The sequence below is a fragment of the Pan paniscus genome, chromosome 21, assembly GCF_029289425.2.
Source record: "Pan paniscus chromosome 21, NHGRI_mPanPan1-v2.0_pri, whole genome shotgun sequence".
Taxonomy (NCBI): domain Eukaryota; kingdom Metazoa; phylum Chordata; class Mammalia; order Primates; family Hominidae; genus Pan; species Pan paniscus.
In genome coordinates this window covers 12,026,435-12,098,523 of record NC_073270.2, presented here as the reverse complement: position 1 = coordinate 12,098,523, position 72,089 = coordinate 12,026,435, and positions in this window count along the sequence as shown.

The window sequence follows — 72,089 nt, the reverse complement described above, 5'->3', positions numbered from 1 at the left end:
TCTGTCCTGCCCCTGGAGATCGTGATTTATTGGTCTGGGTGTGGCTTGGAGTTGGAATTTTTAAAAGATCTGTAGGTACTTCTAATATACAGGCAAGGTCAGGAGCCAACAACCTAGTCTCTTTGGATCTCATTTTCCAGACTTGAAAAGAGCATGTGTGGGTGGAGTTGAAAGGGCTTGAAGGTGTCAGGTAGTCATTAAAGAGTTTCCTGAAGTAGGTTCTGGAGAACTCTGGTCTTCTCTGAACCATGTGAGGAAACAAAAGGGGTTCTCTGATGAAATCACTTTGGAAAACAATGTGCAAACTACATTGGTTGAATACATAACAATTGTCTTAATAAAAGAATCAAACTATCAACCCAGAATCAAGAGTGCTGGCTCAATTTCTACCTCACCACCCACTAATTATGAATCACTGGATGTCATTTACCTCACCAGAGCTCAGTTTACGCATCTGTAAAGAAATGGGTTGACCAGATCTCCAGTGAGATGCCTCATACTTCTAACATTCCACAAGCCCTGAACCAGAAATCTCTGAGATCCCATTTATTTTAGGATCCCAGGAGTCAAAGGGAACCAATGATCTTACCTAAGCCACTCAAGACTACAGTATGGGGGGTATTCTTAATTGGTCTAATTTGCAATGAATCATCATTAAGCCTCTAGGCAATGTAGCTGCAGACTGTGATTCTTCTCTCTAGTGGTTAAGACTCATTTTATTCCTGAAAGCTTTTTAAAATATTATCTTCCTTACTGCTGCAAATAATGACAGCAGAGTCTCAGACAGGCTGATTCATAGCTACTGTTTCTCAGGCTCGTAAGTACAGACGACAATCGACACAGGCCTTCTTGCCTTTAGCTTTCTTGCTGCCAGCAGACTGTCTGGACTTTGCCCGGGCCGACATTGGGCATTAATGAATGCCGCATTCACTCCACTGGATATCCGAAGTGACTAATGCATGGAATATTTGGGCTGCCTTCAGTACATTCAATGTCCTCTTATGCCATCTACCCATTTTCCTCGTATTAGGCTGGAAACAAGAATAGCTCATAAAATACAGCAAGGCCAAAAGGAATTTAGTGGCAGGGAGGAGAGAAAGTCTCAAGGCCTGCTTGGTCCTGTACACCATCTATATACTGATGACTTGTCAGTAGAAAGTTTGGGTGAATTGTGTTTCCTCTGAGCCGATCCTTTCATGAAGTCTTGCAAATTATTAAAATACCTATAAGCTAATTATTTATTTTGAGAATAAAGGGCTGCCCTTGATGCCTTAAATCAGCTCTTGACAAAGCATGACCCATGGGATAAATTCACCCTGTAGACTATTTTTGTAAATAATATTTTATTGGAATACAGCCACACTCACTTGTTTATACTTTATCCATACCTGTTTTTGCTCTAAAATGGTAGAGTTGACTAGTTGCAACAGAGACTGTATGAACTGCAGAAGCTAAAATATTTATGATCTAACTGATCATTGTTTTATACTTTATATATGTCATTTGGTATAGACATATTTTTATTCACTTATTTCTTGCTTTCTTCATGCAATCAATTAATTATAGGTATTTAATAATGAAAGCAATTAAGTAAATATTAAAGAAACAATACAATAAGAAACAACAAATTAAGTTTCTGTCCTTTTAAAACATACCTAAATATCGATAGTCATCTTATTGCAATCATTTATCTACAAAATCTTTTAGAACTTCACTCTTATGTTCTTATATGCTTGGCCTTCAGGGAAAAAAAAGAGAATTATGTACATGACCTGCTCATGTGCTCCACTATATTATGCCAATCAAATAAAATATACATAAATGGTAAAAATCATCCAATCTAAAGCTAAAGAGAACCATTATTTCTGGTCCTTCCTTTCTAGTCAATGTCATAAAACTAGAGTTGGTGATAAATCTAAGTTTTATAATATGCAGGAATCTTTCCTATTAAGCTATCATAATAATATATGCATATATATATAAATGCACATATAAACAACCCATAAACATGAATATTTGTGGTATATTTCTAAATGTTTCAACATGCTAGGTATTTTGCAATTTTTCTCTCTTAGGATAACTGTTGCCAGAATATGTTTTCTCTTTTTGTAGTCTTAGCATGGACAAAACAAGTAAATACAAGAGAGGTTTGGTCTGGGATTTACTCACTTAAGGGGGAAGAAAAGATTCTAGTTGTAATTAAGTTTTAAGGCAGGTGGAAAATATACCCTTGTTCAACCATCTCAATCCTGGGCACTTCTACCCTGAAGCTGTGATGTACATTGAAATCAAAATATGGTTGATTTTGATTTTGAAGTAAACATTTTTTTTCCTAGCACACAACAGCAAATCTGACACTTAAATATGTGAAAAACAGAAGCCAGAACAAATTCAAAATAAATATGAGTTACTAACAGTTATAGATTAGGGAGTTCTGTTTCCACAAATCCTTAACAAGGAGTATGCTCACAAAGCATGTAATTACACTAACAACTAACATGATAGATTTCTTAGACTCAAGATCACACAACAAAGTAATAATAATAACAATACTTATATCTCTGGGGCACTGCTTTTCTACTGTTGGGATCTAAAATTCCTAAGTCAATATCTTATTTATTTGCTGAGAACCAACCCTTTCACTTTTCTAAATTATTCCATATTAGGATTTCATGAACTAGTAGATCAGGTTACTACTCCTTATAGAAAGCTGCTGGAAAGTGCAAACTAAAGTGCTGGAATTTTAATGCCATATTTTAGTGGAGTAAATGCATGGTAGAGGAAGATTAATTAGGTTTAAGACAGAAGGAGAGTCCAATTTAATTTTGCCCCATTACTCAACTTGCCTGGAAATTATACTTAGTGTGTGGGATTCTTCCCCCGAGGGGAATAGCGCAGAGCCTCCTTCCTACCCTGTCAAGCACAGGAAGCTGTGTAGTCTTTCTGTGCTCATTCTGTTCTATGCCCGCAGAGGTCTGTTTGTGCCAGGACAGCTTTGCAAGGCAGTGGAAGTCCTTTTCTGGCACAAGATTTGCAAGATGTGGAATGGGCCTGTATGGTTAAGATACGTTAGCATGAAAATCCAGCTTTGACTGAAAAGTCTCAAAGAGGCTTAGGCTCCAATTCTGTGTCAGGAGGGAGAAGCAGAGAGAAATATATTGTCATATTCCAATTATTTCCAAGTAGATTCTTGCCTTTGCAATTCCGGTTTAGCCAAAGAAGAACTTCCAGAGCTGAATAAGGAAATGCTCCAGAAGAAACACTATGCCGAAAATGCACCTTCCTTCTTCCCCTCTCAAGTTCCATGTTTATTAGCCCTGGAAAAGCCCTCTTTTTACCTATTGAAATTCTTTAAGCCCCAACTCTAACTCATTAATCCTTCCTTAGTCCTTTTCAATATCTCGCCTCTAAATTCTTAGAGTATATAGCCTGTGCCACAGAACTTGGCAGTGAAACTCCACAGCTTTACACCTTCCAACCTGCAGACTTTGAAAGACAGAAGCAAAACTCTGTGTGAGGTCAGACTCATCAACTGTGCCTACCAACAGAGGGCGTAGCAGTTGGGAAAGTGGTCTTACGAACCAACTTCCTAGTATTTGCTGGAGGATATTCTAGGGTTTGTCACTGTTCTTAGCCTGTCTCTCATAGTAGAGCACAAGCTTTTGAGACCTGGAAGTAATCTTTGTTAATAACTCGATTGTGTTATGATCTACAGTTTCTCTTCTGGTCTCCTTTCCCTTCCAATGCTTTTAAGTCGTCTTTGCTAACTCTAATGCCAGGTGTCACCCATAGGCACAGTTCCTGAGCTAGTCTGAAGAACCCTGGAAACACTATGGTTCCTTGACAATAAGATGCCTTAAACTTTAAGATAAACTATCAACCTAGTAATAATGAAAAATAGCATTGCATTAAGTGTGCTTATTGATTATAAAATGGACTTCAATTTTTAAAATATTGTGTAGTGTGTGTGAGAGTTTTTTTTTTTTAATGGTCACCATAGAACTGATAAATAAGGCCTATCAGGAACATCACCACCAAATCCAGTGAAACTTGGAACTGAGTTGCTTTGATCACAGATGGACTTGTGGTCGTGAGTCCCCAGGGTGGTAATAATTCTACCTGCTGAAATGTGAAGCCTTGTCTTAAGCTTTACAATGGACGATTGGGGTTTTACTATTATTAATACTGCTTCCCTATAAAGCTAGATTTTCTCTTTGAATCCTGACTTGATTTAGTGAAGTTTTGTGCCTTTTCAGCTTGCCATGATCTTGTTCTTTTTTCCCTACTGGTTCTGTATTTTCCTCTTATAGGATTAAGATAATTTATGGAAATGGGCTAGAGTCCCCAAAATATAAAAAGACTTTTACACAATCATCTCTAAAGATTTCATTGTATTTCATAGTATATTTCTATTACTTATTTAATTAATGTCTTTGTTGCTGGACATTTATAGTATATGCCCAAATATAAACAAAATGAAATAAAAATAGATTTCTCATTTTTCAAAAAAGTGGATTAAAAAAACACGATGTTTTGGCCCACTTGTCTCCATTTTTTTAGCTGTTCATCAGTAGTTTCACACTTGATTTGGCCCAGTTTTCTTTTTTGAGTAAGTAACTATGCGGAATGTGTTTGTATGTCAAGGTCGCTGTTGTTATTGTTTGCATTTAGACATAATTCCTTTGCAAACTTACCGAGAATTGAGACTATGAAGTAAAAGTATATGAATATATTTAAGGCCTTTTACAATTGTTTCTAAAATTTAAACCACTGTAGGTTCCCATTAAGTGTATACAAAAGTAGTAAGATGAGTCAGGTTATATTTTTCTAAGATTGTTTTCAAGTTTTTTCTGAAATTTCCATTTTATTTGCAAGAGTGTTCATAATATCTTAACAATGTCTGCATTATGTATGTGATGGCCTCCTTGTCTTCCTGATTTTGATTATTTGGGCTTTCTTTTTTTTCCTTTTCTTAACATTAATTTTCTAGATGTTTTAAAATTTTGTCTTTTCAATGAACCAAAATTTTGGCAATGTTTATCTTCTCTGCCCTATTTTTATCATTTGAACTACTTTATTCTACTTTGTGAAAGTTTAGTAACTCCTTGTAATGAATGCAGATATCATTTGAATATTTGTCCTCCCCCACATTTCATGTCGAATTGTAATCCCCAGTGTTGGAGGAGGGGCCTGGTGGGAGGTGACTGGATCATGGGAGTGGGACCCACATGACTTGGTGCTGTCCTCGTGATAATGAGATCTCCTGAGATCTGGTCATTTAAGTGTGTGGTGGCTCCGACTTCTCTTGCTCCTCCTCCTACCATGTAAGACACCTGCTCCCCCATCGCCTTCCACCATGATTGTAAGCTTCCTAAGGCCTCCCCAAAAGCAGATGCTGTGCTATGCTTCCTGTACAACCTGTAGAACTGTGAGCCAATTAAACCTCTTTGCTTATAAATTACCCAGTTCCTGGTATTTCTTTATAGCAATGCAAGAACAGACTAATACAAATACCTAGTTTGTGCATTTCAGCCTCTTTTTTACTGTATTGATTTTTCCTTGCAATTCTATTAACTACTGAGCAAGATAATATGCTAAAATTCTGAGTGGTTATTTTTGATTGGTTTGTTCTTTCAATTCCTGAAACAGATGTGTTAAAGGTCTCTTATATGAGTGTAGTTTTGTCTATATCTTCTTTTGATTCTCTTATTGTCCACGTCTTCTTGTGGTTCCATCAATTTTTGATTTATATGCTGTGAATCTCTATCATTTAGGTGCATGGATATGTAAAATCATTACATCTTCTTGTGAGTTGAAGTCGTTATCATTATAAAGTGACTATACCTTTTGCCTTAAATCTATTATGTTTAGTATTACTATTGCAACACTACTTTTCCTTTGTTTTATACTCAAATAATATATATTTGTCCAAGCTTCTACTTCTGTTTTATTTTTATTGTTAGATCCAGGGACACATAGGATGTATACTACACAACTTCAGGGAACACCACCCTCATAAACTAGAACATGAATTCCCCACTTCCAGTGATTATGGATGTGCCGGATTTCACAGGAATTTTCCTTAATCCAAGCTAATATTCTTTACTTTTAATTATTCAGTCTATTTGCATTTAAATCAGTCTATTTGCATTTAAATGATTACTAACACATTTGTGTTTAAAATATACCCTCTTGATTTTTATTTTTCTCTAACTATTCTATTGTATTTCCTTTCCCTCTTATAATATTTCAGTTTGAATGTTTTTATTCTAATTTTTAAATATTAATTTGAAAATCATACAAGTTAAAACATTAGTATACATCAAAGTAGAAAATTAATCAATACTTCAATTTTCCCTTAGAAAAGGCAAGGTCCTTAGAACATTTCAATTCATTCTTATCACATTCAAGTAAATCCGTTAATGTTGTTTTGGATTTAAATTCTGTCTTAATCTTTAATACCTTATTATCATGTTTAATTATTGTTATTTTGTACATTTCATTAGACTTACCCACATATTCACTTTGTTCCCTCTTCTTCATTCCCTGTTCACTTTGGATCTTCTCTCTGGATTCAACTTGATTCTGCCTCAAGAACATTCTTTACTATTTCTTTTAGTGTAGGTTTGCTGGTGGCAAATCCTCTCACTTTTTGTTTGCCTGAAAATAATCTAAATTTCTTCTTCACATGGAAGGTGATTTTCACAGGATATAGATTTTCAGGATGACATTTACCTTCTTCAGCACATTAAAGTCACCATTCCATTGCTATTGGCATTCACTGTTGCTATTAAGTTAGCTGTCAGTCATTTCTTTAAAGATAATCTGTTTTTCTTTTGTCTATTTTCAGGATTTTTCTTCTTCATTAGAATTCTGCAGTTTCATGATAGAATGATTAGGGGTAAATGTCTTTCTATTTACCCTTCTAGAGATTTATTAGCTTTTTTTAAAATCTCTAGATTCTGTCCTTAATCAGTTTTAGAAAATTTTTATTTATTATCTATTCAAATATTATCTCTCCATTATACTTTTATTCTCTCCTTTACGGAATCAAATTAAGGGTATATTCGTTCTTCTCAATCTATCCTTTTTGCCTCTTGACCTTCTGTATTCCATCCACTGTCTCTCCATGCAACATCCTAAATAATTTATTCTAACATTTCTTGCAGTTCTAATTCTTTCTTGGATTGTATCTAATATGCATTTAAACTTATACTTTAAACTTTTAATTATTATATTTTTTATTTCTAGAAATAATACTTTTTAATTTTTAAAAGGAGTAACCAATGGGATAGAAATATTACTTTGAAAAATATGCTAGATCACTTAAACTTTTCTATTCTCTGTAAACATTTTCAAATGTGGCTTTAAATCTTTAAATCTAGCAAACAGATTGTTCTATAATGTGTCTACTAATTCTAGAATGTGACAATCTTGGCATTTGTTTTCTTTTCTTTCACTCTTCATTTTTATTTTCAGTTTTCTGATGGTTCTTGCTCACAGTTCCTTGTTTCCATGGGTACTTGGAATTATTTGACTTTGTGTTTCTCATTTTATTTGAAAATTATTTTTAGAAGTATTTTAAGGCTATGACAATGTTATCCTTCTTTAGTCAAAATGAGTATTATTTCTTTCATCTACTCATTGTTACTACCAATGCTGCTACTACTCTAAATTAAAATTAACTCTGTGTGTGTGTGTGTGTGTGTGTTTTCTTTTTTTCTAAAGAGGCACCAAGGAATTGCAAATTTGTTGGCAAATCCATCTAAGTTCCACCTTATTTCTTCTTCACTTTTGTTCTGATGGTACAGTCCTTTAATGCCTAACTGAAGTTGATGATTCCTCAGCCTTAGAAGGCTCTGAGTTTAATTTATTTCTCTTTTTTCTCCTCAAGGCTAAAGTTCCCAAAACCAGTGTTCACATTTCTCAGTTTTGACAATTGTCTTTATGGTAAAATCAAACTTCGTTTTCTATCTTTTGAGTTGCATCTTTCTCTACAATTTCTATCTTATGAGTTATTTAACACTTCATATTAATCCTTTAAAAATATTTTACTCAGAATTTTAAAATTATTTTTAGCAGAGAGATGAATATGAATAACCTAACTTTCAGTAGAGGTACTCCAATTAAGCTCTTCACAAGTTAACAGCGTTACTCCTTTTCTTCTTTCCTATAAGTGACCTTTGAGATAGCTTTTTATTTATCTTTTCTTAATAGCTCTTCAAAAATGGAATAGATTGCTTCCTGAGTGAATGAACTATGAGCCATATAACATAATCACTCCTTGACTGATAAGATCTCAGAGAAATCATAAAAAAGGTTTGTATCATAAACAAAAGGTTAAACTAAATGACTTCTGAAATGCTCCCTCAACATAAAAAGGAGATTCTTTTTTCTACCTTAATATTGATTTCCAATAAACTATATTTTCTTTTTACACATTGTAAAAGGAAATGAGAACCTATCACTTCTCTATTTCATTAATATTTCTATTTGATTTTGCTTTCTATTTTGTCTTGAATAATTGTCCTATTTAAATTCTTTACATGTAATTCTTCCTCTTAAACTATTTTGTAAATGAGGAATGGCTTTATGTATACATTTTAAATCTCTCATAACCTCCAACCACTATATTTATTCATTATTAGACCTCTGAAAACGGCTGCATTGTATTTGAGTTGAAAATATTCGTAACAAATGATCAAGGCATTGATTTTCTATGTGCTTCACACATATAATTTTATCTAATCTTCATAAAAACTCTATGACATGTAAGTTGTTATAACTTTCATTTTATAAATGAGAAAATTAAGGAATATGGAGCTAATGTATCCAGACCCAAAACAGAAAGTGGTACAAACTGGGGTTTGGTTTCAGAATGTTCAACTCCAGAACTCTCATTTTTAACCACTTCACTACACTACAGTTTCAAAAGTGGTTGAGGTAATTGCTTAACTAGTATTTTCAAAATAATAATAGTAATAAAACAATGAAAAATGGTAAACAGCAGTTAAAGAGAATCAGGCCTTTTTGGCAATAGAATGGAAACATTCATTCCTTGTAGTCAATACCCTGTTTTGTGCATGTTTGTGTGTGTGTGTCTGTGTTTGTGAGTGTGCATGATGGTGATGTTTTGTCTCTTTTTCTTTAACCATTTTTTCTTGTAAAATCATATTTTCTCATTCTATTATTCTTACTGTGCTGTGAAAATGACTATGCAGGAAGGCCCTATGCCCCTTCCTGACTGCTGCAGCCCCACTTTCTCTCCCTCAATGTCTTCTGAATGACATTTTCTGTGCAGTTCCAGGAGTTCAGCATGCTCTAATCTTGATAACACCTGCATCAAGAATGGAGGGAGTGTGCTGAGCCAGGCCCAAGCAGGCAGGCTTTGGCTATCAATGCTTCCTCTAGAAGCTGGCTTTTTTTTTCTGGGTTATGTATTCTTTTCCATTTCTGGCCTCATTCCTCCTTGCCAGCCAGCCCTCCCTCTATTCACATGTCATGTGGATCCTTTATTGATCCACATGGACAGTTCTTTATTGGACAGTTCTTGTTAGTTGCATGATCATCATCGATGACAATAGTTCTATGAGGCCAGTAAGGTTATAGGATTGCAGTCTTGCCATGCTCCATAAACATCGAAGTGCCATTCTGTTGCATGTGCAATAGCCAAAGTTTGCCACGATTCTTTTTGACCACAGATGAATTCCAGGGAGGTCCTTGTTGAGTAGAAAATGAGTGGAGGCTCACTATGGGTAACCTCTCATCCAAAATTGTCAGCAGCAGTGTGCCCCATCACCAGGAGACAGTTCAGAGCCCTGAACTGGGGACACAGTAGCAACTTTAACACCCAAATCCTACATCATCCTTCGGAATTAGAATCTGGCAGATGCCTAAAGGAGTAATGTCCTATAGATTTAGGATGGCTCATGAGAAAGCAGACTAGCTCTTTCTGGATTTGGGACAGAAGGTACAAAGACTCAATGAGGAAGAGAAAAAGTATTGCTTGGATTCCTAAAGCATGCATTATTTTCTACCCCCTTGTATTATTCTTTCTGTCTCTCTCATCTTTGTGAAGAATTAGAGAAGATTATACAGGTCGGTGAGGAGGGCAATATTTTTATTACAATTATTTCTTCTTTTCTTTCTCCTGAAAAACTCAATGTAGCACCAGCTACATAATCTCATAAAACCACAGAATGACAGACTTGGTAGTTTCTTTAAAATGCATCTAATTCAACCCTTCACTTGCCATATGAGAAAAATCAACCCAGAGAAAATAATGACTTTGTCAAGTTTACATGATTTTCTTGTGGCAGCATATATGTAAAAGTCTAGCTCTTTAGACTTCAGGTCCAGGTGCTTGCTAAAGTTCTGATACTAGAAGGATTAAGCATATAAAGAATTGCAAGCCCTGAAATGCTGCCTCCTTCCCACAGTGACCATGGATGAGTGGCACTTTATTGAGCAAGTCATAGTGATTCTTTATGTCTCCATATCAGTCCTTGAAATAGGTAACCAGGGGAGAGACCTACATACCCTTCATCCCACTCCAATATAGTCTAGAAAAGGATCAAGTCACCTAGTATTTGTTCACATGCCTCCTTCTCAGAGAGGCCTTGCCTAGGGACCCTTTATGAAAAAGAAGCACCCCTTTCCCCACTCAGCACCCTTCCCCTCAACTCTCAATATTTGGCATATGCTGCTTAATTTTTCTCCATAGCACTATGTATTACTCAATGCATTACAGAGTTGTTTATTGTTTGTTTCTTTCTCCCAAATGTCAAAATAACCCAAAATGTAGAAGTTGCTTGAGAAGAACTGAGAAAAATTCCCTACTAATGTCAGGGCTGTCTGGTGTTAACTTAAGAGTGCCATAGAAAAACAAAATGGGTTCTTATGCAAAGTGAGTGGGAGTGAGGAAAGAAAGAGAATGAAGGTAAAGCCAAATGAAGGACTGAAAAATCATGTAAGATAAAGGCCACTATCAGACTGGCTCACTAGCAAAGATGTAAAAAGATGTAAATAAGTGACCAAAAAAAAAAAAAAGTAAGACTTGGAAAGGGAACATTAAGCAGAGGCAACTGCATCTGTTATTTATTGCTGTGATAATAAATAACACACATAACAAACCAGCCCCAAACTCTGGCTCAAAGCAATAAGATTTATTGAGTTTTTGTGTCTGTAGTTTGGTGATTTGGCCTGGGCTCTGCTGGGCCCATTCATATTTCAGGGGTCAGTTAGCCTTTGGCTGATTTAGGACAACCTTCGCTAGAACCACTGGGATGACATGGCTCTGTTCCTCATGTCTCATCCTACAGAAGGCTATTCAGGGCATAGTGTCATGGCTGCAACTTACAGGGATTGAGTGGGCAAGAGGAAACACACAAGACATCTCGGGGCTTAGACAAAACTGGCACAGTGTAACCTCCACTATAGGCCCAGCTGTGTCACAAGGTCAGTCAATAATCAAAGAGTAGAGAAATAGACTCAGACCTCACCTCTTGATGGGAGGGGCTTCAAATAGCACGGATAGAGGAGAGGCAAAGAATTGGGATCATAATTACAATCTATCTTTGGTCTTATGTCATACAGCAGGAGAATCTCTGACCCTCTCTAGCACCTCTCCCTGAAGGTGAGACTATTCCCCAAGGGAGATGGGTTTTTTGGAAACTATCTACGTATATATATTCAAATATCTTTGTTTCATATATGTATATGACACAAATACACACACATATAACGTCACTTCCTTTAACACTGTCTTACAAACAGCTCGTTTCAATGTACCCTCCAAAGATGTTGAGTGAGGTAGGCTTCAAGCCCAGTAAAACGAGATCATAAGGAAAATGTAACTTGGGTCTATTTTGGCAGCATCACCACGACGACATGAGAGGCTGAAGTGTACATGGGTGAAGAGCACTCCATCATCTCTCTACCTCAGTCTCCAGAACTTGTCTGGTGTCTTAAGTTATTTATTTTCCACTTTAGCTTTCCCTTCCCCAACCTACAACTGCCTATTTATTCGTGTTGAAGACATTGTGACCCTATTGGACCCGAATCTCAGATGTCCTCTCAAACTTGAGACAGCAGGCCCAGTAATTTCCCCCACCCCACTGAAGTGGATGGCACCAGTGTGCACCTGGTGGGCCTGCATGTCCCTGGGACTACCTTTTAATCAGGCCAAAACCCTAAATAGGCCCCACCATCCAGCCACCAGCATCCCTCAGTAGCCTTCAGCTTGATACAGAGCTGGTCATTATTTAGAAAGGAAAAAAATTCATTTAGGCCTCTCTGTCTCCTCTCTGCATGCTTATTATTGTAGGTGCAAAATAAAATACGAAAAAGGAAAACCAAAGGCTTGCTCATCCTCTATGACTCTACAGGGGAATTCCAATCACAGGCAGAACACCCTGTCCCTTCCTCCCACCTTTTCCACCCAGCAGAGGAGGAGGAACTGGCCTTGGGGAGGGAATCATTTTCCTGTTCCACTATCTGTAAGCACATTTTCCAGATCAGTCCTGACTTTCCAATTTCAGAAATCCTCCACATCCAAATGAGGTCCAGTATTGGACCAACCTCACAATGGACTTCCTACTTCTCATAGGTAAAATGTTCGTCTGTCTGAAAGGAAGCGGTAGAGAGAACATGCACACTGTTGGCCAATAAACAGAGCTGCGCTCATGGCAGCTTGGTGGAGGGGGGGGCAGGCAGTTATTTTCCATGGGCTGTTAAACAGGAAACTTCGCTGCAGTTAATGTAGCAGGAGAGTTTGGCTAGTCTCTTGAAATAAACTTTTGAGAGCCCTTAAGATAACTGTCGCTCACCTTCCAGACTCATTAATCATCGGCAAACTGAAGCTATCCAGTTAGGAGGAAATGAAGAGGGGGCTGTAGAATTCATGTCAAACAAATCATGCTCTTGAACTGGCACCAAACTCCAGAAACTCCAGTGAGAGGCAAATTGTAAGCCAAGGTGCCAAGTTAAATCCTAGCACTGTGATTGTGTGTGTGTGTGCTCGCACATGTGTGTGAGAGAGAGACAGAGACAGAAAGACAGAGAAATATAGAGTATGTATACTCTATAGAAGTATAGAGTGTGTGTGTGTGTGTGCATGTGTGTGTGTGAGAGAGAGAGAGAGAGGAGGGGAAGAGAGAGGATTGAAGACTAAAGAAATAACATGCCTCTGAGATCAAACACTTAAGACCTCAACTCTCAATTCGCTTTCCTTTACTCCCATCTCCAATGAGAATATATTACCCTGTCTGGGGGAAATAGAGTGAAAAGGTGGGAGAGACACAAAAAGAAATAAAGCTACAGAGTCCTGTGTTCCTGACTTCCTCAGAGAGCAAGGTAGATCTTGAAGGACTTCATTTTTCTCCATTAACTTTTATGAAGCCTGACTTGGCTGTAATGTTGTGTAAATGCCAGCCAGTTTCCAGCCAGGCTTTTCCAAGTGCGTCTAATTGCCCACTTTATCACAGGCACTATCAGGTAAATGGTGTTCCACCTCCGCTGGGCCTGCCTGAGGTTGACACTCAGGACTTGTCAGGCAATGGATCACAGAGCCGGCATGGGGGCCCCTCGCCCTGCATTCCTGCATGGGGGTGACAGTAAATTATGACATCTGCCAGGAAGATCAGAACACGGCTGTGCTACCGGATGCACCTAAGCTACACAACTAGGAAGGCTTTTAGGATGTGACTAGAGATGTGTCTGAAAGCTCTTAAAGGGACAAAGAGCCTCTTTCCCCAGCAACAGTGCAGCAGAGATGATCCCTGAACATTTACTTTTCCCTTTGATGATGCTTAATGACCTATTTTTATGTTTGAGTGAATAATGCTGCCTTGCAGTTGTAAAGGGCTCCAGAGTTTAAGTTGCACTTATATCCATCCTCCCAAGATCCTCAGAACCACCCAGAGGAACAGTCAGCATCATGCCCATTGTCCAGGATTATAAAAAACAACTGAGATCGCAGCAGGCTGAGTGATTTGGCTTGGGTCAAAAAGAACATGAGAGTGCTGTGGCTAGGCCTCAAACCTAGATCTCAAACCCCAAAATATGTGTTGTTCGCTTTACCAAGATTTTTCACTCCAAAAGTGTTACTGCTTATTGTAGCTTTGGAAGTATGGATTATATTGCTGTACATGTATAGCTTCTATCTTACGTCTTCACAGGACTGGCACTGAAGCTTATTATCAAAACAAAACCAAATGTTTTAAACAAGAACAAGAAAGCACACCAAAAATCAAGAGGCAAAAATGAGATAATCTCATTTCAGTGAATTTTCACACAAAAAAATTGTCAACCTATGAGTTTGTAAAGAGAAAAGGGGGTAGGTTCATAGGTGTAAATACCATAAATGCTGACCTAAAATGGCCAAACAACTCTATTTTGTTATAATACAAATTGCTCATTGGAGGCCTGAGGCTCAACATTCAAGACTGTATGCCTGGCACCTTGACTTCTAAATGAGAGACAGACTTTTGACTTGTCAACTCTACACAAAAAGTGGATGATGCAAAGGCACCAAATTTGAATTCATTCCCTTTATGATGTCTTATTTGTTGATGACCCTGAGCAAGTCATCTAACTTCTCTGGGCGTAATTTTCTCATCTTAAAATGTGGATAAAACTACTTAGCTTGTAGAACTGTAGTAAGGACTAAATGAGGTAGTGGATACTTAAGCACTTTGTAAATTATACAGTAAAATTATTTTCAGTAGAAATCACCTGGTATTTATTGAAACTTGTGCCATGCCCTTGGGGATTAAAAAAGAAAGTGTCAGTAATGATTTTATTCTGCATTCAGCCATCATTTATTGAGCACTTGGTATATGCAAGGTGCTCTAATAGCAACACTGGGATCCTCTAAATAGAACACTACATGATCATGGAGAGTAAAAGTTAAGTTGGTCAAGGTCAAAGCTACTCCAGATGTATGGATAGGTCTGTATTTCTTTCTTCCAAAATTTATTGAATAGCCACCGGCTATAATAAATTTATAAAATAATGTCTGATATATGCTGTGTGTATGTACATCCACACAAATACAAATAAACAGATTATATTACATTGTGATATATGTCATGACAAAATAATTTTATGAGCCTATTTAAATGATAAAATTTTCTGAAAAAGAAGCTCCAGAGATTTTAATAGAGGCTTTTTGTTCTACAACTGAAACTATTTATACATAAATGCCAAATATTTCCTAATAATGGTTCAACATATAATGGCTCAGATAATGTTTTTCCTCACTGTAGATTTTGGCAATATTGGAGAGAAGTAAATAAATGGATACACTTAACTTAAGTGACCAGGGAATGGAAAAGCTGACAAGTCATAGTAAGCTTGTATGACTGGTAGAATGAGGTTGGTTCACCACAACTAGAAGCCATAAGAATCCTAGCAGAAAAATATGAATGGATGTGGCATCTTCTAGCCTTTCTTGAGTCACAGTCAATATTTCAAAACACTAATAAAAACCACCTCAAATACCTAGTGAAGATTTTGAAATACTCTGTGTGTGTGTGTGTGTGTGTGTGTGTGTGTGTGTGTTTTAAAGATTAAGTGGTTTCCTTGCCATTCACTCTCAAGTTGCAATCCTGAGGTACTTAACTACCACCCCGTCTCCCTTCTATTGGCTAAACCTTCCCAAAAAGTATTATTATTATTAATTATAAAATATGTAGAAAATATATTGTCAACGCTGACAACTGGTGTAGCTCAAGTAGGAGAGTGAATATAGTTAATATGCAGTATGTTTTATACTCTACTGTAAACATTTGTTTGAAGTTCTACTAAAAAATTACTTGTCTGGTTCTCAGTTAAGATACATTGAGGACATTATTTTCATGCTAAAGCACAGGCTCCTGTGAATCTTGTCACTTAGGAGGCTGGTATTTCACTGAAAACATTCTACCCCAATCCACAACTGCCCATGTCCTTCATTGCAGTTAACACACCACGAGAAACACAATGAATGGTATGACCAGAATGGAGGCTTTAGTTTTTCAAGTGGTTTGAAAAACATTGTCCTTTGATTCTTTTATGAGGGTTCCATAATTTCTTGGGGTTTTCCAACTGCTTTTTGATCACTGTCCCTGCCAGCTGCTCTTCTCAGACAGAAACTGGGATACTTGACAGTGGGACAGTGGTTGTGGTAAATTAATAAGGGGAAAAAAAATAAACAGAAGGCCCTTTTCCCATGTTTTCTTTCTTTCTTTTTTTTTTTTTTTTAACTTTGCAGATCTGTTCACTCTAGAGTTAATTTGGAGCTTGCAGTGCAGGGACCCTGTCTGGCTTCGGTCATTTATCATTCGCTTCTGATGTTGTTTCTTCCTTAGAGAGTCCACAAGTGAGACTCACAGCAGGCAAGTGAATGGATGGTCCTCTTTCCAGGTTCCCACATTTTCCCAGGACATCAGGCTTGCTGGATGCAAAGACAAAGCAAAACTTTCTAGGATTTGTACAGTCCAATCCCTTAGGTTTAATATCATCTAAATTAATAATAGGCAAAGTCTTTCTATAAATAGCTGTATAGTAAATATTTTTGGCTTTGCAGGCCATATGGTCTCTATCACAGTTACTCTACTCTGCCTTTGTAGTATAAAAGTAGCCATAGATAATATATCAACAAATATATTGGCTGTGTTCCAATAAAGCTTCATTTATGGACACTAAAATTTAAGTTTCATATAATTTTCATATGTCATAATTTTTTTGTTTTGATTTTTTTCCAACCATTTAAACACGGAAAGCATTCACACAGCTGTGAGGCAACAAACAGTGATTAGATCTGGCCGACATGCAAGGGTTTGCTAAACCCTGGTCTAAATGCTCAGTTCTTCAAATTTATGTCTTTAGCCAATACCTAACATTTGGACCTCACAATTGATTCCTGATATCTCTATTTTTCCCTCAAAAACCTTCAGTGTCCAACATTCTCTTCTCTCACTGCTTTTTTTTGTCTACATCTTCCCCACCTGAGAAAAATACTTCCACGTCTTTCATAGTCGATGTAGTTAGAAAACTGCTAACTATGCTTGAGGGCTCTTTTCTTATATTCCACATCTAGTTTACCAGTGAATTCTATGGATTCTCTTCCCAAAACAAACCTGAAATCTATTTATTTCTCTCCATCCAAGTAATAGATGAGAGTAGCTAATCCTGTAATAAATGCCCAGTTGCAATTTCCCCTTTTCTGTCGTGTGTGTGTGTGTGTGTGTGTGTGTGTGTGTCAAGGAGTTTTGTTCTTGTCACCCAGGCTGGAGTGCAATGGCACCATCTTGGCTCACTGCAACCTCTGCCTCCCAGGTTCATTTCTCCTGCCTCAGCCTCCTGAGTAGCTGGGATTACAGGCTCCTGCCACCACACTGGGCTAGTTTTTTTATTTTTAGTAGAGATGGAGTTTTGCCATGTTGGTCAGGCTGATCTCCAACTCCCGACCTCGGGTGATCTGCCCACCTTGGCCTCCCAAAGTGCTAGGATTACAGGAGTGGACCACCATGCCCGGCCCTTTTCTGTCTTTTCTATTAGCTAAATTGTTGCAAAATAAGTTACTGTCATTGGTTCCGAGATAAAACTGTGCTATCAATACAGACAAAATATGTAAATAAAATAGAAGTCTCCACTCTGGCCTTCTCTTGGTGCATTTTGCCATGCAGCGTCTGAAGTGAACATGCTAAAGCTTTAATCATGTAATCGCTCTGATGGCTTCCCTTTCTCCCTGACCCCCAAAATAATCCAAACTCCTAGTTACGTCCTACAAGAATCCACCTGAGATGAACTCCACTTTCATATCCATCTCCCCACCACCCAAGACTGCTCCCACCCTTACTCACTGTACTTCAACCCAATGCTGGCCTCCTTCTGTCCCTGGTGGAGAAGTCACTCTTTCCTGGGTCAGTGCCTTCTGCTCTCTCTTTTCTGTGACTAGGAGGTCTTTCCCCAGTTCCTGGCATGGCTGATTCATTCTTATCCTTTAAAATTCAACCCAACTGTTACTTTTCTTACTCACTCTATCCAAAAGAGTCATCTTTGTCTTCACCCTGATAAATTTCTTTAGGGGATATGCCCCAATATTTAATAGTTTTGATTGTCCCTTTTTAAAGCCAGTTCATTATCTGTCTTCCACGTAGAATGTAAGTGATGTTGAGTGTAGATAATTGTCTGTTGGATCCACTGTATCCGAAGGCCCAGTCTAGCACTGACTAGCTATCTAGTAAGTATTGAACAAATGGCTAATAAATGAATCTATTGATTAAAAGTTTTAGATCAATGTTGTGGGTAGTTTTTTGAATTTATGCAAAGTTTCTATTGAAATATAAATTATACTCAGAGAAATGCATCAATCACGGCACTCTTTAGTTTTACAGCTTTGATGCATTTTTCAATTTTCTACAAGAAAAAAAGTGAATTACTTTTGTTATTAGAAATAACAGAAATGCAAATATTAATAAAAGGAAACTAAAGAAAACTCCATCCTACTAAAATTTTTGTCTAATTTTCTAAATTACATCCTTGAAATCTGCATGATTACAGTGGAATATGGAAATGTTCCATGTCTAAGATAAATAGGGAAAAGGTGATACACCATCAGAATGTTGGCATTGAAAAAAACTGTTAAAGACTAATTTATCCTTCAAATGGAGCTCTGGAGGAGTTGGTGGGGGTTGGTTGAATAATTAAAACATCATTTAATTTGAAAGATTATGAAGTGACAGAGGTGATAAAATGTGCATGGATGGGGGCTGTGGCATGAGTTGAAATCCTAACCGTGTCTTTGTGGCTTGTAGAATGTCACCTCTGAGTCACAACTTCCTTCTCTATAAAATAGAGCTCCAAAGTAACTTCTCAGTGGGGTATTTTAAGACTTGGAAATATTTATAAGGACCTGGTAGAGAATATAACACAACCTTGATATTTAAAAATGAAGTATCAACCTATGTGTCATAAGTATTATTTTTAAAGGAAGAAGTTTCACAATGTAGAAATGTTTTGTATGTTTGCAAAAATAATAAGTAGATAAATATAAATCTAGCTTAAGAAGGATCTTGGCTATCACCAAGTTTCTAAGAAAATGTTTTTTCTCACTGTGTTCAGAATCCTTGCTAAACGTGTAAGCCAATATTTACTACATTATGCTGCAACAACCAACAGCTTCCAAAACCCAGCAACTCCGAGGTACAAAGGTTTATATCAGTTACTTTCTTCTTTGCCTCATATTTGGGCTATGGAAGCTGCACATTAACTACAAATCTGCTTGATACACATTCTTCATCCCAGAATCCAAGATGTAGAATTGGCCTTTCTTTGGGACATACCCTTCTCATAGCAAAAGAAAAATGGAGATGATTGAATCATAAATGACTTAAAACTATAGATATGGCATGCATTACTTTGGTCACATTCCACTGATGAAAGCAAGTCACATGGGCAGAGTGATGTTACTGAGCTAAGGAAGTCCTCCCTCCAAGGGAAGTCACTGCAATTCGCGTGGCAGCAAGTTGAGGGTTATAATTTTCTCACAAGAGGAGACTGAATAATGGGTATGATACAACAATAGACCACAATGACCTGGTTCTTTTTGCTTCTAAAATTAAAGGGGAAAGACGAATGTTCTCTAGAGTTATGTATAGACTGATTCCTCGATGTGAAATAAACCAGTGTTTAAAAATAAAACATTGCTTTGCAGAACGAATGGGTTGAGATGTTTAGCATAATGGAAAATGCTGATTTTTAAGTAGCAATTTAAATAGCACCGTCTGGGAATACAGTTTCCAGTGATTGATATGGTTTTAATAGGGCTGGTCAAATAGGTGGATTTAGTGTTGGACTGATGCGTCTGGGAAACGCTGATCATCATTCTCCTTAGACAGCAACCAGCTCTCAGAACTGCGGTCAGCATGATTACACCGAGCCCTGGGCTAAAGCATTTTCAGTCTCCTTTATTCAAACCACAATATATTGATTAAATATTTGCTTAGGGTTTATTAGATTTGGTCTACCCAGAGTTGTCTATATTAATAGCCATCAGATTAAATTTATCTTTTCATGCACTCAGTCAACAGCAAACCATGGAAAATTCCTTTTGCCCCCTATATTACTTGCTTTGCCACCATAAAAATCAGATAACTTATTTCAGCTCCACAAGTGGTACCTGTCTTATGGGTCCACATTTAAGGCTGACTTTATACCACTTAGAAAGAAATGAAACAAGTAAAAGGGTACAAAGTTTCAGTTATCAATGCTGACAATTGGTGTAGCTGAAGTCAAAGTATAAATATAGTTAATATGCAGTATGTTTTATACTCAGGATTAATAAGTTCTGGAGATCTATTGTAGAGCATGGTGACTACAGTTAATAATAATGTGTTCTTTGCTTGAAAATTGCTAAAAAAAAAAAAAGGAGATTTAACCAGAAAAAAAAAAATAAGTATTTGAGGGGATGAATATGTTAATTAGTTTGACTTAATCATTTTACTACGTATTCATATATCAAAACATCAAACATCATGTTGTACACAATACATGTATACATTTTTTATTTGTTAATTATACCTTAATAAAATGGGGGCAGGGGAAGAGAGTATGAAACAAAATGAGTCTTCTTATTCTCATTTTGAAATAAAGAAACTGACATTCCAGGAGCAAAGCCTTGTCTTCTAACCCTGAGTTCATAACAGGAAGACAAGAAAGCTGTCCTTGTCTTCACAAAACCAGTGCGCACCAGTATTACTTGGTATTTCAGTTTCCATGGAATTCCATAGTGGTGGAAATTTAAACAATTTTATTACAGAAAAGTAACAGCTTTTTCAAAGAAAATAATTAGTCAAGACAGTTTTCCTCTCAGACAGTCAATTTGTGATATTTTATATATTTGTGTGTGTCCATGGTTCCTGGCTTATAACTCCCATAACCCTTGCCATGGTCTTTCATTATAATGTTGGGGCACTTCAGGCCTCAGGAAACAAAATATCTCTCTTTCTCTCTGACCTTCTTCTGTCCCCCTTTCACCTGCCCAAGGCAGGACTCTAATCTGATTGTGAGTCAAAAGACCCTTGTTCCAGCCAGAGTTCTTCCCCAGACCCTAGAGGAAGGAATGCTACCCAAAGAGGCCAAGGAAGTCTGAACAGACAAGCTTTGCTGGGTTTAAATCACGCCCTTTTTGTCCAATCATGTTTCTACATGGTTGTCAATTATGCCTATGTAATGAAGCCTCCATAAGAACCCAAAAGGACAGAGTTCTGAGAGCTTCTGGATGGCTGGACAAAGGTGGCTGCCCAGGGAGGACATGGAAGCTCCACACCCTTTTTCCCTTACCTCTCCTTACTCATCTCTTCATCTGTGTCCTTTATAATGTTGTTTATAATAAGCCAGTAAATATGTTTCCCTGAGTTCTGTGAGCTTCTCTAACAAATTAATCCAACCCAAAGAGAGGGTTGTGGGAACTTCAACTTGAAGTCAGCCAGTCAGAAGTCTCAAAGGCCTAGATGTGAAACTGGTGTCTAAAGAGGTGAGGGGCAGATAAAAAGGAATGAGATCATGTTTTTTTGCGGGGACGTGGATGGTGCTGGAAGCCGTTATCCTCAGCAAACTAACTCAGGAACAGAAAAACAAACACTGCATGTTCTCACTTATGAGTGGGAGCTGAACAATGAGAACGCACGGACACAGGGCTGGGGGAACAACACACACTGGGGCCTGTCAGGGGATGGGGAAATATTTTTCCTAAATATTTTCCTATTTAGGAAAAATAGCTAATGCATGCTGGGCTTAATACCTAGGTGATGGGTTGATAGGTGCAGCAAACCACCATGGCACACATTTACCTATGTAACAAACCTACACATCCTAGACATGTACCTTGGAACTTAAAAATAAAAATTTTTAAAGAGTTGGAGGCAGGCAGGCTTGGAGACAGAGCCCCCACTCTGTGGCATCTGATGTTATCTCTAGGTAGATAGCATTGGAATTGAACTGAGGGACACTCAGCTGGTGTCCACTGCTTGGCTTGCAGAGAAATAAAAACCCACATCTTTGGTTACAGAAGTCTTCTATGTTGATGATTGTTGTGGTATGAAATCAGAGGAAATACACAGTTCAAGAGAGTCTTTCCTGAAACACAATCTTAAATTATTTCTGTTGTTATTGATATTGTTGGTTTTCAAGTACACTACTTGTGTGGATAATGCCGTTGAATTAGGCCACGCTGGTTCAAAGCCTTAATTAAAAGGGGCAATTATTTAAATAGATGATTGAGAAATAACTGATTTCTTAATAAAGTTTAATAGTGGTTTACTGGCAAATTAATGATTCACTTCAATAAAAACATCCAAGTCAGTTGTGCGTGTGGATATAAACTATGACAGGAAATGGTAAAATGAACTTTACACAGAAGTATGCACTTTCAGGCTAGAACAAGAATAAAGGCATGAAAATACATGTGGAATGTTTGTCTTCAAAAAAATTTTACTTTGCATTCAGTGTGAAGTAATTAAATGCATACGGAGAAGAAGATACCAAAACTACACATAAAAACTAAAGAACTCTCTCTCTCCCTGTCTCCCCATCACTGAACTGCCTTCCCCTAGAATCCCCAGTTTCTCGTGGAGACTTCCAGCAATAAGCCAATATGGTAATGTAAGTTAGTGCTTTTATATCAGCTAAAGAGTACTAAAAGAGAGTAGGAAGTAGATACACTTTTTTTATACTTTTCCATTTTTCCAAGTGTTACCATCAAGGTCTAGGAAAAGGAAGATCAAGAATAAGAGGAAAAAAGAAAACACCTTAAAAAACTGAGAAGTATCCTGAAGAACTTCTGAGTCTCTTGGCACAATAATTAATATTTTTATTTTTTAAATATTTTCGTAGGGATGAATTTAAGCTTGTCTATTCGTTCGTGGAAGGAAACTTATTGGGCACTTAATATGTATCAGGTGCTGAGGATGTAAAAGTAAACAACATAAATATATAGTCTCTAGGGCTTCAGATTTCCCCAAAGTTAAACTAGCCAACCACTACATGATGAATAATTTATATTCTAAAAAGATGTAGAATAACCATTCATACAATTTATGAATTAATCAAAAATTATTTTTATTAATGATTGCTATGTATGATGCAGTAGATTGATTATAAAAATGATCATTAGAGAAATGCAAATAAAAATAACAATGAGAGAGCACTACACACTAATTTGAATGGCTAAAATCTAATAACTGACAATACCAATTACTGTAAGATTGTGGAGCAACAGGATTTCTCATTCGTTGGTGTTATGAATGCAAACTGGTACAACCACTTTGGAAAACTGTTTGACAGTTTCTTACCACTAATTGTGCCCCTAGGTATTTTATCCAGTTGATTTGAAAACATGTCCACTTAAAAGCCTGCATGCAAATGTTTATAACAGCTTTATTCCTAATCTTCCTAAATAGAAAGCAATACGAATGTCCTTCAATAGATGAATGGACAAACAAGCTGTTCTGCATCCTTCATAGGATGGACTAATACTCAGGGATAAAAAGAGTGAGTTATCAAGCCAGGCAAAATCATGGATATATCTTTAAAAGCATATTGCTAAGTGAAAGAAACCAGGCTAAGTAGGCTATAAATTTATGCTTCTATTAACATGACATTCTAGAAAAGGCAAAACTATAAAGACAGGAAGCAGGCTGGTGGTTGTGGGTCATCTGAGTAGGAAGAGGGTTGAATAGGTGAAAATGTGTTTCTGTTTGTTTGTTTTTTTAGAAAGATAAAACTATTCTGTATGATAGAGTAATTGTGGACGTATAACACTTTGCATACGTTAAAACTCATAGATCTTTGCAACACAAAGAGTGAACCTTAGTGCATGCAAATAAAAAAATTAGGAGGTAAGGAAATTCCAGAATGGAATTTAGAATGCGGCAAAAGAATCTAACCATATTACAAATGTATGAAACAATCTAACTGAAGGGGATAGGAGAAAAGGTGCTGACCTAAATAATTTTGGAAAAGAACTGCACATAAGCAGTGTACTCTACTTGATAAAGCTGTTTCCCATAAGAGTTCAAGTTGACAATTCTGAAACCACTATACATTTATATTGAAATTGAACAATCAAGTAAATTGATAGCAGATGGAAAGTGACAGGTTTCTTAGTGTTGGAGTATGAGGTTACAAATAGCAAAGAGAGGAAGCTGAAATGATCCAGATCGTAATCTGGAGTTGGAGATATGAGTAAGAACTCATGTTTAGCTTAATATAGGTACAAAGGGTTGCATATAGAAATATTCAGAGATACAAGGATATGCACAGGTTAGTATACACTCATGCATTTGATCATTCTGTCGGCTGAAAGGGCCTAGCAGCAACAACACTCCAGCAGTAATGACCACACCCAGGACCCAGCTATTAGTTTGTAATACTATTCTCTAATACAAGGAACCAGTTTTCCTTGAAGAAATGATTGATTCTAGAATTCAGAAAATATAAAAGAGGAGGCTGAAGGCTCTGTAATGCCAAAAATCAAGGGAATGCTAAAAAATAAAAGTTTTTAAAAATCCCCCACAATAATAGAAGTATGACAAAGGGACACAAGAAGAAATGGAGCATTCCCAATGGCCAAAGCTGGAACAACTTCAGAAAGAAAATAATGAAAATCATATTAATACTGTTAAATTATAACCCAAAGTAGAAAATAAATACTTGTATGTCTATACTGATATAAATAAATAATTAAACAAGCAAGTAAATAAATAAATAAATAAATAGGAAAATAGACAATTCTCCCATGCAGATGAATTACAAATAATTTATTTGGCTACTTCACTTTCAAGGAGGCAGAACATAACTTTTTACTCTTATTTGTGTTTTGTACAAGGTGACTCCCTTCTAACAATTATAATATGGCAAAGGGGAGGAGAATATCTTTACAGCAGAGAAAGCTGACAAAACTATGCTGCTCAGGTGGACAAGGTCAATATCAAAAGTGATGGCATGTCAATAATATGTACTCTTGTTTTAATGTAATAAGAGCAGCAGTTAACCTCTGTGGTCTTCTTTTCAAAAACTCATAACCTCAATCTGATTATGAGAAAAGAATTAGACAAATTCCAGTTGAAAAACATTCTGGCCAGGTGCGGTGGCTCATGCCTGTAATCCCAGCACTTTGGGAGGCTGAGCCGGGTGGATCACCTGAGGTCGGGAGTTTGAGACCAGCCTGGCCAACATGGTGAAACCCCATCTGTACTAAAAATACAAAAAATAGTGAGGCATGGTGGCGGGTGCCTGTAATCCCAGCTACTCGGGAAGCTGAGGTGGGAGAATCGCTTGAACCCAGGAAATGGAGGTTACAGTGAGCCGAGATTGTACCACTGCACTCCAGCCTGGGTGACAGAGTGAGACTCCATCTCCAAAAACAAAACAAAACAAAAAAAACAACTTCTACAAAATACCTGAGCAGTGCTCTAACAAAAACTGTCAATGTCATCAAAACTTAGAAAAGGCTGAGAAATTGTCACAACCAAGAGGAGCCTAACAAGATATAATGACTGAATGTAGTGTATTCTAGATAGGATCCTTGGAGAAAAGTAACATTAGATAAAAATTCAGAAAATTTGAAAAAAGAATGGAATTTACTAGTGATAATACATTTATATTGGTTCTTTAGTTGCGACAAATGCACGATGGTAATATAAGGAGTTAATAATAGGAAAAGTTGGGCTTGGGGTATATGGTTCCCTATTATCTTCATAATTTTTCAGTATACATAAATCTATTCTAAAATAACCCATTTTTTAATCTAAAAAGATTATCTTTTGCAATATGATATCTTGGCTTCTACCTTCAAGTGGTAGGGCCTATTTCCCTTTTCCTTGAATTTGGGCTCATCTTGTGAATTGCTATGATGACAAAAGTGCTGTTGTGCAAGTTCCAAGCCAGGCCTCAAGACACCTCACAACTTCTGCTCTGTTTCTTGGAACCCTGTCACTGCTATGTGAATGAGCCTAGGCTGTCCTATTGAAGAATGAGAGATATGGATGACAAACCAATTGCCTCAGCTGTAATCTGTCTAGGTCAGTCTACATGCATCCAGCTGCATTCCAAATAGGTGGAAAAATCTGACTGCAGATGTATGAGTGAATACAGCTAAGAGAATAAAACCCTCATGATCTTTCCATATACTTAAGAAAATAACAAATCTTATTATTTTAAGCCACTGAGATTTGGGTAGGATTGGTACACAGTCATTACTAATTGATACATATAACAATTTATGTTGTGATTGTACAGCCCACTGTCATTTTTGAAACAGAAACTTCTAGTGCATCTTAACTTCCAGTGTTTTATATATCACGAATGGAAAGAATAATATAAACTGCAGGATGGTTTTCTGTCTTCCTTTGTATTATGTTATATATGCTGACCTATTTAATTCATCAGGCTCATGCCCCTGACTACATCCATATTCAAGCTCACATGAAATCTTCCACTCTTGTTTACAAATATAAACCCAGAATCAAGTAAAACTGGTATATCAGTAATGAAGCTTCATCTTCTTCATTTTTCTATATCCAGGAAAAAATAATGGCATTTAAGAAAAATAATTTTGTATTAGATTATATTGCTGTTCTCAATTATTCACGCCTCCTTGGCCTGTAAGAATATGTAGCATCATCTGCTGCTATGTGATTTCTGTGCTTTTCCAAGGGAGGAATGTGCTTTGCTGCCCCCTTCATTTTGAACCTTGTCATGACTTGCTTTGTTCAATGGAATATAAACTGTCTTGATGTGTAAATAGAAGCATTAGAGGATACTGCACAAATGGCTTTCATCTTTTTTCCTTTTCCAAGAGAATGGCAAAGCCAAAAGAGCACTTCTCCTTGACCGTCAGTGCCGGAATGAGAAGAAATGCAATGGAACAGTCCCAAGTTAGTTGACATGAAATGTGAGCAAGGCATAAATATTTGTGATTTAAGCCACTAAAATATGAGGATCTTTTGATATCTCAGTGATGCTGACTAATACAACTTCTCATTTATCTATAAAATGGTAAATGATTGAGAAGAGTTCACAAATCCAAAGTACTAAATTAATCTACATTCAACTGAACTGTACTATTATCTATTAAGTTATAGAGAAAGTCAGTGAATTGTGTTAAAGATGGTGTGTTTGTGTGTATTTATTGTATTATATAATTTATATTGCTTCTTTGGACCACTGATAGTTTCTGACCACTATTTGGAAAAATTCTGTTTTTTGAGATTTATTTGTTGACTTATTTACTTAATTATTTGCTTGTTTAAATTATATACAGGTTGCATCACAGTGGAAAACAAGAAGTAAAAAGACAGTGGTGAAATTACTTATACTTTGTAAAAAATAAAGTACAATTAAATTGCTTTGATTTAGTAGTGTATTAGTCCTTTTTCATGCTGCTGATAAACACATACCCAAGACTGGGCAATTTACAAAAGAAAGAAGTTTAATGGACTTACAGTTCCACGTTGCTGGGGAGACCTCACAACGTGGCAGAAGGCAAGGAGGAGCAAGTCACGTCTTACATGGATGGCAGCAGGCAAAGAGAGAGCTTGTGCAGGGAAACTCCTTATAAAACCATCAGATCTTGTGAGACTTATTCACTATCACGAGAACAGTATGAGTGAAACCACCCTGATGATTCAATTATCTCCCACTGGGCTCCTCCCACAACATGTGGGAATTACGGGAGCTACAGTTCAAGATGAAATTTGGGTGGGGGGCACGGCCAAACCATATCAAGTAGTGATTTTCAGATAATACAAGGTAAGAAAAAAATAGCTTTCCCATTTTAAGAGCCCTAGGTAGTTCTTGAACAATCAATGTTCATATGCAAGTGGCAGCCAGATTTGCTCTCAGCAAATTGGTTGTTTGGAGGGTGGAATTTTTCATGTGGTAACTTGAATATAATTATAATTGAATATAATTATAATTGAATATAAATTTCAATGAATTTATATTCTTCCCAATCTGCTACCCCAGTGCTTACATTCTAGATTCAGAAGAAACTCAGCTTAGTCCAGACATTTTAAGCTGCAAGGGAATTGTTCGATGTGTCCAACTGTGTATTTTTACTCATATCATCTTTAGAACTATCTCCAAGAGAAGCCATCCTGTATTTCCAAACAGAACTGGAGACTATAAAAAAAATGGAAAAATGAGTTAAATGTGGTGGTTATGCTAAAAGAATTATACCAAACTAAGTCACCAAGACTTCTGTGTCAGAGACCTGATCAATATGATTACAAGTTAATGCTAGAGGGAAGAAGAGGGAGTTCTCACCCTGAACTCAGCAATGTGACAATGGCATGGAAGATGTCAAGAACTGTAGGTGGGAAATAGATGGAAGTCAGCCTGGACTATCCACAAAGCCCTACAATGTCAACAACTCTAGCAATGTGGTCAGCAAGGCTAAAGTCCTTGTGAATTGTTTATTGTTGGGGAACCAGAACCAACATCTAATGTTTCTATCAGGCGTCTTGCCTAATGATGCTCTGCTTTCACTACAGTCTCCAGGGGAGGGGAAACTTGTGATGTGGTTTAAGTTATTATAAACAATGTCTTTTGTAGGTTGTATGAATTCTAGATCACTATCTGATAACTGCACACTTCCCAGAATTCATAGTCAGATCAGTGGCCCAGAATGAACTCATATTGAATTTTGGAAGAAGATGACTTGAGAGAAACATGGGATTCTTCTTCCATTGATGGTAAGAGCCTAACATCTCCTTGTTGTGTAGGGACACACTCAGAGATGCAGTATATAAAGAGAAGTCTTAGAAAGGCAAGACCTAAACAGAGTATTTGAACAAAGGCAGGGTGATTTGACACTTTCCTGGAAAGTCTAAAAGCTATAGTAGATGGGCCACTTTATAATACTCCTGACCAATAAATAACCTTTACATCTGCATTAGAAATGTGTTAGCCTTGAGAGCCTGTCTGGGAATGGAGTATATTTCTTCTAATATTAAGTTTCCTTAATTCAGATCCTCAAAACAATTTGAAACTTTAGCATTGACTTGGATGATTGCATGGACAACCCAGGGTGACCAGTGGGAAAACCAAAATTCTTTCCAGGATATATGAGCATCCTGACAATGCTTTCCTTGTACTATATCTTATGGGTTTATGCTCAGTGGCTAAGCAATACATGAAGACAGGAAATGTTTGGATTGAGAACATTCAGAAGCCACAAGTTACAATTTGATTTTGATACATCCCTACCTCTCTAAATATGTCAAAATAAAGACTAATAAATGTAAGGACATATATGAGTGTTCAGAAACCTCTAAGGATTATATATTTAATATTGTTTTTGAGAATTACAAATATTAAATTATCCTAAAAAATATTTTGGAGTCATCTCTACTTTGCTGGTGTAATTAGCATGGCATTCATCCACCCATGTGATCCTCTAGCAGTGAGACAGGCTCATCTTGGCCACTAGTGGGACACTTTCTGTGAATTTTATCTCCATAAATCACTGAGCTTATGTTTTCTAAACTGTAAAATAAGGCTAAATATTCCAAGTGATTCCAGAAGTTCTTAGAGAAAGACTGGAGCGGGAACCCATGATGTATAAGGATAGTCAAGTTGGTTTCTGTAGCATTCTGAATGAATTTCTAAACCAGAGGAGAAAAGTAAGGTGATAGGCTACCTGAGAGAAAGAGGCAGTCAAGACTGAGTCACAATGACTCAGAGAAGGGAATGAGCTCAGTCCAATCACATAATACTTGCTATTGTGCCCTGGCTTAGTTAGAAGCCAGATTCAGGAAGCACATTCCATTAGACTAAATAAAGCTTCGATCATGTGTAAAATTTCCAACTTGAATAAGCAGCCATCCTATCACTCATCAGGCTAGGTGCATTTAATGGGTGTAATTTCTTCCTCATATTTCTATGCATTTATTGTTTCATTTTTATTATAGGAACCTGGGCTTCTTATTAGATTTATTATTTTCTATTAAACCTAGACTTAAATAAATACTGTTCTACAGGGTGTACATGCAAATATGTTTCCTTTAGATTGCCAAAAGAATAGGGCAATCTGATTCAACTTAACTATGAGATTAGGAGAAAGGAAAAGTGAAAAAAAAAAAAACAACTATTAAGCACCAAGGCAATATAACCTGAGAGTGTATAAAAATTGTTTTTGGGGAATTGTAAAACATTAATTCCTCAATTTCAAAGGTCCTGATTTTATAGATTTGAGATAGAATTCAGAAAAATGTATTTTAAGAAAGCTTTATTATATTTTATTTTAATATAGCTGAGCATTGCCTTGGGCCTTGGTAAACTAAGTTAACTTTTCCTTAAATTACTTAGAGGAAAAGGAAAGAAGATTAAATATGAATGCTATTTTTACTCTATTAAGGCCAATTTTCTGGAAAACAATATCAGAAACTGTCTTTGCAACATTTTAATTTCAAGATTGAATTGAATTTACCAGAGCCGCTGAGCTGTACAACTTTTGAAGTTTGGAGCATCCAGGTATCAGCTGGCTGCTAGCCAGAACTTCAGAGCAAGTGTTCATTAAGCATGATTAAAGTGAGCTGTCATTTTATATATATTTTGGCAGATTTTCCAAGACAAAAATATGCCACAAAAAATACCTAGAAAATATGCCTTAAAGTGGAGACATAGCCCCTGCATAATTGGGGATGAGAAGTGGCTTATTTAGTTTTTTTCAGGGGAATAGTAAAGCCAAAGATGTTTCTATTACAAATTATTCAGAACTTCCCCAGATGTAGACTCAGATGTAGACCTTGAGACAAAGATTCAAGAAGAAATTGTTTCAGAGGTGATTTTAGGAAATACTAGTAGGAGAGGTGGGAAGTCAGACTAGCAAGGGAAGATAACGAACAGGGGTGCTTTGTCAAGCAAGTCATCACTGTGGACAACTGGAGCTCAGTCTTACTGGGGAACTTGGGAAGCCTGTGGAACACGTGCATCCGGATTAGCTTCCCCAAGGGAGAGAGAGCTGGGGTTTTTATACACTGACTTCTTCAGTCATTGACTAAATCCTGCTCCAAAGGATCATTAATTTCCTGGGACTTCCAGCCTGCCTCCTGCATGAGCAAACAGGCTTCGGGATCCAGGGCAAGTCCTCAGGCAAAGAAGTAAGCTCTCTGGCAGTTGGGATTCGGGCAAACATATACCAAAATGGTAAAGACCAAGGATGTGGGAGAAGCTCTGAAAACATCAAGTAAGGGATTTGGGAAACTTAAGTCTTTGAAACCAGCTACTCTTCCAGTATAAAGAATAATGGAAGAAAAAACTCGCTAGGCAAGAGCCAAGGCTTATTACATTTAAAATGTCTCTTCTATGAGGAAACTAAGCCAGGTTAAAGGAGAGAAAACTAGTCGGCTGCCCTGATCACCAATCCATATAGTATATTAAATTATCACAGTGATAAATTGGATTAATGGAACCACTTCACTTAGATTTCAACTTGAGAGTCCCTCCATAACTGGTAAAATGTAAAACTTTCCTTAATCCCCAAAGCAGAGAATGCCCTCAGTGGAAGTTTTAAAAGCACTCCTTGCTCACATGCCTTAGCCCTATTGAAGTTTTCTGCTCCATCTAAGTGTAGGTTTCATGGTACAATCAAAGTGAGCAGAAATTCTAAAACTGAATGACACATGGCAAAAAGCTGTTCACCTGGCATTTGGCATTTATTTATTATAAATGGTTTGATATGCCTCTTACTAAGAAATTGTTCAGGCCTGGCGTGGTGGCTCACGCCTGTAATCCCAACACTTTGGGAGGCCAAGACGGGCGGATTGCCTGCGGTCAGGAGTTCGAGACCAGTCCGACCAACATGGTGAAACCCCAACTCTACTAAAAATACAAAAAAATTAGCCGGATGTGGAGGCATGTGCCTGTAATCCCAGCAACTGAGGAGGCTGAGGCAGGGGAATCGTTTGATCCAGGGAGGTGGAGGTTGCAGTGAACCAAGATTGTGCCACCGCACTCTAGCCTGGGTGATAGAGCGAGACTCTGTCTCAAAAAAAAAAAAAAAAAAAAAAAAGAAAGAAAAGAAAAAGAGAAGAGAAGATAAAGAAAAGAAAAGAGAAAAAAAGGAAAGAAAAGAAAGGGGAAATTGTTCGGTTAAGAAAACATATATGATGTAAGAAATTATGAATTTATGTTAAACATAAATTTTTAAAAATTAATTGAAAATTTTCCTTCTGCCTTCACAAAGTAAATGATGATCGAATGTGTAAACAGCATCATCTTGATGGGATGCCAGGTTTTTAGCCCATCGAGAGAAATCTCATGTGGCTTCATATGGCACTTTGGAACAACCACCAAATTTTGTTGACAAAGTGAGTAATAATATAGTATTATTTTAAATATGCCTAGTACCTTCTCCTAAAATATTGAAGGAGTGTCCACAGATGCACAAACTACAGCTTTGGAAAGAATTAAAACTATCATTTTTTCCATGGTGGTCAAACAATTACAGTACTTAAAAACTTGATACCCTAAATCTATATGAATGGAATAATACATAGGTTTTTTTAACTGGAGGTTTGCAAATTCTTCAGATGGAGACACTGAAAAATGTAACATGCCAGATTTAAAGTTCATTCTGCCTCTTGTCAGTTCTGAAATTCAGAAGACTTGCTCTTGTGTGCTCTGTGGATCTGAGCAAGCTGCATTTAAGTTTGACACACACAGACACACATACAAGGTACGACTGTTTAGTTGAGGCTTTAAATTCAATTTATTCCCACTTCCACTTTTTATCCTCCAGCAAAATTTACAAATTGTAGAAGAGTTCCCCAGCTACATTTGTGCTTGGGAATGCTTTCTAAAGAATTTAGCTTAAATCTACCAGCTTGGCACTAGGACCATTAATATAAAAAGATATTCTAAAGTAAGTGTCAATTTCTCAAGGCTGTGTTTTTAGGTTGTGTTTTCTGTTACACATAAGTGACTGTTTGCTGTCATTGAAAACTATTGTTAAAAATGTCTTTTATAAGGGAAAAAGAATCTGACTACCAACACTGTAATTTGAATATGGGTATAATTTTGCAACCAGGGCTTATACTGCTGATTTGGGCACTTTCCATATTGTTTTATTTTTGAGACTCAAAAGCCAAAAATATGAGCTGTGAAATCCTAAAAATCACCACTGGCTATTGAAACCTTTATGTCTCTTAATGATAAAACCATACTGAAAGTGTCCAAATTAAAAAAAAATGAGATGATAAACTGAGAATAGTATGAGTTGAAAGAGATGCTGATTAAAAGACACGATAGAAGAAAATTGTATGTATACCCTCCACATTTACATTACATTCTTTCTGTGTCTCTTTGGCTATAAAGTGGAGAGTGACAAGGGAAATGAAGAGGGGAGTAAGAATGAGAAAAGAGGGAGAGGAAAATAAAACAAGAAGGACAGGCACCATTTGAGGGTTCATAGTAATGGAGATAGTGACAGAGCAAGTGTCTTGGTCTTAGTTCCTTCTTCTATAACATGCCAATGTTGACAAGGGTTGTCTCTACATACTCAAATAATATTAAAGTTTTTTAGTTCTTACTTTTAATGTAAGAATCTGACTTTAGCCACCAGACAATAAAACATGTCAGAATGACTGCTTCTCATATCTTGGAATAAAAATAGCTCCTTGAAACATGATTTGTGAGAACAAGTTGTCTCCTAATTTTTTGCGTTTTTTTTTTCTACACAAAGACAAACTTATCAGGCCATTCAAGCTTCTGAAAGCACTTGAGCACAACTACCAACTGGTAGAAACAAGATCAAGATCAACCAGATTACTGGAGAGCTCTTTGCACAAGGAGCTTTGTGGCCATGATGCGAGTCGACCCTGTCACTGAGCCCGGAAGTGCAGATATCAACTGCACAGAGGCAATCAATTTCCAGGTCGAGTTTGGTAGGGCACTGCCCAGAAGTTGAGATGAATCTTGCCTTATGGTGGAGATGTTAGGCCCCACAGAGATAACAAACACCAGCCACTGGTCAGATATTTTAGTGGTAGAACTGATGTCAGTGCAAATATAGAGTCATGCCTGACTTCTGCTTCCAGCTCAGAGTCAAGCTGGTGCATCTTACACTGCTTTGGACAGAGGCAGTGTGATGCTTCCAGCCACTTTCATTTGGAGGTGAGAGTCCATTTTAGACTAATAAAGACTTTGTCAATGGATTTCCATTATGTAGGTTTTTAAAGGACTTGGCACAGGGCCACATCAGCTTTTAGTCCCCACATAACTGCATGAGAAATAACGTCCATCCTGGCTGCTTCATACAGATCACTTGTCTGTCACAAGGAACGTGAGCCCTGCATGGCCACAGAACTGACCTTCCCTCAGTTAACTGAGTTATATCAGATACATCGCCTAACTAAGGACCTACATGGCTCTGCCGCCAAAGTTTAGATGTCATAATCACCATTTGTTAAGGCGCTTCTAACTCCAGTTTGTCCTGAAGACAAATAGACTAAGAATATAGAGTCATTCTTTCAGCAATAAGTCACCAAAATGCCAATCTAATTCTGAAAACAAAGGAAATAAATTTTCCTTAAGTTCAAAAACATTTTACCAAACTGGTTAACTAGTCATAGTCATTCTTAGAGTCTTGAGATCGGGATCCAAAACAAGTCATGCATGTTAAGAATAAAGCTTGGAAAATTCTCACACATGGAGATAACATTCATAAATTGCCAAGACTTCAATCAAGACAGAGTTGCTAATGTCCCAAAAGCTATGCTTATGATGGCTTCTGGTCACTATCACAGCCCATGTTTCAAAGGTAGCCGCAACCCTGAATTCTCACACCATGAGGTCATTTTGCCTGCTTTTGAACTTCATGCAAATGGAAACACATGTTATATATTCTTATGATTGGGTACTTCTGTTCAACATTATGTTTGCGAAATTCACCCATGTCATTGGATAGTTGTAGTACATTCAGTGTCATCACTACATAGTTTACCATTGTATGAATATACCACAATTTCTTTATCCAACAAACTGTTGAAAAGTGTCAGAGTAGCCTCAGGTTTCTGGCTGTCGGAATAAATCTTCTATGAACATTCTTGTATGGTGTACAAATGTATGCATTTCTGAGGGGATATTTAATCCTTGTAGTAGAATTACTAGTTTTTGGTGAATTCATATGTTCACCTGTAGCAAACATTCCACAATTTCCAAAGGATCTGTATCAATTTACATTCCACAAACAGCATGTAAGACGTTGGAAGGCTCATCAATACTTGATATTGTTTGTCTTTTTCATTTTATCCAGTCAGCTGGGAATACCATCAAGCCACATTTTTATATGGGTAAAATGTATACAGGTTAAGTGAATGTAGGCAAAACACTGATCAAAATAATAGAGTAATTAAAAACATTTAAGCAGCATGTAGAATCATTCATTCACTTATTTATTTATAAGTACAATCAATCAAGAAAGATTTTATAAAAGATGAACAAGTAAGAACATAAATTTCAAAATTAATATTTAAAGAGATATTTTTATGCAATTGTAATTATTTTTTACCTGAACACTGTTGCTATGTCCTCCTCAGATGGATGCAAAGTATCTCCCAAACTTCCAGGTCCAGGATGACTTCACCATTTTATTTTTCAGCAATAATAATAATGATATCAACAAAAACAACTAAAGTAACAGCAACAATCATTTAGGTAAGTGGGCTCATTGCCTTTTACAACATGCTTCTATTCATATTTTTTACTTGATTTTCACAAATATGAGATAAAAGTAGATTTTACTCACTTCAGTGAACAATGGAGAAGATGGAAGTTCTGAGATAAGAAAGGACTTACACAGATGATTGGAACAAATAATAAAAGATGCAATGGGCCTGGGATTTGGACCAAGGACCTTGGATTTCTCAGCATCATAATGCTTTTTTTTTTTAACCCTCAAAATAGGCCTGCTAATAAAGACACTTTATACTGAGAGAGATTCTTTGTACAATAGCCGCTTCGTTTTCATTTTGTTTAATCATTACTTTAAAGACAAAATGAAGTTGTATTTGTCCCATTTCACAAATGGAGAAAGACAAGCCCCAAGGGAATTTAAGAATGTCCATGTTTTTATGCCCAGTTACCCAGTGAGAGAAGCACATAGAAAAATCCTAACCTACTGATTAATTTCTTAAGTTGTGTCTGCTAAAACAGAAGTGCTCAGGAGCCAGGGAGCACAGGCAGCCATAAATATCAGGATGCTCTTGGTGGACTATTAATAATAATTATTGCTATAGTTTTAGAATTGTGCATTTCTTTGGGTTTGAACTTATGATTTCTTCAATATAGTCAAAGAAAAATATACGTCTATAATACTAGCATTATACACCTTTAAGGCTCTGATACTGATTCATATTCAAAATTCTAGGAGGTTCTCTGATTTCAATTAAGCAAATACATCTTAATCATTGCCCCAGTTTGTTCTCTAGTCCACATCCCTTAGTAGATAAAAATGTAACTCTAATACCAATTAATTAATGACCACTTTTTCAGTCCAGGCTTCCCAAATCCAGAGACAAAAATACAGATCACCAATGTTTTTTGTTTGTTTGTTTGTTTGTTTTTGGTAACAAAAAAATTCAACTTCAGGTAGTTTAAGATGGGATTCAGGCCTTTTTAGTTTCCCCTGGATTTTGTTGTTTGGGGTAGGTTGGGCAGCAGGAAAAGAGTTTGGGAAATATATCAATGAGTCCTTCTCTCTAAGAACAAAAAGACAAAACAAAACAAACAAACAAACAAACAAAAACCGGAGAAACAAAAAGAAAAAAAAAACTCAGTGTTTTCTCATTTTAAGGCCAGATAACAACAAAAAGCTTTATTGTTTCTTTGTGAATCTTTCCAACTGCAGTGGAAATCTCAAGAGGAGATTTAGCTTAAACCAGTTAAGCCGTTGCATCCAATATTTTACAGAGTCCAAGTCTGGACTCAATGTCTGGACACGTGAACATGTCTAGTTAGAGATGTTTGGGTTAATGCACATTCTTCATGTGGTTTGGATCACTTCTGTGGCCAAACTCTACTCCTTGCCACTCCACAGTGGCAAGTCTTGAAATTCACCAGATAGGTCATAAAATCCTCAGGACAATTGAAGGATAAAGAATATAAAAATAATTCAGAGTTATACATTCTGATGAATTGTATTTTATTACTTATAAATATGTCAAAATGAAAAAAAAATGTATTGGTGGTCTCATCACTGTTTTAGGCTACCTAATTTGGAATCAAATAAAAAGAAGAAAGCCTAAAAAACATAGTGAGATTCTGTCTCTACAAAAGCAAACAAACAAACAAATAAAATAACTGGACAGTGCATTAATGTAGTCCTAGCTACTCAGGAGGCTGAGGTAGGAGGATTGCTTGAGCCTAGGTGTTGAGGTTATAGTAAGCCATGATTATGCCAATGAACTCCAGCCTGGGCACAGAGCAAGTCCCTATCTTAAAAAAGAAGAAAAGAAAGAAAAAAGAAGAAGGAGGAGGAAACAACTTGAAGTATTTGACCATAGAGTAGTTGAACATTAATTTTTAAAAGAATTATTTGCAGACAAGATAAATTTCCTGTACATTGGGCTATTTTGTACATTTAAAATAGGATTTGGATTATCCAAACCTAATGTATATGCAGCTTTTACAAAAATTATGTAACATAAATTTATTCTGGATCTTACAAAAATAAATTCACTTATATTTAACTTAAGTCATAAAGTAAAGCTCCAATGAGTTGCAAATGTAACAAAACTTGTTCCTGGTCCTAAATATGTTTGGAAAGCAGGAGAAAGCAAAAATAGTTTTACTCTGTTGTTTTTACAAGAAAAATAACTCGATATGAATTCAGATAAATTTCTCATATTTGGGTTCTGAAATAATGAATTCCTCATTATCTATAAATATGCAATATATCTGTTGAAGACCAGAGAGGACAAATCAATAAATATAAAGTTGAATAAAACAATATACTGGGTAGAGATCCCACGAGAAGAAACCAAATGTCTGTAGCATCTGACAGAGCATGATTAGGCAGGAAAAGGCATTTCATTTGGGACATTCTAGAAAAATGCAATCTTTGCATTGCTTAGATTCCTTAGAAATGTACCCACCCCATCCCCTAAAAAAGCTTGAGAACAAACTGTGATCATGTTTTAGAAATGTTCCTTGAAGAAGCAGTCATTTGGTTTGGAAAGAAGTCATAAGTAGCACTTGGTCATTTGGTCCCATGTGCATCAAAACACATGGAATCAGCTAAATTAAGCCTAAGAACTGCGTAGACTTATGTTTTTACCTATGTGGGTGGTTTTTTTGGTATGGGATGGGCATGGGAAGAAGGAAGGGGGACAGAAAATGAGCAAGGAGAAATTCTATTCCTAAAAGGAGATAGTCTAAGCCAAGCAAAGGAAAGAAAACAAGGTTGACATCCAAAGGAACACATTAAGCATGTCAAAAGAAGTAATAAGATTGACTCTAAAAGTAGGGGAAATATAGAGTGTTTGGGAATTGGCTTTGCTTCTGTGAAGTGATATTTGTGTTAGAAAAAGCCAGGCGAAAGTCATGAGAGTCAAAATTATTACATGTGAAAGGAAATGGGTAACAATGGGCTTAGAGAATTCAGGAGAAGGGAGGTTTGGTGGTTAATTTCAGGAACTAGAAGACATAAAAGAAAACATATGAGATATTTCAAAGAAAAGGAAATAATGTAGCTTCCAGCCAATGTAGATAAAAAGATTGGCAAACCTCCCTTCTTTCACTTCTTAGTTTAGACAGTACTTTGTCAACATTGCCTAGAATGGCCATCTTATAAAAAATTTGTACTCACCCACCTATGTTCATTATACCCCTATCCCATCCTAATGTTACCCCATAATACAACATATTCTCATAACTATATTAGTTACTCATTTATTTTGTTTATTGAATGACACTATTCCCCTATCTACCATATAAGCCCACTGAAAGCAAATAGATGTTTGTTCAGTGATGTATCTCAAGCATCTACAATTGCGCCTGGCACAGAGCAGGCACTGGAAAAGCATTTGTTGAATGCATGAAAGAATAAAAAACACAATATTCAAAGAGGCAAGTTTGCAGGCAGAACTTAAACTGTGAGATTTTTCATTATAAATAGGTGCAGTTAGTATTGATACAGAAAGGAAAGACACCCAACATTACTTCTGCTTTTAGAACCAAACAAGTTTATAGGAACTTCGCAAACATTAGAGAAAAATTGGAAAAAAAAAAAGTGTCATGGTGAAAGAGTATGAGAAATGTGATTGAGTGCCGTGACAACTAGAGGTTGAATTTAAGAATTTGTCTTTGTGGTAGATGTTCCAAACTGCATAGATATCTAATATCTCCCCAAATACTATTGCTTGAGTATCCAACCTGTGATACAGCCTCATCAAATTCATGAAACTCCTGATAAACAACTTCCATTAATTGGTGTGGCAAAAATATAGTGACATTTAATCCTGGAAAAGTTTAGTTTTCATCTGTTGAGTTACTTCCTTAGGCTCCTTAAATCTTACAAGACTGCTAATATAAATATGTATTTAACACTGACATTTACACCACTTCTCAGTCATCAGCAACCAACATATCAGTGAAACAAGAATGTTAATGCATGATCTTTGTAAACTAGAATGGAGGAATTTGATGCATATGTCATTCTTGTCTTCCAGAAGCTCAGGGCAGGTATCCCACCCATATCTTCTCAACATTCACAGACTTCTTATTGTGAGAACCTACCTCTATCAGCTTAAGTATGTTCTCTGGTAGGAGGAGGTTGGCCTATACACTCTAGTAGTACCAAAAAGTTAGCTGCCCAGGTGAAGCCTTCACTAATAATGAACAAGAGTTGGAAGATAAATGTCCCACTTCCTTCCCCTTGGGTGGTACAATTTTAAGATGTGCACTGAAGATGATCCCATAAGTCCTTGGTGGAATTATGTGCCAATCATTGACAGTGGTAACCTCGGCAATGTACTTTGAATTGCTTGTCTCCCCTCCCCAGTCTCACGTGAACATTTTTCTACCAGTGCTTCCTGGAATCACATCCTTACACTTAAATCTTCATCTCATGGTCTCATGGTCTAGAGAATCCCTACCTAAAGCAGTCTTATAGCCTATGTATGATGATAATACAACATATCTCAAAAGTGAACAACACCAGCAATTAAATGTTAGACTGTGTGTCAGGAGCTGACTGCCATAGAAGAAGGAGATAAATTTGGCTGAAGATGACAGACATACTTTGGATTTTAGAGAGGAAGTGAGATATTTTGCCAGATTGTGAGAAGTATAGTGGATTTTCAGCTGGATATAAGAGGTGAGTGATGTTAGGAATCAGGAAAAGAGCACAGAGTGTTTGTGAAATTGGGAGTTGGGTGAGAAGGGACAGGTTTTGTTCCAGAACAAGTTTGATAAAAATTGGCCAGATACCTATCAGCAAGCAGAAGATGCCATCATAAAGTAAGACCAACCAAACATTTAGAAAAAATGATTCCCCTACTCCTATGCCCTGGAGTAAGATCTCTAAGAATCACAATTTGAATATAGCAGATGCTGTTACCATCCCCACTTGGATTCCCTTTCCTGACTCATGTATCCATCCCCCTGCTTCTATTGGTTACTAATGGCTCTCAGGTGCCCACTTCTCTGAAGAAATATCCTTGGCCAAAAGGGAGTGTCCTTACCTAAGAGATTGCACATGCCCTGTTCACTGGCAGCCTACATTACAACTGGTGACTAATTGACATGAATGACAAAAGGGTACAGAATGCTGGCCCCTAAACCTCTAGGTCATGCAATTTATATTCTAGAGCTCCACCTTCTGCTATAGAAGCAGGCAAAATGACACATGTGTGGTATCTTCCACTGCCTTACCCTGCTTCACTCATTGCCATCTTACAAAAGCTCATCCTCATTAAGTCATGTGCAGTCATGTGCACCCAAATCTGTCTCAGGCTCTGCTTCCAGAGAAGCTCATCCAAGACCCCACATGTACAACAGGAGTGGACCTTCTTCATAAGCTGACAGGGAAAGGCATTATAACTCATTTAGTCCTTCCCAGACCTTGCTTGAGTCTCTGATGAAGACAAGTGAGGTCTTTCCAACTTCCTGAAAACACCCATTCAGTCACCCACAGACTTTCTCAGGATCTGCTGCAAATCTAAGCCCAAATGCATCACCTAAACTGGCCCCTTTCATTGAAGGGCCAGCAGGCCACTAACTGATGAGGTGGACGTGACCTCAGGCAGAAACAAATCTCCAATAATAGTAGCACAAAGACATTGGAACTGTCCTTCAGGCCAAACTGCTCCCCCATGCACAGTGGAAACAGTGAGCAGGTAACCTTCTGAGAGGCCTAAAATCAGATCCTTCAGGGAGGCTTGGGAAGAAAGAATCATAATGCTTTTTATATACCAAATCTCAGGATCAGTTGGAGGGATTGATGTGTGGGGGGCCCTTGTTCCAGGTCTTGAGTGTATTGTCTGCAACCTCAGTTAAACTAAAAACAAAGCAAAATAAAGTGCAGTCCCACCATGCCTAATACTCCCCAGATGACTTTAAATGGGACTATTAGCAGAACATGATGTTTTTCTTTCTTTCTTGTTTTTTTTTCTTTTAAAGAGGCATTCTTTTTAAAACTCATTGTGACATTGCAGCTCCTATTGCTACTATGTGGTGTAATGAGGGTCTCTCTTCTTCTGCCACCATGTGGTTTATGTTGAATGAACAAATGTTTCAACGTTAGCCTAAGTAGACTTAAGCAGAAAGTTTATTTGTAGTTCAGATAGACGTGCATGTTTCTTTCATGCATTTCTAACCCAAAAGCAATGGTTTGGACTCCTGAGTGCTAGAACATATCTAAGACCTCAGCACAGAGCAATACACCAGTTTCTTATGAAGCAATCAAAGAACAGTGTATTGTACCTCATGACCAAGCAATTCCTCTCTTAGGAATACACCCAGCAGAAATGCAGATATATGTTATCAAAAGACATATGAGTGTTCATAGAAGCATGATTTGTAAGAGCCTCAAACTGGAAACTACCCAAATGCTAATCAACATTAAATTGTGACATACACATACAATGAAGTACTATACACAACTAAGAATGAACAATCTCTGTTACACATTGCCATATGAATGAATTTCAAAACATAATATCAATAGAAGACAGACACAAATATGCATAAAAATAAGCGAAATCTAGCTTGTAATATTGCAAGTCAGGATAATGGGAGTTTACCCTTAAGAGCATGGGAGATGGTCACTAGAAGGGAGCATGCCAGCTGGCACCTGGAGGCACCTTTAATGTTCTGTTTATTGATTTGACTGCCGGTTACATGGACACATTCACTTTGGAAAAAATCATCAAACTGTATAGGTAAAATTTTTGCACCTCTCTGCATGTTATTCTTCAGAAAAAGATTTAAGAGAATAAGCTTACTCAACTGAACTGAATGATCTGTTATTTGGGGTCATTCAGATTTATCTTTCTTCCATGAATGTCACTACTGAAACGCTGAGAGATTAAACCAAGTATGGAGTATTAGCAGGAAACCAAGTACGGAGTATTAGCAGGAAGTCCACATTGAGAAGCACTGGTGAACCAACATAAATTATCTTGATACATGGAATTCAGGACAAAATATAACACCAGTTGTATTTTGGTTTTTGGCTTTTGTTTCCAGGGAGAACTTTACCTTGTTAGGTGTTTTAGAAATATAAGAAAATTCTTTAGATTACATTAAATTATAGAATTGTATATTGAGGGTGGACTTGGAGAATAATTAATATAGTCCATGCATTTTGCCAATAAGAAAACTGACCTCAAGAGGTTAAATAATTGGCCCAAGGTCACATGTGTGGTTAGTAGCAGCCCTGGGAGGAGGTCCAAGGTCCTGATTTCTTTTTCCGGAGACCACACAGCCTCCTTATTTTCTAAGAAAGTCCATGAATACATTTAAATGGTCTGCTACAGAATTTTCAAAGATCAACTCATTTAGTCCTGTTGGTACAATGTATAGTCTGTGAACTGGCTCTACTTCCTCCGCTACAATCTGTCAACAATCAACAAGTCCATAGACTGGCATTTCTGCTTCAACTTAATGGTTGACTTTAATTAATACATTGTTTTTGTGCTCATGAAAACTGGTTAGCTCACACAAACAGCTTTAAAATCAAAATATGTTCTCAGAAACAAAGACAATGGAGGCCCTCAGGGTCACTTTTTCAAAAGCAATAACTTTTGTCCATCCCTTGAGGGAGTCATGAAGTCCTTGGGACAAATCTCTCCTAATTGTCATCAGTTTACCACAGAGCTTCCCAACCCTCTTTTTCAGTGCAGTCGGTAGGAGTTTTAAGCACCGTGATGCTATGGCTCCATCCCAGACCTCCCAAGTCAGATTCTCTGGGGAAAGAGTCTGGACATCTGAACCTTTAAAAGCCCAGGTGATTCTGATGTAGCCCTGGTTGGAATGCCTGGTCCATTACACCTCTATGACATGGCTCCTTTCATCCTCTCCATGATCCTTCAGATATGTGGAGATTTAGTAAATAAAGCAGTAACTCACAAATGGTTGTCTTAACTACGCCAAACCTAAGTGTCTATTCTTTCTCAAAGTGTCATTGATCACATACCACAGGTTGGTATATTGCCCACTTCAATGGCTACATACATGCAACCAACAAACAATTCATTTTATATTCAAGGGTGCTGTAAATTTCTTAAAGAGCAATTAAACTATACACGTTTTGGGGGCCGGGGAGGTCACAGAAGCATTGATAAAGATTACGTATACATTAAAAAGAAAGAAAATCAAAACTGGATATGAGAAGGGTCAAATAGGAGTCAGAGACTCAGTCAAGGCTCTGAGTCCAAAGTCAGAGATGGCTGAGAGGCAAGGGGAAGGCTGCATAAATGAAATAAGAATAAAGTGTCAAATCAAAACTCACCTTATTTGCATTTTTTACAAAATAGAACAATTCTACCGTCACATTCTACCTTATATGATGCACATCACTATAAAATCGTTTGAACTCTGTAAACAAGGACCTAAGTGCTGTAAAGAGATATATTTTGAGAGACATAAAGTACTGACATTATCAAGCATTGGTAATTAACTAATTATTGAGGCCAGGTGCTGTGGCTTACGCCTGTAATCCCAGTACTTTGGGATACCAAGGTGGGTGGATCACCTGAGGTCAGGAGTTCGAGATCAGCCTGGCCAACATGATGAAACCCTATCTCTATTAAAAATACAAAAAATTAGCCGGGCATGGTGGTGCATGTCTGTAACCCCAGCTACAGCTACTTAGGAGGCTGAGGCAGAAGAATTGCTTGAACCCGGGAGGCAGAGGTTGCAATGAGCCGAGATCATGCCACTGCACTCTAGCCTGGGCAACAAGAGTGAAACTCCGTCTCAAAATAATAATAATAATTAACTAATTATTGACCCTTATTAGTTAATTAATTAACTGATTAATTCATACGTATTGTATCTACTATGCCGTAGTTATTACTGTCACAGGTTTTTAAAAGACCCTGTCCTACGAGTTTATATCTAGTGAGACGACAATAAATAAATAGATACCATAATATGGTGCTGAGATATAATTCAAAGACAAGGGCTATGGATGTCCAGACCTAGTCATGTGAGTCACTCTTGAGGTAAATCTTAAAAGAAAAGCAGGAAAAGGTAGAAAAGCAAAGGAGAGAGTTGTAGAGAGAAAGAGAAAAGTCACATTTATGTATAGGCAGAAGGCACCAAAACACAGGATGAGAAAGATGCTTCTGAGTTTATAAAATTTAAAAAGTTCAGCTGGGCGTGGTGGCTCATGCCTGTAATCCCAGCCTTTTGGGAGGCTGAGGCAGGCGAATCACTTGAGGTCAGGAGTTTGAAACCAGCCTGGCCAACATGATAAAACTTCATCTCTACTAAACACACAAAAAATTAGCTGGCATGGTGGCGCACATCTGTAATCCCAGCTACTCGGGAAGCTGAGGCAGGAGAATCACTTGAACCCAAGAGGCAGACGTTGCAGTGAGCCAAGATCGCGCCACTGCACTCTAGCCTGGGTGACAGAGCGACACCCTGTTTCCAAAACAAACAAACAAACAAAACCCTCAGAAATTTAAAAAATTCAATGTGATATAAACACAGAGCTCATGAATCTAGGAAAATCCTGTCTTCTTAGTTCACAAGTTCCCATTGCATTCTACCTCCCATCTGCTCGACTTATATATGTATCTTATGAGTTCCTGGAGGACAGGACTCTAAACACAGAAGCATATCCCCTGGTCTACCAGCGTCTCATACATACTTCCGATTGAATAAATTTCTTCCAGATCTATTGTGAGAAAAGTGAAGTTCAGGGAATTAAGGGGGACAGTCTAAGATCACACACTATTCAGTGGCTGAACCAGATAATAAAACAGGATCTTGGGAGCCACTGTTTGCCTACACAACAGCCCCCATGCAAGTCCTGAGTTAAAGGAGTCTTTGCAGCTTCCAGTGAATGTATCCATAGAATGTTAAGAATGGAAAGCTTGCTTGAATCCTAATTTCCTAAAGTAGATATTGACTGCTGGGATTATAAATTAATCATAGAGAATGAGTCTGAACCAATGACTCAGTAATTCAGGATTATTATAATATTAACTAAACCCATTTGTGAAAGCTGTTCACTTTTTCCTAGTATACAAATAAGTAATGCTTTAAAAAATTGTAACTTTACATTTTATAAGCATAATTAAATAAGTAATTAAAGCAGATTATAATGGGAAAAAAATGGATCTTCACCCATCCTTAAAGTAATGAATTATTGCCCACAGAGTTCTAAGAATTCATCAAAGACGGAAAAAGAAAGGGATTCAAAATCTTGGGTAAATATTCTCATAAAACCATGAAGACAGAATCAACAATGTCCCACCAACCCTCAAATCTAACACCCAGATATTAATGATATATTTCTCTCAGATCCATGTTGTCATAGAAACAACACTTTTCAAGCAATACCATCTGCCAAAGAAGGAAGCTGGTAGTAATTTTCAATCAGTGCTTAAAATTTTCAATGTTGAGGCTTAGTGCTTTTTCCTCTCAGTTCTGCATCTGGTATGCATAGCTCTATTACTTACAACTGACCTCTTCCCCAGTTTTTTTTTAATTGGTTTATAACAAAACCTTTCATCATGATCATTTCCCTGGACTCCATTGCTGGATCAACCCCTGTGGCCTTGCCCTGGTTACTCAAAGTCTAACATAATTCATGTGAACAGGCACTTAGTGAATGCTGGCTATACCCCCAGCTCTTCGCTTATTCTGGGACTGTGGGGGATGCTCAATGAGCTCTTCAGAGTGGAGGGATGAACAAACACCTAGCATCTATGACTCCATGTAAAGGAATGAAAGGGCAATGCAGAGGTGCAAAGTAGGAACCTGTGTGCAGAGGGATGATGAAGGCTGACAAGGAGTAGAGGTCAGTTTCGGAGGAGTTGTTATTAATATTTATCTGGTCCTTGAATATTCAGTAGAATTTCAATTAGTGTGCCTTGAATGCTCTGCACTTGTGTTTGGATTGTTTCTATAAGCCATGGGGAGCCATTAACAATAACTAAGCAGAATTATTTAAGGGAACATCTCTGGCAGCAGAGCCAATGGAGAAGTGAGGGTGAAAGGCAGAGAGAGAAACATTAAGAGGTTCTGTAGGAGATACTCACAGCAGCAGCTGCTGCATCACCTGGGAGTTTGTTAAAAACACAGAATTTCAGGCTCCATCCCAGACCTACTAACCTAGAATCTCCTGTTTCAGTCAAATCCCTGGAAGAGTAAAGTATGAAAGACACTGGTCTAACTGAAAATGTTGCATATTCCCATCTTGGCAAGGTTAGGGACCATAACTCTGAGCAATGCTAGATTTCAGAGAGCTAGACCTGTCCCAAAGCTCTGAATGAAGAGCAAAGGAAATGTGAAATTATTATTAATAATGGGGGCAAACTCTGGAAGTGGGGGATAATGCAAAGGCTGAAGGACCTCAAGTACAGGTGGGAAATAAGAATTTGCTAAGAAATGAAAGGGCCACAAAAGTGAATAGAAGAGACAAAGTTATGGCTGGAGTTAGGGCATCTGAAGAAACTGCAGAAGGCAGCTGAGATGGCAAAGGAATCTGGTATGGAACAGCTGCCAGGAGGCTTTGAGTGAGGGGTGTACCCATGTGGGGGCAGGAGGTGGGGGTATGAGGACACTGGTTTGCACTAGATGCCAAGTAGTTTCAACTTGGTGAACAGAAAGGGGGGAATTTCAGAGTCACAATAGAGGGATGGTCTATAAGTTCAAGTGACGAATTGTATGCACAGAGGGAGGAAGGAGATGCTGAAAATGACACCTATTTTTCCAACCTGCCTAATTGCAGAAAGACAATGCCATCTACATACGAAATTAAATGCATGGAACACAGAAAATCTTATATCACTGATAAGCAAAACTCTAGAATATTTCATTCAGAAAGTACACACAATCTACCCCTGGTGACTTTAGTGTCACCGAAGTGTCACACCTTCAAGAATGAGTAAAAATATCTAATTTGTATTGAGTACTGGTAAAAAACATGATTTAAAATGCTTAAAATGCCCATTATAAACCTCATAATTCCATGAAGCAGGCTCGGTTATTACTCATTTTACAGGTAAGGAAACTGAGGCATGGAAGGGCTACTTAACTCGCCAAAGGCAAAAATTAGTGTTAAAATCAATATTTGGACTTGGTTAGTGGTGTCATAGCCAGTCATCATTATCACTATGCTAGGCGGTCTCCTCTTCCTCCCTGACATCTTCGTCCTGTTATTTAACCTACAGGCCATTTCTAAGGTCAAACAGGTACCAAGTTTTATACACCAAGAAAATCTGGTATAAAGATTGTGGAGTTCCTCAGAAGACGGTGTGTCTCTAAATCTCAGAAATTACTTTTCTGAATGGAAAAACATTAAAGGGAAATACGTCTTAGAAATAGTAAGATGGCTATATAAATTAGGATAGAATCAGTTCCTGATTATCTGCATTTATTGATGATAGTGTTGGCAAAAACATTGAAATCCCTCAAACTTTAACAGCCATGTCAATGACTGATTTTTCTGTACTCTCTAATCTAGATCCCAGGTATTTTCAGAGTAGCCTCATGAAAAAGGGAAAAAGTAAAGTATTGTAAGAAACTAAGGATAGACTAATAAAAATGTTGGGTAACTACTAGGCACGGTGCTCGGATGCAGCTTTCCTGAAGTTCAGATCCATCTTCATTTTCCCTACATTCCAACCATATATGAATGGCAAACCACTTATAGCTTATCCATCAGTTCTCCTATCTGCAAATTGGGGTCAGTAATAGCATTTATTTGTAAGTATTGTTGGAGGGAACTAAATGACATAATTAAAGAGGGGCACATAGTAAACACCCAATAATATGATAATCATCAGGTCAGTCATCAAGACCAATACATAAAAATTAAATTGAAAATGACTACTCCTCTTTTACAAACTGTCCACCAGATTGCAGTATATCTGTCTCAGTCTTAATCTCTCTTAATTGTGGGTTGAAAGATGAAGCCCAGGTTGGCAGGAAAAAACTCCTTTCATTTTTCTTTAAATGAGCTCCAGAAGTCTTTTTTCCTTGGCCACTGTTATTTACTCTGGCAGTCAAAGTTAGCAGCAAGAACTATTAGCAAAAACCCCCAAATCACATGGATATCAATAGAATAAAACCTTCCAAGATTCCATATCCTGCTTATGCCTCAAATCCAGAAACATCACTGACCTCCTTTTAGCACTGACTGATGACAATGCAGATATTTCAGGCTGCAGTTCCTTGCACACTACGGCCTGTCTGAGTTTGTTTTGCCCCTGGACTATTTTTGCTCACATGGTTGCTCTCAGCCGCAGACACTCAAATGGAAACCAGAGTGATCCAAATGCTTGGGAGGAACTTATAAACAAATGTAGGAAGAAGCATCTCGTCTGACCACGGCGCCCACAGCAGTTTCTGTAGACAGAATATAAGGAGCTGGAAATCCAGCCCCTACTAGTTAAGAACTTGCCTTAAATCTTTCTTAGATATTTCAATATTTCACACCAGGATGGAAGGATGGAAATTGAGAGAAGCAGGTTGGGAAGAGCTTATTAATAGTGTGTGCATGTGTGTGTGTGTATGTGTGTGTGTACCTAAATCTTTTTTTTGGCGGGAAAGGTGGCCTGGAAGGGCTAGGTGCCTGCCATTCTGTGCTTGGAGAGAAAATACAGGACCAGGCACAGTGGCTCACACTTGTAATCCTAGTGCTTAGGGAGGCTGAAGCGGGATGACTGCTTGAAGCCAGGAATTAGGGACCAGCCTGGGCACCAGAGTGAGACCTTATCTCTCCAAAAAATGAGAAAATTATCTGGGCATGGCCGCACGTGCCTGAAGTCCCAGCAACTCAGGAGGCTGAGGTGGGAAGGTTGCTTGAGCCCAAGAGTTCCAGTTTGCAGTGAGCTATGATCATGCCACTGAAAACAAAAACAAAAACAAAAACAAAAAAAAAGGAAGAAAATACAAATAAGGTATTTTTTAAAACTAAACGGCAACCCCTTCCCCCACAAAAAAAGAAAAAAAGAAACAGGTCCCTATGTTTAGAAACTTCCAGAAAAACCTCAGACTAAATTCAGGTGTCTTCCTTTTAATTAAGAAAAGAAAATGGTTAAAATAGACTCTAAACATTATATGAGTGGTATTTATTTGGAGATCATTAGTACCCCCAAAGCCACCTTGCAAATATCCAAACACCATTAACTTAAACAGAACACCTTAATTCTGTAGAGCTCAGAAATGTGGGAATACACACAATACAAGGCATTCCAAACTTCTATCCTTTCTCTCAAAGTACCTGGCTCTTTCTTCTCTCCTCCCTACTCCACTTCCTATTGGACCATAGTCAGCCAAGAAAGTGATGCAAAATAAGGAAAGGAGGTGGCCCAAACCATGAGGCTGCTCTGACAAAGTCCTCTGATTGGAGCATAAACCATACCTACCAATGGCTTCATTCATCCAGTCTTGATTCATATCAACTCATCTGCACATTGTCAACTTTGAAGGATTTCCAGCCACAAACCTCCAATGCTTGCACGCTAGAGAGAAACAGAACAGACAGTGTTATCTGGGACCCTACTATCCTTGATCAGAATGTTAGGACTCTGGATCTAAACATATAAAAATAAAAAGGCAAGTTCTTAAAAATAAAAAGGAGAAAACAATCCTGCACAAAAGCAGTAAGAAAACTAGAAGGAATCCTTGCTTTCACAAATGGCCAAATCTTTAAACGTGTGTCTATTAAATACATCTTTTAAGACTAAAAAATGACGTGCAGCCTGCCAAAACAAAATCAGGTTATAGAACATTTTCACCTTTTCGCCTTCCAACAAATCGCTTGTTTTCCCATCTGAACAATAACCTTATTGTTTGCACTAAAGTACAGTACATGACTAGTCATGTTAGGAAGTGAATGAATTGTTGTGCTGTCAACATGATTTTTTTCCCACATACCTATTATATCTAGGAATTCCTTCCAAAGTTAGAAACTTTGAAGAAAATGCACACTGCTTTCATCTGCTTGTATTATTTAGAGTTATATTGACATTTAGATTAGAGCTGCTTAGTAATGTGAATTTTATTATTATTGTTATTATTATTATTTGCACAGGTTTCTGAATATACACTCTTGAACTCTTGTCAAAGTCTGATGAAAATTTGGGTTTATAGTACCTTGCATGTTTTATTTAAGCCCAGGCTGTAACTTTCTGTAAAACTTCAGTTTACTTACCGATACAGGAATATATGAAGACATCATAAAGGTTTACACCTGAAATAAGACACTCTGAATCCTTTCCATCCCTTTCCTTTCTTATTGAACTTAATAACTCAGGAGTCTACTGACAAAGAAGAGGAGGTATAAGACATCCAGCTGGGTCTGATCTGGAGAAATGGAAACAAATCAAATATTTTAATAGTAAATCAGAACGAAAAGTTCTGTTGATAACATGTAGAGCTCAGATATTAATTCAACATTCTCTCAAGCATGGCAAACAAAAACGTTCATATCTTCCTACTCTGTTTGTTGATGGCTGTAAATAACAAGTCAGACAGTCATAGAAACTTGGACATGCAGCTGGGTGAAATAAGTTCCATTCAGCATTCATTTCCAACTTCAGCCAATCTCATGACCACACTAATGAACACCTAAACACCCTCACATGTCCCACTTAAGATGCCCATAAAACTCTTACCGTGTGGACCAACCAGCCTTCAGCACGTACCCTTCATTTTAATCTGCTTTTCGTTCTATGTTCCTCCTTGTCTTTCTTCAAGTTTCAAAGGGGTAATGCAGTATGAAAAATAAATTTACCCTTAGGTTCTTGGTATGCTCAGAGTTCTAAGGCTAGATCAGATTTGCATTAAGACCGCAACATACATGCATCAATATGCTTTCTTGAACCCCTGCCGAAATCTACACACAACAGATGAGTAATGAGTCTTGGAGAAAAGTGAAATCTGTCAATCTGATTATTCTCTGTCTTGGGTGAGAGACAACCTAAATGCTGCTCCCCACCTCACTCTCCCAGCCCTCCAACAGGCCAGCCCTGGCATGTTCTCCTGGCAAAGGCAGAAGCACATAGTTGAAAGCAGAAACATAGAAGTGAAGTTGGTTTTCAACCCTCTGCATGTGTCCCATCTGCTAATATCTCATTGGCAAAAACTAGTCACATGGCCACAGTCAGAATCAAGGGGTAGGGAAATAGGCTCCACCACCTTATATGTCAGAGTTGTGAATGCAGGAAGGGGAAAATAATTGGGGTCCTTAGTGCAATGAATCCACGATGGTCATTGATGTATTCACAGCCACAGGTAATAGAAGGACCCAGGGATACTTTGGGTCAGAGATAAAACTCACTCACTTCTCTCAGGTCTCCAGATTTCTGATTTGCTCCTCGTTTTCTGACATCCACTGCCTTTTTTGACTAAAGAACAATGAAATGAGTTATAAAAGTGTTCCATAATCAATTTCAATATTATCAAATATAACTCATATTCTTTAAAATAGTGCCTAAGAATACTTATCTATTAAGTAGATGTAAAGAGCTTTGAACCAAACTTAAAAATCTTTATTCCTAGTAAGATTTTATATCATTAGAGGGCATCATGCAAGCCGGGCAAGTATCAGACAAAGAAAAGCCTAAACTCTGATGGCTGGAGACATTTACAATCTACTGAGTTGCCAGATTAAGCAAATAGAAATACAAGGTGCCCAGTTAAATCTGAATTTCATACACAAAGGCTATTTTTGTCCTGCGTATTTCTAGGGGTATACTTACACTAAAAAAATCCTTATTTATCTGAAATTTAATTGTAACTGGTTATCCTCTATTTTGTCTGACAACCCTAAATCTACCACAAGATTTAAGATATACACAAACCATCAGTAACCAGGAGTGATATTCTTGAAGATTTTTTCAAGGAGAATTACTGTAAGTATTCAGAATAAAGACACTAATTTTATAATGAAAAGTATTGTTGAATTTGGCATATAAGTTAATGTTTTCCAAAACAAACTTTTCCATAAAGTTATATTAATAAAGCACAGTAGGATTTCATATTTCATATGTATATATGACCATTAATTTCACCATAGGGAGTGAGCGAATAGAAATTGAACCTTATAAGTGTTCATGTAGTCATTAAAATTCTGGGGCTGCTCTGTGCCTTTGATGGACTTGAAAGTGAAAACAGAGCAGGACCCCTTGATTCCCCAAGCCACTGGGGAAAAGTCTAGCCCACAGAGTAGATGTGATAAGAGGATATAGATTTTGTGGCCCTAACAATTTATTCTCAATGTCTTTCAAAGTGTTCACTGGCAGGAAAACAATACTCGTGGATTCAATTCTGTACACCCACCTCCTAAGAACCTCAGCCACAATGCCAGTGACCACCATATCAGAGCTCACTGCTTGAGGTAAGAAGCAAATGGATAGCTGGGAGAATCCAAAATTGTAAAAACAATTAATAAATAAATTTAAATTTAAAATAAAAAGTTAAGTAGATGCAAGAGATTTGTGTTGCTGTGAGTCGATAGACAAGATGAAGAGTTAATATTTGTCTGCTTTTGTAACAGCTGTCAGTGGGAAGGAATTTAAAAAAAAATATCATCAACAAAAAAACTTCCTCCTCAATCTGGGCAAGCTATCTGTTAAACCTGGTTTCCATTAAATGTTTGTTAATTCAGTTTATAAAAGCCAAAGCCCAATGGCCACCATCTGTGCACACAGTAGAGGCTGTATGTGTACAGGCTGGCATTCTGCCAGCATATAGTGTCCTATGGACTGGTATCTTGTAGGTAAACATTGTTTCAATCTCTAATAATCAAAAATTTAAAAAAATATTTTTATGGCTCCAATAGTCTTATAATGCAAAACAAATATTGAATTTCCTGTGCTCAGTTCCTGTGTTCAGGCTGTGGACCTTCTTGTTGGCAACTGAATGTGAGTGGGGGTTTGTTTTACCATTTCATTAGGTCAAAGTTTTCACTTCCGCTAGGAAGGCAAAGGAAGTTGCCTTTGAGGGAGAATCAATTCCGTGTTATAAGTTTTATTGTCACTGGACTAGAGCATTACATTTAGTAAAATTTCTCATATTACAGGATGCTGACTTTGAAGTTAAATGTTGAATATGTATAACTTTTACACATAAGTATCTAATGGACATGTCGTGTATTATTTATAAATGTGCTATAATTATACACAAAGAAATACAAAAATAGTGGTAAATAATAACAGTGGTATAAATTACATAATAAACTATATCCCAATACAAACAGTGATTATCATAATTATTAATATATGCTACAAGAAAAAACATTGAAGGGAGAGGTAAAAGTGAAAATATTCACTTTTTTCCTGGCTTCCATTTGCTCTATACATATTTACTACACAAACTTTCTCCCTTCCCACTTCACCAGTATCAGACAGTGAAAGTAGTTGACATTGGTTCTCTCACTCTGCCAGTCAGAAAGTCTAATTGGACATCTTCTAGATGCTATGCACTATGCTAGATAGTGTGGATGATATAGAGCAAGTGTCAGACATGTCTCTGGTCTCCGGCTGATAACTATCCACTTATAACGTCCCCACAATGGCTCTGCCCTGGGGTTTTGTCACTTATGTAAAAGGCTTTTCCTCATCAGCATGGTGACCCATGGTCGATGAGCATCTCATTGGGTGGCTATGGTGAGAATGGCTAACACGGAGAGCAATCTTATTGATCTTTCTTCTTCAAGAATTATTTATCAAGTATTCACCATGCCCCATTGCATATGTCAATATTTGTTCTTGAGTGTGTATAGGTGTGTGTGTGTATGTGTGTGTGTGTGTGCGTGCATGTGTACATGTATAAGAAAGGAGAGAGAGATTGAGACTGACTGTATTTGTCAGTTTAACTTAAATTGCTCCAACCTGAAAGAGTCAATGCAGCATTCCAAATGGTCCACAACTGAGTACTTTCTCCATCAAATAAAGGAGGCAATTAAGATATTTAAAATCAGAATAAATGTTTGAGATAATGTGGAACAAACAATAGGTTAATTGACTGTTGCTGTTGATTGTTTTGTTTGGTTTTGCTTCCCAGTGTTAACTGTTCCCAGTGTTAACTGTTGCCATGATATTCTGTGGATGTCATTTAATTCCTAGTCCAAGACGTCACTAAGGCATGGGGAGAATGCAGTTTGTTGGTGAAAAATTTATCTGTATGCAATACTCATGTGGACTTTATTCCTATTAAAATAATATGCTTTGTTTAGCCAATGAATTGAAATTTTAAAAAATTCCTTTGTGCTAAAGTCATCCCTGTATTTTATTTCAAGACAAACCCAAATACCTTATAACCAAAGAGAAACATTCAGTTAGCCCTTTGTCAAACTCTGGCATATTGATTTCTTAAAACAAACATGTTTTCTTTTGTTTTCTTACACATACCTTTTACTGAGTTATTATTCAGCCAAATACTTTTCCATTTGGACAAGTGGCAAAGCCAAAAGGCTGTAACAAATGAGACAATTCAGGCATACTATATGGAGCTGTGCTCTAGGAGGATAATTGTGGATTTGGGATCTAAAGACCAAGTTTCAATGTCAGTTCTACATCTTCCTTGATTGACATTGGGCAGGTCGTTCAATGTCTTCTAGGCCTCAGTCCTCAGCCTAAAGGTAAAGATGATGCTTATAGTGCTTTGGGGAAGGCTGAATAAGAGAAGGTATGCAAAAACACGTCACAGGATATGTAAAGGCAGAGGAATTCAGTGATACAGTTTCTGGGACTCTGTGTAAAGGAGCAGAGCTATCCAGAAGTCCTCAGAAGAATAATTTTTGTTCTCTCTTGACCTCTGGATCTACATCACCTTGCCCTGTAGCAGCTTCAAGTTTTACACGCTGAACCCTCAAGAAGAACCTGAATCAACCACAGTAATATTGAAGGGTATTCAATATTTTCTTAAATAGTAAGAAGATATCGATGGTTAAGTCAATAATAAAAAAATTATTAATAACGTATCCTCTATCAACTTAAAGCTATAATACTGTAATGTGCCTTACTTTTAAAATCACGATTCCCAGGCAAGATGGCCAAAAAGGAACAGCTCCTGTCTGCAGCTCCCAGCAAGACCAACGCAGAAGGTGGGTGATTTCTGCATTTCCAACCGAGGTACCCGGCTCATCTCGTTGGGACTGATTAGACAATGGGTGCAGCCCATGGAGGGCAAGCAGAAGCAGGGCAGAGCATTGCCTCACCTGAGAAGTGAAAGGAGTCAGGGAACTCCCTCCCCTAGCCAAAGGAAGCCATGAGGGACTGTGCCTTGAGGAATGGTGCATTCCAGCCCAGATTTTATGCTTTTCCCATGGTCTTCACAACCCACAGCCCAGGAGATTCCCTCAGGTGTCTACACCACCGGGGCCTTAGGTTTCAAGCACAAAACTGGGCAGCCATTTGAGCAGACACCGAGCTACCTACAGGAGTTTATTTTGTACGCCAATGACACCTGGAATGCCAGCAAGACAACCGTTCACTCCCCTGGCAAGGGGATTGAAGCCAGGGAGCCAAGTGGTCTTGCTCAGCGGATCCCATTCCCACGGAGCCCAGCAAGCTAAGATCCACTGGCTTGAAATTCTCGCTGCCAGAACAGCAGTCTGAAGTCGACCTGGGATTCTCGAGTTTTGTAGGGGGTGGGGCATCCACCATTACTGAGGTTTGAGTAGGCGGTTTTCCCCTCACAGTGTAAACAAAGCTGCCTGGAAGTTTGGACTGGGCAGAGCCCACCACAGTGCTGCAAAGCCTTTGTAGTCAGACTGCCTCTCTAGATTCCTCCTCTCTGAGCAGGGCATCTCTGAAAGAAAGGTGGCAGCCCCAGTAGGTCTCCCATCTCCCTGGGACAGAGCACTTGGGAGAAGGGGCAGCTCTGGGCACAGCTTCAGCAGACTTAAACTTTCCTGCCTGCCTGCTCTGAAGAGAACAGCTAACGTCCTAGAACAGCACTCGAGTTCTGCTAAGGGACAGATTGCATCCTCAAGTGGGTCCCTGACCCCCATGCCTCCTGACTGGGAGACACCTCCCAGCAGGGGTTGACAGACACCTCATACAGGAGAGCTCTGGCTGGCATCTGGTGGGCACCCCTCTTGGAAGAAGCTTCCAGAGGAAGAAGCAGGCAGCAATCTTTGCTGTTCTGCAGCCTCCACTGGTGATACCCAGGCAAACAGGATCTGGAGTGGACCTCCAGCAAACTCCAACAGACCTGCAGAAGAGGGGCCTGACTGTTAGAAGGAAAACTAACAAATAGAAAGCAACAGCATCAACATCAACAAAAAGGATGACCATGCAAAAACCGCATCCAAAGGTCACCAACAGCAAAGACCAAAGGTAGATAAATCCACGAAGATGAGGAAAAACCAGTGCAAAAAGGCCACAAATTCCAAAAACCAGAATGTGTCTTCTCCTCCAAAGGATCACAACTCCTCAGTAGCAAGGGAACAAAACTGGATGGAGAATGAGTTTGACAAATTGACAGAAGTAGGATTCAGAAGGTGAGTAATAACAAACTCTTCCAAGCTAAAGGACCACATTCTAACCAAATACAAGGTAGCTAAGAACCTTGATAAAAGGTTAGAGGAATTGCTAACTAGAATAACCAATTTAGAGAAGAACATAAATGACCTGATGGAACTGAAAAACACAGCATTAGAACTTCGTGAAGCATACACAAGTATCAGTAGCCAATTCGATCAAGTGGAAGAAAGGATATCAGATATTGAAGATCAACTTAATGAAATAAAGCATGAAGACAAAATTAGAGAAAAAAGAATGAAAAAGAAGGAACAAAGCCTCCAATAAATATGGGAATATGTGAAAAGATCAAACCTACATTTGATTGGTGTACCTGAAAGTGATGGGGAGAATGGAACCAAGTTGGAAAATACACTTCAGGATATTATACAGGAGAACTTCCCCAATCTAGCAAGACAGGCCAACATTCAAATTCAGGAAATACAGAGAACACCATAAAGATACTCCTCGAGAAGAACAACCCCAAGACACATAATTGGTAGATTCACCAAGGTTGAAATTAAGGAAAAAAGATTAAGCGCAGTCAGAGAGAAAAGTAGGGTTACCCACAAAGGGAAGCTCATCAGACTAACAGCAGATCTCTTGGCAGAAACCCTACAAGGCAGAAGAGAGTGGGGGTCAATATTAAACATTCTTAAAGAAATGAATTTTCAACCCAGAATTTCATATCCAGCCAAACTAAGCTTCATAAGTGAAGGAGAAATAAAATGCTTTACAGACAAGCAAATGTTGAGGGATTTTGCCAATACCAGGCCTGCCTTACAGGAGCTCCTGAAGGAAGCACTAAATATAGAAAGGAAAAACCGGTACCGGCCACTGCAAAAGCAAATCAAAAAGTAAAGACCATCGACACTATGAAGAAACTGCACCAACTAATGGGCAAAATAAGCAGCTAGCATCATAATGACAGGATCAAATTCACACGTAATATTAACTTTAAATGTAAATGGGCTAAATGCCCCTATTAAAAGTCACAGACTGACAAATTGAATAAAGAGTCAAGACCCATTGGTGTGCTGTGTTCAGGAGACCCATCTCACGTGCAAAGACACACATAGGCTCAAAATAAAGAGATGGAGGAAAATTTACAAAGCAAATGGAAAGCAAACAAAAAGCAGGGATTGCAATCCTAGTCTCTGGCAAAACAGACTTTAAACCAACAAAGATCAAAAAAGAAAAGAAGGGCATTGCATAACTATAAATGGATCAATGCAACAAGAAGAGCTAACTATCCAAACATATATGCACCCAATACAGGAGCACCCAGATTCATACAGCAAGTTCTTAGAGACCTACAAAGAGACTTAGACTCCCACACAATAGTAGTGGGAGACTTTAACACCCCACTGTCAATATTAGACAGAATAACAAGACAGAAAATTAAGAAGGATATTCAGGACTCGAACTCAGCTCCAGACCAAGCAGACCTAATAGACATCTACAGAACTCTTCACCCCAAATCAACAGAATACACATTCTTCTCAGCACCACATAGCACTTATTCTAAAATCGACCACGTAACTGGAAGTAAAACACTCCTCAGCAAATGCAAAAGAATGGAAATCATAACAAAGAGTCTTTCAGACCACAGTGCAATCAAATTAGAACTCAGGATTAAAAAACTCACTGAAAACCACACAACTGCATGGTAACTAAAAAACCTGCTCCTGAATGACTACTAGGTAAATAGAGAAATGAAGGCAGAAATAAATAAGTTCTTTGAAACCAATGAGAAGAAAAACATCACGTACCAGAATCTCTGGGACACAGCTAAAGCAGTTTTTAGAGGGAAATTTATAGCACTAAATGCCCACAGGAGAAAGTGGGAAAGAGCTAAAATCAACACCCTAATATCACAATTACAAGAACTAGATAAGCAAGAGTCAACAAATTCAAAAGCTAGCAGAAGACAAGAAATAACTAAGATCAGAGCAGAACTGAAGTAGATAGAGACACGAAAAACCCTTCAAAAAATCAGTAAATCCAGGAGCTGGTTTTTTTTTTTAAAGATGAACCAAATAGATACACTGCTAGCCAGATTAATGAAGAAGAAAAGAGAGAAGAATCAAACAGACACAATGAAAATGATAAAGTGGAGATCACCACAGATCCCACAGAAATGCAATCTACCATCAGCGAATACTATAAACACCTCTACACAAGTAAACTAGAAAATCTAAAAGAAATGGATAAATTCCTGGACACATACACACTCCCAAGATAAACTAGGAGGAAGAAGTCAAATCCCAGAATAGACCAATAACAAGATCTGAAATTGAGGCAGTAATTAATAGCCTACCAACCAAAAAAAGCCCAGGACTAGAGAGATTCACAGCCTAATACTGCCAGAGAAGAAACTGGTGCCATTCCTTCTGAAACCATTCCAAAAAATAGAAAAAGAGTGACTCCTCCCTAACTCATTTTATGAGACCAGCATCATCCTGATATCAAAGCCTGGCAGAGCACAACATAAAAAGAAAATTTCAGGCCAATGTCTCTGAGGAACCTCGATGTGAAAATCCTCAATCAAATACTGGCACACCAAATCCAGCAGCACATTAAAAAGCTTATCCACCACGACCAAGTCGGTCTCATCACTGGGATGAAAGTCTGGTTCAACATACACAAATCAATAAATGTAATCCATCACATAAACAGCACCAATGACAAAAACCACATGATTATCTCAATAGATGCAGAAAAGGTCTTCAATAAAGTTCAGCACACCTTCATGCTAAAAACTCTCAATAAACTAAGCATTGATGGAACATATTTCAAAATATTAAGGCCTATTTATAACAAACCCACAGCCAATATAATACTGAATGGGCAAAAGCTGGAAGCATTCCTTTTGAAAACTCACAGACACACAGACACAAACCCACAGACACAAACCCACAGACACACAGACACACAGACACAAACCCACAGACACACAGACACAAGACAAGGATGCCCTCTGTCACCACTCCTATTCAACATAGTATTGGAAGTTCTGGACAGGGCAATCAGGCAAGAGAAAGAAATAAGGGGTATTCAAATAGGAGGAGAGAAGGTCAAATTGTCTCTGTTTGCAGATGATATTATTGTATATTTAGAAAACCCCATCATCTCAGCCCAAAAACTCCTTAAGCTGATAAGCAACTTTGGCAAAGTCTCAGGATACAAAATCAATGTGCAAAAATTGCAAGCATTCCTATATACCAATAATAGACAGAGAGCCAAATCATGGGCAAACTCCCGTTCACAATTGCTACAAAGGGAAGAAAATACTTAGGAATACAACTTACAAGGGATGTGAAGGACCTATTCAAGGAGAACTACAAACCACTGCTCAAGGAAACAAGACAGGACACAAATAAATGGAAAAACATTCCATGCTCATTGATAGAAAGAATCAATATCGTGAAAATGGCCATACTGCCCAAGGTAATTTTAGATTCAATGCTATTCCCATCAAGCTACCATTGACCTTCTTCACAGAATTAGAAAAAAACTACTTTAAATTTCATATGGAACCAAAAAAGAGCCTACATAGCCAAGACAATCCTAAGCAAAAAGAACAAAGCTGGAGGCATCATGCTACCTGACTTCAAACTATGCTACAAGTCTACAGTAACCAAAACAGCATGATACTGTTACCGAAACAGATATATAGACCAATGGAACAGAACAGAGGCCTCAGAAATAATGCCACAGATCTACAACCATCACATCTTTGACAAATCTGGCAAAAATAAGCAATGGGGAAAGGTTTCCCTATTTAATAAGTGATGTTGGGAAAACTGGCTTGCCATATGCAGAAAACAGAAACCGGACCCCTTCCTTACACCTTATACAAACATTAACTCAAGATGGATTAAAGACTTAAACGTAAGACCTGAAACCATAAAAACTCTAGAAGATAACCTAGGCAGTACCATTCAGGACATAGGCATGGGTGAAGGCTTCATGACTAAAACACCAAAAGCAATGGCAACAAAAGCCAAAATTGACAAATGAGATCTAATTAAACTAAAGAGCTTCTGCACAGCAAAAGAAACTATCATCAGAGTGAACAGGCAACCTAAAGAATGGGAGAAAATTTTTGCAATCTATCCATCTGACAAAGGGCTAATATCCAGAATCTACAAGGAACTTTAACAAATTTACAAGAAAAAAACAAACAACCCCATCAAAAAGTGGGCAAAGTATATGAACAGACACTTTTCAACAGAAGACATTTATGCAGCCAAAAAACATATGAAAAAAAGCTTATCATCACTGGCTATTAGACAAATTCAAATCAAAACCACAATGAGATACCATCTCACGCCAGTTAGAATGGCGATCATTAAAAATTCAGGAAACAACACATGCTGGAAAGGATATGGAGAAATAGGAATAGTTTTACACTGTTGGTGGGAGTGTAAATTTGTTCAACCATTGTGGAAGACAGTGTGGTGATTCCTCAAGGATCTAGAACTAGAAATACCATTTTACTCAGAAATCCCATTATTGGGTATGTACCCAAAGGATTATAAATCATTCTACTGTAAAGACACATGCACACGTATGTTTATTGCAGCACTATTCACAATAGCAAAGACTTGGAACCAACACAAATGCTCATCAGTGTTGGACTGGATAAAGGAAATGTGACACATATACACCATGGAATACTATGCAGCCATAAAAACGATAAGTTTGTGTCCTTTGCAGGGACATGGATGAAGCTGGAAACCATCATTCTCAGCAAACTAACACAAGAACAGAAAACCAAACACCACATGTTCTCACTCATAAGTGGGAGTTGAACAATGAGAACATATGGGCACAGGGAGGGGAACATCATACACCGGGGCCTGTTGTGGGTTGTGGGGCAAGGGGAGGGATAGCATTAGCAGAAATACCTAATGTAGATGACGAGTTGATGAGTGCAGCGAACCACCATGGTACCTGTATACTTATGTAACAAACCTGCACATTCTTCACATGTATCCCAGAACTTAAAGTATAATTTTAAAAAATCACATATAGAGTAAGATAACTAACCAGAAAAGTTGAAATTAAATGTATATAGAAAAGTTGGAAAATTTTTGCAAATATATGAAATAGCTAGACCAATAAAAATTACTGTAATTAAGAATTTAATTTTGCTCTGAATTTCTTACCAATCAAGTTGACATTTTTAAAAAGAAAATGATGTAATTCTCATTATAAAGTATCTCCATATAAAAATATTAATATAAGAAAGCCTTTATTTCTGGAGAACATTGTAAGGGGAATGTACTCATTCTTTATTTCTGGGTCCCTAATCACGATACAGTCCTATATTTCTCAAGCTGTGGAGAAAATATCCCCAGGGTATGGGGATATGCCAGGGTGTACCTAAAGCCACAGATGACTTTGAGACTCAACTTAACAATTTTGGGTAAAATTTACATAAGCTTACATGTTTATAGTGATGCCAATGAATTTCTTAAGAAAAAGGAGCAAAACGTGCATTCACTTTAACCATAAGACATGTCAAGTGATGATCTGTCGTAGTGATCTCATACTCCAAACTACAGGATCAAGGTTATATTTTGCTGCCAACAGGATCCCTTTACAGAAGTTTCTGAAGTCTGGCATAATGACGGTATCTTTAATAACATTTCCAGAGAAAATGCTAACGCTTTCTCATTCATTCATATAGATTATCCATAAAAATCCAGGGTAGAACATTAAAGCATGACTCATAAAATTGCATGCTCAGAAAGCCAAAACAAAGTAGCCCAATTGCTTGTTCTATAACTCTGAGGAAATAGAACTTAATCTCAAAATGTGGTCTTTACAACACCTGCATCAGAAAATCCTGGAAACGCTTATTAAAATGAAGATTCTCAGGATATACCCAAGACTCAAAGAATAATCATTTCTGGGGCAGAGGCCAGGAATCTTCATTGGAAATTATTAGAGAATCGATTCATAGACATACAGAGGTTTGCAAACAATTTAAGATGCTTGGAAGCATTTAAATTCCCTTGGTGTAGTTTTCCTGTCTGACACTTTTCTAAGCTGGCCTTTTGACAGGGCATGGTGGCAGCTAAACCCGGAACAATTTTTAGAGTTCATTAGAAGGCACGCCGTACATTCTGAATACCAAAACTCTAGGTGGAAAGTTTATTATTCTACTGGGGATATTGAGGGCTGGACTTAGAATCTTGCTTATTTGGAGAAGCAGTAACACTCACCTGAGAAAGGTTGCAAGGGTCACCACAAAGAGAGTCAAACATTTTCTAAAATCTCCCTTCAATCTGTTTAAGTGCCTGAACAAATATTCCCATGAATAGCGCACATCAGATTATCCTTTCCTTTCACAAAATCAAATTCCATAGGTTGTTAGGAGACAGCATTGACCGCAGACTTTATCAGTGCAAATCTTCTCAGAGTCTTTAATTTGTTAATTTGCAGAATTCTAGAGAGAAAGATAAAAATGTGAATTTTTTTGAACTTATTAGACTAGAGAATCTTTGTATTGGAGAGAATCTTGCAAGACCAACTTTCTATATCCCTCTGTTACTCGCCACTCAAAGTAGGATTCAGGGATAAACATAGACCGGCATCAGTATCCCCTGGGAGCTTATCAAAAATGCATCTCAAGCCCCACACAAGAACTACTGAAATAAAGTCTGCAATTTAACAAAATCCCCAGGTGATTTGTATGCATGTTAAAATCTGAGAAGCAATGCTGTAAAACACATTTTGAAAACCAGTTCCAAGGACAATGAGAGAGATGGTTTTAACCTGGAAAACTTCAAGAACCAGTCTTACAGTTCATTCACCTTGGCCCCTTAAAAACTTCACTGTTGTTTCCATGGAACATCTGCTCCGGGACAGGGATTGTTCACCAGAAAAATTATATGCGAAAGCTCTTTATGTAGTTGAGAAAAGCACAGATCTGTGCTATGATTTGTACCTTTCTTGGCCTATAAACAATTTTGATTTGTGCCAAACCTGCTCCACGAAGACAGGGATGTTGGAAGAGTTAGAACTTTGTCTATCATTTGAATTTACTCCCCTGCAGAGAAATAGCCCATTTCCCAGCTGCAGCTGAGAACACATCATTCCATTTTAACTGACAAATAATCAATTTTTTCCAAATTACTATTCCCAAGCCACTCTGGGTTCCAAGCACAGATTTTGAATCAGGTGTGTGTGAAATACAAACAGGGCTTTAGTTGGGAAGAAAAAGATGAAGCTCGAGCCTTAACAAGCAAAATGCACATGTTAATAAAAGCCACGCACAGTCTCAAGTCCGTGTAAGTTATGGCTCAACCAGCAAAAGCAAGGTTCCCATCGGAATCTTCCCAGCGTACAGTCATGACTCATGCCCACAGCCATCTTGTCCCCGCAAGAAAAGCATAAATCATCATCCATTTTTTAAAATGATGCCAAAACTGCATTTTATTCAAATGCATTCCTTAAAATAATTGCTGAGAAAATAATACTAGAGTATTCAACTGACAACTGACTCCTCAGTTTTTACATCTGGAGAGAAAAAATATGTCATGGAGTGGTCAAATGGATTGTAGAGATGCTGGAAATTCCTAAACACACAAAGGTCCAAGAACATCAGAACTTCTTTTATGCTTTTGAAGAGGAAACTTTTGTGCCTTTATCTTATCTAGAAAGAGGTTTCCTAAGTTTTATAATGCAAATTGTATTATTTTTTCTTTTCTTTTTTCTCCTTTTACATTTTAACCAACAGCATCAGAAAAAAAATATTTCTGCATATGAATTCCTATAAAATCTCTCCCCTCTCTCTCTTATATTCCTTCCACCCTCAGTCAAATAAGCTTAGCACTCTTTCTTGATTATAATAAGCCATTTTTGACTCTGTTTCTCTTCCTGATACTCCTTTTCGGCTGTTCTCACTAAGTTTATACTTACTGGTCTAACTCTTTTCTTCTATATGATTTTGGTTTCCCAGAAGCAGCCACTGAGGCAAGGATTCAAGAGTGAGTAATTTGTTTGGTAGGTGATTCCCAGAAACACCGGTAGGGGAGTAGAGGAGTATGTCAGAGAAAGACAGGACAGCAAGTTCTTGAAGATTATCAAACCAGTTGATCCCTCTGGGGAGCTCTGAGAGACAGTGTGAAACATTCTTCAGCATTATTCCAACTGTGGACCAGTGGATTGGAATATTTAGTTATCAAATATCTATTTGTCATTGTTTGAGAGCTGTCTGGGGACATAAACTGTCTGTCATTTTGGCTTGCTCTGTGCTTAGGCTAAGGGTACTCTTCAGCCATAAAATAATGAAAATAAATAAAAGTCCCAAGCAAGGAGTTACAGGTGTTCATAATAAGCAGTCCTTGGAATATGCAAGTGACTTCCAGAGGGATGTGGACAGAAGACCAATATCATCCTCTACACCTTCCATCTGTTCCTCCACTCAAGCCCCTGCAAGAGATCTTGCTAAGAGCCAAATGGCTACAACAGCCAGAATATTTTTTAAACTTAAACCGCTTCCATAGTTTAAAGATTACCAGCCACTATTTCCTTCTTGAGGCTCCCTTTTTTCCTTGGTTTCCATGACAACACATCCTTCTGGGTTTTCTCCTTTTGCTCCTGTCAGTCATCATCCTTGCTGGGCCATCTTCCTCCAGCCAAACCTGAAAGGCTAGAATTCCTCAACTGTGCACAGTCTTCTCTTTACTCATTCTACCTTCTTTTGCCAGGTGAGCTCAATTGCTCCTATGGCTTCAGTTACCATCTGTATCCCAATGACAGACAAATTTACATCTCCAGTGGCTCAGACATCCTGATCAATGAGGCTGAGGTTCTACAGGACATCACACATCTCACAATTGTTTCAAATGCGTGATTAGGCACTCAACTTTTTCTTCTCTCCCTCCTTACCCCAGGAAGAAAAAAAAAATGGCCTCATCTAATCTTTCCTATCTCGGTGAAAAATTCTATTTTCCACTCAGTTGGCCAAGCTAGAAAATGAACAGTCAACTTGAACACATGCCTCCCTTTCTCCAGACTGTACGACATCTATTTAATTGTTGAACCTCATCAACTAGATCCCATCAATGGACTACTTCTTAAATCCATCCACTCCTGGCCCACCATTACTTCTTACCATAGCCTCCTAAGTGGTTTCCTCAGCTCTATTCTTCACAGTGCAGCCAGAGGCACATTTTAACTCTGGTCTGCAACTCTGATTACATCACTGCCCACAGGACTTGACTCTGTTTGCTTCTATTTCATCGCGCACAACTTTCTACCTCGCCTTTTCTGCTCCACTTTTACTTTCCTCTTTGTGGTTCTGGAAAGTGGCATAATGCTTCTGGCTTTGGAATCTTTATATTTTCTGTCCCCTTGACCTCAGAGCTACTTCTCCCAGCATCTCCTTTCATTAACTAACTTTTACTCATTCTTCAGATATAAGCTCAAACATGACTGCCTCAAAGAAGCCTTTCTGGCTTTTCCTGATTTTTTTCAAGAAGAGGGTTGGCTCCTCTAGCATCCTATTTTTTGGGACATTCCACTCTTACTGTAATTAATTATATGCGTAATTAGTTGCCTGCCTCAGTGTAAGCTGCCTGAGAACAGGCACTGTGTCAGTTCACTTCACATCTAAATATACGGCCGTTCCTGGCATGTAAGATTCCTGCATTGTGTAAATACAATTCCTGGCATGTAAGATTATGATAATTATTCAATGAATTTTTACTAAGCCCATTCACAGTTCCAGAAATCTTACTATGCTTAGCTTGAGTCACATTTGCTTTTTAGTTTGATGTTCTACTCCTTGCTTTCCAGGTGTAGGATGTTGGACATCATGCTAAGAATAATAGAAAGGTATCTGTATTGGTTTGCTATTACAAAGTTCAACAAAATGGGCAGCTTGAACAATAGAAATTAATTGTCTCACAGTTCTGCAGGCTAGAAGTGTGAAATCAAGGTGCCTACAGGGTTGGCTCCTAAGCACTGTGGGGGAAGAATCTGTTCCTGGCTCTCTCCTTGGCTTGTAGATGGCCATCTTTATGTTCACATGGTGTTCTTCGTATATGTATGTTTGTGTCCAACTGTCTTTCTTTTAAAATAAGGATGCTGGCCATATTGAATTAGGGCCCACTCTAACGACTTCAACTAATTCTATCTGCAAGAGCCAGATTTTTAAATAAGATCATATTCTGAAGAGCTGGGGGTTAGGACTTCAACAAATAAATGTTGGGGGATACGGTTACCCTTTTAACAGTGCCCAAGGATTTTAAGCAGAGAGAGAAATGAATAGATTCACAATGCAGATAGAACATGTTGACTACAGGGTAAAGAAAAGATTAGAAGGCCTGGTGAAAGCTAGGGCCCTATTATAGCAACACTCACACAAATGTCTATGAGTGCAGTTTCCTAATTAGTATTGCCCAGAGTCAAAGTTCTGTTCCACTACATTTAACCAGTAGTATAAATTTCACTACACAAGGGTCAGTTTTCTTATCTGTAAAATGGCTATATTTTTAGCATCACATAGTGTATAATGCTGGAGAAAAGAACCAAATCTAGATTTAGCTATGACCTGACTTACAAACAAGTATTTTCCCCCGATATTTCAGCATAACACTCAAAGTAAAAAAGAAAAGAAAAAAGCTGAAGTTTGTAAGGCAAAATCAACCATTGCCATAACTTGTGACTTATTTTTGTTTATATAAATATATTTTATGCTAAAAAAGAATAATGGTAAAGTTCAAACATTTCTGTTTTCCACTGGTGTGTAGGCATCTTAAAGGGCTAGCTCATAGAAAAAATGCATCCTGGATTTTTGTAAAGATGAGAAGTATGATTTAGAGTGGAAGCCAGAGAGTCATCACACTTCAAAACCCTCTTCTCTACCTCTGTTCCACTTCAATCCATTCCTTTCCTTTCTTTTCCTTTCACTTACATGCCCTAATCCCCACGCACATTTTTATCACCACTAACGATGTAACTCTGAGACTTGTCCCAAGAGGAGAGTTGTTCAACCTATTTTTTTCCTCCTTCCCAGCCCTTGGCAAGTCTGTTGGGTGATCCACTCAGACACCTCAGAGGGTGGTGCCTCTCACTCCCTCAAGCCACAAGCAACAAAGCCTTACTCATTTCTTGCTCTTGGCTTTGTCATCATTTTGATGTCTTGAACATTACTTTGTCGTGAACTCATTTCACTTATGTAAGGAGAAAAAGCCAGGGATAGTGAAAGAGTGCCTCTAGTTGTTCAGGAACAAACAAACAAGAAAATGATAGCGCTGCTATTGCCCAATGTCCAGAAGAGTATCTTGCCAAGATAGAATTCTGAATCACAGGAAAATGCAATTAATTTATTATATAAATTATTTTATGCAGCAAGCCAAATCAGGTTATTATTTTGGGCAGCATTTTAATAATTATAAGGGTCAACCATCATTCTAACTTCCAGAAGACAAAGGGAAATGTATTGTTTTACATAGGAAGGAAGTATATCTGAAGTTATTGGAGTGACACACATAGGCTAACATTAAGTGTTAATTACCATAGTATCATTTTTATATTCTACAAAGCTAATTAATATCCTGTGTCTCCCACAGAGGTGTATATGTTATAAAATATAAAAAATAAATGATGTTTATGTGGTATAATTTTTGTATATGAGTTAATTTATATTTCCCTTATTTAATAGATTTTGAAGGGCTGAGTGATAAATAGGAAAGCTATATCACAGATACCTTTTTTGTTAACAGGAAAGTAAATATAATCTTATAGATTGATCAGAAAGTGGAAAAAGATTGATTCACCATTTTGAAGAACAGAAGAGTCTAACATTTGAAGGGAATGAGAATGAAGATACCCACGCAAACCCTTCCAAAGCTTTCATGTGTTTCAAGTTAAAAAACAGGATTTTGTGTGTGCAAAGGTAACATTATATAGACAGAAGAGCTGTCAAGAGCAACCCAAGGGAAGAGTGCTGATGGGAAGACTTAGCTCCTGGTCTGCAAAACTGGCAGGGCTAGATTAAACAGCCATGGGTATAATTTCAATTAAGGCTTTTACTGCTGTTGTCATTGTTCTCCTGCTTGTCTTATTACACTTTGACATGGCCAGGCTTACAGACTCAAAACAAATCTGGACAATGTCTTCTGTAAATCCCCTACCTTCCACCCAGGCACGATCACTGAGTTGAGATGATGGAAAATATCAATTAGGAGACCTAATAAATTTTAACCAAAATATTCAAATCAGAAACCACTGTAAAGACCCAATGTCTGGAGAAACTAAAACACATTCAGGTCTAGCTAATTGTTCTTCTACAATAGTCATTCTTGCTTGGTTCTCATCAGCATTTTATTTTATACTATCTTTACTTGCAGGTAATGTTGTTGGATTTTTTAAGAGCCCAGGTTTGTGTGTGATTGCATTCGCTTTCCAAGTCATTTTGTACTTATGAGACTCCTACCTGTTCTCCAGTTACAAAAACCTTCAGTACATTGCAATGAAAGGCTTTTGTTTCCATCAGTGAATCATTGAAGGGAACTGACCAAATTCAGTGTCGGTGGATGGAGAAGCCTATCTATAGAGAATAGTATAGTTATTTTGTTAAAAGCTAACCTGCTTTTCCTATTTTTGAGAAGGCCATAAACTACTATGATAGGTGTATATTGACCCTCCACAGCAAAGGACTTGAACTAGACATATGGCAGCCAAGAATTATACTAAGTTTAGCTACCATTTATTGAGCCCCATAGTGGATGCTGCTGATATCACAACCAACGCCCTTTACCAGAGTGGTACCTCTGCCCCAGGTGCTGCAAGCGGAGGCTGCTAATGGCTCATAACTGCCCCCTTCTCCAGAGATTTCCTCTTGGACATTTGCCTGGGAGGTTACCTCGCCACCCCCAGCCCAGGGGCAGCCCACCTGCAAGGGCTAATGGACATGAAGAATACAAAAGACCAGCCAACCACATCAAGGTAGGAACAAACTTCATGTGTGTAATTCACACTCCAGAGCTCTCTGTGGGATTAGGGTAAATCCAGACTCCAGAAGAGACCACATCCTAAGCTCAGCTCCTCCACCTGCTCCATCTGCTTCCTTCACTCCCCTTCCTCCTGAGATGTTTACCACCCAAAATGACATGCACCTGAATCTGTTACTCAGGCCCTACTTCTATATAGAGAATGAGACTTGAGCTGTAGTTCCATATGTATTATAGAGATACCTTGTATTCATACATTTATTTTATTTAGTCCGCAGAGCTACTGTATTTGAGAATACTGCATAGTTGAGAATTATGAACCAGGGTTGAACTCAGGTTTTTCCTTGAATCCTAAAAAGATTGTATTTATTATACTAAACTGCTGCTTTAGACATTTGCATAAAACTTCCATCACATATCATCAATAAAAATAATAATAATAAAGTTACACAACTTAGAAAGTAAACAAATATGCCCTCTCCACATTAACAGGCTCAACGATGAGTAGATGTTGCTCAGTGTTTCCTTGACATAAGGTGATATTTTTCTATGAAGAATAAAGGGGAAGGAGAGAGGAGAAAGAAGAAGAAGAGAGCAGGAGAAAAAAATGTATGATAAAGAAATAAATGAAATAAAGAAGAAAGTAGGGATGAAGGTAGGAAAAAGAGGGAGGGAAGGAAGGAGGGAAAGGCAGAAAGAAAAGGCCACAGCAGATACTTGTTTTAATAGACTTTAGCCTTTTAGGTGACCTCTGGTCTCACACCTTGGCTGGAAAACCACTGCTGGTCATTTCTCTTTTCTTTCTTTTCAGCGTGAAACAGTTGGAAATGCTTTAATCGTGGGCTGAGCTTCAGCCCAGGCCTTGGCTGAAAATCACTTTTCTACTAAAAACGATGAGGAGTTTCCAGGGAGGGCTTGTAAACTAGTTATCTCTGTTGATGACCACATCTGTGTGCACATCTGTGGTACAGAAACACGCCATGCAATAAAGTGTATCTTGTGTTACATGACTTCCCACCATGTGGTCTGCCCTTTCCCACCACATTCAAGACGCCCTTTTTCTTATTAAAAAGAATTAAAATATAGAGGAGCAACACTCCACCCATAGGGTGAGAAGGCAGATTTTCTGTTTCTCATTTTGTGTCCAAGCAAGGCAAACATCATAGAACTCATTTTGAGATTTCTTAAAACTTCTAAAGTAAGCCTGCCCCAAAGGCATCAAGGCTGTAGAATGCCTACTAGGCACCAGACACTGCACTGAATGTTTCGCATTGCTTCAGTGGACTCTCATGGCAACCACTGAACTCGGCATCCTGGTTCCCATTGCACAGAGGGGCAAAACAAAGGGTGAGAAGGGTCCAACAGTTTGTCCAAAATCAGGCTTAGGAAATGGAGAAACTCAGCTTCAGAGTCACATCTAAAGGACACCTGAGCTCAAGGTCTGCTTTAGCAGAAACAGTAAGTGACTTCTCAGGGTCAGTGCTATCAGAATAAGAAGACACTCTTCACCTTGAAAAGGTGATACTCACAATGCTCACTTGCCTTTGAAAGATCCACTCTGCCCAATTTGCTGAATTCTAGAGCGAGCCATCAGGCTTCCAAAGAATACGAAAAAGTTCAGTATGTGATAGAGAACACTCCAAATCACAAGGCTGAGGAGAGGGGAGATTTTATATCTCAAACAATTTTATGTATTTCAAAAAAAGTAAAACTAGCAGAAAAGGTAGCAAGAAAAATGACCTGCTATAGCAAGAGTACTAATGATGACTACAAACAAAAGGGTAATGCCTCAGAAGAGGGTTTTTGTTTGAGCGCATGGGTCTAAAGAAACTGGACATGAATGTGGTTGCTTCCAAGGAATTTAGACCTCCAAAGCTAAATTCCTAAACTTGGTCTTCCTAGGAATCTGATA